The 57,687-nt window shown below is 41.7% G+C and overlaps 2 protein-coding genes and 1 long non-coding RNA gene across 3 annotated transcripts; all 3 read right to left on the bottom strand.

The window, feature by feature from the left end:
• Window positions 1–9,619: 9,619 nt before the first annotated feature.
• On the bottom strand, window positions 9,620–16,052 carry LOC103720395. Its single transcript, XR_606154.3, has 3 exons — window positions 15,749–16,052; window positions 10,395–12,679; window positions 9,620–10,067 (listed from the first exon to the last, which is right to left on the bottom strand). It is a non-coding gene; the product is annotated as an uncharacterized LOC103720395 (long non-coding RNA).
• Window positions 16,053–17,275: 1,223 nt separating this feature from the next.
• LOC103699118 (rhodanese-like domain-containing protein 7) lies at window positions 17,276–23,125 on the bottom strand. Its single transcript, XM_008781174.4, has 5 exons — window positions 22,687–23,125; window positions 20,033–20,284; window positions 19,814–19,912; window positions 18,505–18,786; window positions 17,276–17,920 (listed from the first exon to the last, which is right to left on the bottom strand). Exons 1-5 carry the CDS (start codon window positions 23,104–23,106, stop codon window positions 17,540–17,542), a joined length of 1,434 nt encoding a protein of 477 aa, XP_008779396.1. The 5' UTR covers window positions 23,107–23,125; the 3' UTR covers window positions 17,276–17,539.
• A 7,726-nt stretch (window positions 23,126–30,851) lies between these two features.
• LOC103698294 (probable WRKY transcription factor 35) lies at window positions 30,852–32,795 on the bottom strand. The gene is made up of 2 exons (XM_008780290.2): window positions 32,631–32,795; window positions 30,852–31,578 (listed from the first exon to the last, which is right to left on the bottom strand). The coding sequence occupies exons 1-2, from the start codon at window positions 32,741–32,743 to the stop codon at window positions 31,098–31,100; spliced, it is 594 nt and encodes a 197-aa protein (XP_008778512.2). The 5' UTR covers window positions 32,744–32,795; the 3' UTR covers window positions 30,852–31,097.
• Between the last annotated feature and the right edge of the window lie 24,892 nt (window positions 32,796–57,687).

The following is a 57,687-nucleotide window of genomic DNA, read 5'->3' as shown; positions in this document are numbered from 1 at the left end:
CGCCATCCTTGGGCGCCCAGGGTTAAACACCCTTCGAGCCGTGGTTTCAACCCGCCATTTACTCATGCGGTTCCCCACCGGCCAAGGAGTAGGCGAGGTCCGCGGAGACCAACTGGTCGCCAAGCAATGCTACATGGCGGCCCACACAGTGAAACAACCAGCTGAGGCGCCAGACCGCCCGACGCGCCCCTCACTCCCCATAGAAACCCTCGATGCAAGGGACACCCCCTGGAAGAAGCAAGTAGAGCCCGGTGAGCTCCTTATTCAAATCCCACTACGAGAAAATTTTCCCAAGCTAACCGTGCAGGTCGGCTCCGGCCTCGGCGCCCATGAGAGGGATCGCCTCGTCAGCTTCCTGCGGGATAATGCCGACGTCTTCGCCTGGTCGCCCGCGGACGTGCCAGGAATTGACCCTGAGGTCATGGTCCACCGACTTCAGGTGAAACCAACCAGCAGGCCTATAAAGCAGAAGAAAAGAGGCTCCGCCCCCGAGCGACAACGAGCTGCGGCCGAGGAGGTGGACAAACTCCTCGGAGCCGGCTTCATCCGGGAGGTCTCCTACCCGGACTGGCTCGCCAACATAGTCCTCGTAAAGAAGGCCAACGGAAAATGGCGTATGTGTGTGGACTACACCGACCTGAACAAGGCCTGCCCAAAAGACAGTTTCCCCCTCCCGAGCATCGACCAGCTCGTCGACTCCACCTCGGGACACCAACTGCTAACTTTTATGGACGCCTTTTCAGGATACAATCAAATCCGAATGGCGCCAGAAGACGAGGAGAAGACGGCCTTCATCACCGACAAGGGCACCTACTGCTATAAGGTGATGCCCTTTGGCCTGAAAAACGCTGGGGCCACCTATCAGAGGCTGGTCAGCCAGATTTTTAAAGACCAGATCGGCCGGAACATGGAAGTCTACGTGGACGACATGTTGGTAAAGAGCCGAGCGGCGGAACACCACATAGCCGATCTCGACGAGACGTTCGCCAAGCTCAGAAAATATCAAATGAAACTCAATCCGGCGAAGTGCGCGTTCGGGGTCACCTCGGGCAAGTTTCTGGGTTTCATAGTGACCCAGCGCGGAATTGAGGCCAACCCGGAGAAAATCCGGGCACTGCAAGAGATGTCGCCTCCAAAGACAGTTAAGGAGGTGCAGCGGCTTGCGGGGCGGGTAGCCGCCCTGGGAAGGTTCGTCTCTCGGTCAGCCGAGCGTTGCCTCCCCTTCTTCAAGAGCCTCAAACGGCCGAAAGACTTCCGGTGGACAGAAGAATGCCAGCAGGCCTTTGAAGATCTTCGGAGCCTTCTGGCTTCTCCCCCGCTGCTCACCAAGCCCCGGAAAGGCGAGGTCCTTTACTTATATCTGGCCGTCTCCCCAGCCGCAGTGAGCTCAGTTCTCGTCCGGGAAGAGGACAAGCTCCAAAAGCCGGTCTATTACACCAGCCGGGTTCTCAGGGATGCCGAGACCCGATATTCTAAACTTGAGAAGACCATCTTCGCTCTCATCATCTCGGCTCGGAGACTCAGGCCTTACTTCCAAGCCCACACGATAGTTATATTGACTGACCAGCCCATGAAGCAAATATTGCAGAGGTCGGATCGTGCGGGGAGGATCGCCAAATGGGCGGTCGAGCTCGGAGAATTCGACCTCGAATATCGGCCCAGGCCGGCTATCAAAGCTCAGATACTCGCCGACTTCATCGTGGAGTGCACCCTTCCGGACGACCCCGACCTGCCATCTGGACTCGCGGAGGAGGCCCCGAGGCAGCCATGGGTCCTGCACTCGGACGGGTCTTCGACCTCGAGGGGTAACGGGGCCGGACTTATCCTCACTAGTCCAGACGGAGTGGTGGCTGAGCAAGCCCTGCGCCTCGAGTTCCCGGCCTCGAACAATGAGGCCGAGTATGAGGCCCTGATCGCCGGGCTCAAACTGGCGAAAGAACTAAACGTGGGAGACTTGACGGCATTCAGCGACTCCCAGCTGGTGGTAAACCAGGTCCAAGGAGATTTTGAAGCTAAAGAGCCATCCATGCAAAAGTATCTCCAAAAGGTGCGGGAACTCATATCTGCCCTGAATTCTTTCAACATTCAGTACATTCCCAGAACGGAAAACCTCAGGGCAGACCAGCTATCCAAGCTGGCAAGCTCCCGCATGAGCGAGCTTCCTAAGGGAACCGCGCTCGAGTATCTTCAGACCCCCAGCACGGAGGAACCCGAGCCTACCATGTGCATCGGCTCCGAGCCAAGCTGGATCGACGGGCTCGTCTGCTACCTTCAGGACGGAACCCTACCTCATGACGAGATGGAGGCTCGCCGAATCAAGCGCCAGGCCCCCCGATATGTCCTATACGAGAACAGGCTCTATCGACGATCATTTACTTCCCCCCTTCTCAGATGCCTCCGCCCCTCCGAGGCGGACTATGCTCTCCGAGAGGTCCATGAAGGGATCTGCGGAAATCACCTGGGGGGCCGGGCCTTGGCCCATAAGATCCTGCGGCAGGGATATTACTGGCCCACACTCCAAAAAGACGCAACAGATTTCGTCCGCAAGTGCGATCGGTGCCAGCGAAACGCCAATATCCAGCGCCGACCTTCAGCTCTGCTGACCTCCATCATCGCCCCCTGGCCGTTTGCCCAATGGGGGATCGACATCCTGGGGCCCTTTCCCCTCGCCACCGGACAGAGAAAGTTCCTGGTCGTCTCCATCGACTATTTCACCAAATGGGTCGAGGCCGAACCTGTCGCCCGGATCACCGAGCAAAGGATGCGGGATTTCGTATGGAAGTCTATAATCTGCCGATTCGGACTACCCCGTATCCTTATATCTGATAATGGTCGACAATTTGACAATATTCATTTCAGAGAGTTTTGCTCTGAACTCGGCATTGATCATCGCTTCACCTCGGTTGCCCATCCCCAGACAAACGGGGAAACCGAGGTAACTAACCGAACTATTTTGCAGGGACTTAAAGCTAGGCTTGATCGGTCCAAAGGACAGTGGGTCGAGGACTTGTACAATGTCCTTTGGGCGTACCGGACCACGTTCCGACTACCCACGGGAGAGACCCCCTTCAACCTAGCATACGGCACTGAGGCCGTCATCCCGCTGGAGATCGGCCTGCCTTCTCCCAGAATGGAGCATTACGACCCCGACACCAATTCTTCCCAGCTAAGGAGCAACTTGGACCTTGTCGAAGAAACGAGAGAGGTCGCCCGGGTTCGCATGGCGAGATACCAACAGCGAACGGCCCAATACTACAACTCCAGAGTCAAGCCCAAGCTCTTCAAAGTAGGGGACCTCGTCCTCAGGAGAGTCGAGGCTTCTCAACCGACCGAGCAAGGAAAGCTCGCCCCAAATTGGGAAGGGCCGTATCAAATCGCCCGGGTACAACGACCAGGGGCGTACAAATTGAAGTCCCTGGAGGGGACTCTGATCCCACGAAGCTGGAACTCCGAGAATCTACGGATGTATTACCAATGAAACCCTAAGGGGTTCAAAACAATCAGGACAATGGACTCAGCTCCTTTTTCTGCAAAAATTTCTCTCACCTTGATAACTGTAATCCTCTTTTAATATTGGGTCGTCTGTGATCCTCAGATTCCCCGGCCAAAATCGGGATGCCTCGAGGCTCGACCGTAGAGTCCCAAACTCCCTCGACCTCGGGAAGGATCGCAAGACGACGAAACGTGGAATGGAGCAGGATTCCTCGACTAAGGCCGAGATGCCCCGAGTGTCGACAGTGCGTGCCCAGACCCCTCGACACTTCAGGAAGACGGGGTAGTACCTTCGCGGCCCCCCGTAGCGCCTCCTCAACTAAGGTCGGGATGCCCCGAGGGTCGACCGTAGAGAACCAGACTCCCTTGACCTCGGGAAGGCGCCGTGAGGGGTGGAAAGGGTGGCTCCACCTGGGGCGCCACGAAGTGGACCCCCAGGAGCGGTCGACGATCCCCGATCCCCGAAGCGAGCGATCCCTCGACTAAGGTCGAGATGCCCCGAGTGTCGACAGCGCGTACCCAGACCCCTCGACACTTCGGGAAGACGGGGAAGTACCTTCGCGGCCCCCCGTGGCGCTCATCACCAACAACGGGGTAGTACCTTCGCGGCCCCCCGTAGCGCCTCCTCGACTAAGGTCGGGATGCCCCGAAGGTCGACCGTAGAGAACCAGACTCCCTCGACCTCGGGAAGCGTCGCAGGTCGACAGTGCGTACCCAGACCCCTCGACCTGACGAACGATTCCTCGACCAAGGTCGGGATGCCCCGAGGGTCGACCGTAGAGAACCAGACTCCCTTGACCTCGGAAAGGCGCCGTGAGGGGTGGAAAGGGTGGCTCCACCTGGGGCGCCACGAAGTGGACCCCCAGGAGCGGTCGACGATCCCCGATCCCCGAAGCGAGCGATCCCTCGACTAAGGTCGAGACGCCCCGAGTGTCGACAGTGCGTGCCCAGACCCCTCGACACTTCGGGAAGACGGGGTAGTACCTTCGCGGCCCCCCGTGGCGCTCATCACCAACAACGGGGTAGTACCTTCGCGGTCCCCCGTAGCGCCCCCTCGACAAAGGTCGGGATACCCCGAGGATCGACCGTAGAGAACCAGACTCCCTCGACCTCGGGAAGCATCGCAGGTCGGTAGAGCGTGCCCAGACCCGCCGACCTGACGTATGACCCCTCGACTAAGGTCGGGATACCCCGAGGATCGACCGTAGAGAACCAGACTCCCTCGACCTCGGGAAGCATCGCAGGTCGGTAGAGCGTGCCCAGACCCGCCGACCTGACGTATGATCCCTCGACTGAGGTCGGGATGCCCTGAGGGTCGACCGTAGAGAATCAGACTCCCTCGACTTCGGGAGGTACCACAGGTCAGCAAAGCGTCCGCGGACCCGCCGACCTGACACAAGACCCCTCGGCCAAAGTTGAGGTGCCCCGAGGTCCGACCACAGGGTCTCAAACTCCCTCGACCTCGCAAAGAGCTACAAATCAATAAAGCCTCCCCAAGCCCTCTCAACCTCGGCGGGTGCTGTCGGGTCCGTGAGAAGCCCGAGCCCCCTTAAAGTCAAAAATGACTCCGCAGGTCGACGAGGAAGGGAAGCAGCCTACTCCACCATGCGAAGCATAACTCTGAGAATGAAAGAAGTACATTCAACTGGACGCCCTCCTTGTCAAATTTTATTTACATATTGCTGAACGGAATCTTAATGTTGAAGCCTTATCTCGCCCCAAAGTCGGGCCTCTCTAACGGGTCGGCTTAGGATCGACCTCCTAATTACATTATGCATGCACCGTTCGTCAAGTCTCCGAAACTGGTACAGAGGATTTCATAAATTAGTGCCCGACTTGGCTCTTCGACGTAAACTCCTACGTCCGGCTAAAAAGTGGTCCCGGCCACGAATGCGCCAGCCAAACACGGGTACCAAGGCAATCTCTGGAAACCCCAGCCTTGCTCACCGAAGCCTCGGCAGAGTCCGAGAACAATAACTACGAAAACCTTCGGTAATAACCTGCCTATTGGCCCGCGCTCCCTCTGAAGAGTTTGGAGTTAAGTTCGGAGACCCGACTAAACTCTCCGATTAGCGGCACATACAGACCTAGTCCGGTCTTAGTTAAAGGGCTAAGGCCCGACCTCGACACCTTGGGACTTCCCTAAAGGCTAAACGCGATGACCTCCACGTCTCCCAAATCCGAGCTATAGGACTTAGGGAAATTTTCTAAAAAACTCAAGACTCGGAGCTCCTCTTCGTCGGGATGACTGGAACCCGAGAAGGCTAAGACGTAGCCCGGGAAGAAGGGCAACTTCGTTAAGCAGCCCGGAAATTAAAATGCAAAGCTAGGCCATCGAGGCTGTTCGCTAAGGCCCTGGCCTCGGTCACGACAACAGAGGGAAAGATGAACACGGAATGGCAAAAATACTTTTTCATTAACAAAGGGCCGGAAGGCCAATTACAAAATTGGAAGTCGGCCGCTCAAGGGCCGACCTCGGATACAATGAAAAAGAAAGAAAAATACGCTAAGTCCTAAGCGGCGGGAGCCACATCCGGGGGGTCGTCCGGCACATTGATGACCTCAAGACCTTCCTCCGGAACAGGCTCGGGGTCGGGAGCGGAAGCTTCGGGCACCACCTCCGGGACGGCGTCCGTCTCGGCCGCCAGAGCCACCTCCATGACACCGTCCGCCTCACAAACCAACCTCGGTAATCCAAGAGACACCGCCCCCGCTATAGTCGCCTCGAAAGACGTAGGGATATGGACCCCATCATTAATTCGCCGAACAAAGTAACCTCGAAACGCCCAAGGGCGCAGGTCCTACCACGAAAATTCCAAGAAACATGAGGGTGCGGACGAAGTTCGCCCCCCAACTTTAACGATGGACTTTACTTCCTACGTCCGAGCCCACAAGCCGCTCGAACTCGGAAGTCGGGGGGTAGTGTTGGGGGAATAAGGTTTTTCCCCCAAATGACACGAATGCCCCAAAGAAGCCGCACAATCGTCGACCCTGGAAGGCCGAAGTCGGCACCCGAACTCGGAACCTCCGACCTAAGAGAAACCCCAATGCCCGAGGCCTACTTTTGTCAGCCACCTACTACGGCTATACGTCTCCGAGGTCCGGCCAGAGACCGTACTATGACGCCCCTCCGGCATTTATTGCGCATGACCGCTGTGATCCTCCGGCACACTCCACAATAAATATGGATCTCCAGCTTACTCCACAATAAATATGGATCTCCGGCTTACTCCACAATGAATGCGGATCTCCGGCTTACTCCACAATAAATATGGATCTCCGGCTTACTCCACAATGAATGCGGATCTCCGGCTTACTCCACAATGAATGCGGATCTCCGGCTTACTCCACAATAAATGCGGATCTCCGGCTTACTCCACAATAAATGTGGATCTCCGGCTCACTCAACAATTAATGCACGTGACTCCTGTCATCTACGGACTCCCAGCTCTCCACGGCAAATAAGCCCAGCAGAGTCTAGTCAACTGTGATAAGTCTCTGATCTCGGCCATACCTCCGACACTGATGCAATAAATTCGCCTGGTAGCGTGCTAGTTCGGGTTGTACAACGCCCTCATCGCCGACATCAGTGCAATTATTCGCCTGACCAAGCGCCGACCTGAACGACATGCCGAGCCGTACTACGGCTTCGCCCCGTTACATCGCAGGTAAACCGACCCCCGGTCTATAAAAGGGGGTTGGAAAATCGATACTGAGGACACGCACCGTTTACCTCTACTCTACACGATTTGCCCCCTCCCTGACTTGAGCGTCGGAGGGCCGGCGCCGGGAGACCCGGCCACCGGCTCGTGTGCAGGCACCCAGACGGAGGACGCCGCCCACTGTCGGATCGTCGCCCAGCCGCGGGAATCAGCCGCTCCTTCTCGCCGATCGCCCCAGACGGAGGACGCCGCCCGTCGACGAACCACCGCCCCACCGTGAGTAACCACCTCCCGCTCCCTCTCCTCGACCGAAGATTGCCCCCGGGTCCAATTTCCAGCAACAGTACCTATACCATCTAACACCGTTAAAAAAATTAACGGTTTCAAATTAAAATGTCCAAAATATTCTTAACGGGTAGATGTGCAAACAAAACATTTATAAGATAATCGCAATTGAGGACAAAAAAAATAATGTTTAAATTTTATTTTATTTTTAATTAAAATAAATATAGTTTTGGTGTTAGAAGAACCATTATATTAGGGGTACTTGTGCAAAAATAGCATTTTTGTGAGAGCATGGAAATAAATATAAATTTTAAGAGAGTATTCACATAACTTTAAATATTTAGAAGGGCATTCATGCCCAAAAAAAAATTAATTTTTACTGTAAACAAGAATTGGAAGCCTAAGTATAAGGTGAAAAAAATTACTTCTAGTATATATTGAGCGAATAGTATATTTCTATTTTGATATTTATTTATTTTTATTAATTATTTAAATAATATTATTTATTATATCAAATATAAAAATAATCATCTACTAAATGGACAAATTAATACTATTTATATTAGCTATTTTCTCAATATTTAAGTAAAATAATAATACTCATAATAATAACTATTGTTTAATAAATTATTATTTATGTAATAGATATAATAATTAATTTTTCAATAATAGCATAACCTATCCACCAATCTCTAAGGGCTCGTTTGGTTCGTGGGAAAAGAAGGAGGGAAAGTGTAGTCAACGGGAAAGTAATGAGATGCCTCTTATTTGGTTGGAATTTTCAAAGGAAAGAGATGGAAAAGTTGTATTCCCATGGGAATATGATTCCCATATTTCATAGGAAAGTCTTTTCCATGAGAAACATTGGAAAGTTACTTTCCCATTAGGCGGGAATCACTCCATTTTTATTTTTTCCCAAAAAGGCCTTTCAGTATTAAAGAAGCATTAAAGAGGCATTAAAGACCTAATTTTTATTAAGGGCATAATAGGAATTATACATAACTTTCAGAAAAGTGGATGGCGAACCAAACATAAGCACTTTGAAAAGTTGTTACTTTCCCATGATCAACCAAACATGCTAAAAGTACTTTTCTAGGCATCTCTTCCTAAAAATTTGTTTCCCAGAAATCATATTCTTAGGAGGAAAATACTTTCCGCGAACCAAACGAGCCCCAACCTTCTAACATTGATTTTGGCTTCCTTGAGAGACAAAGTTAGTTTCGATCATTTTACTTTAAAATGATTTCAAAGTGACTTTTGGATTCCTAAAGTTGAAATTTCACTTTATAAAAATATTTTTCTGTACTTTAAAGACCGGTCAAATATGCTTAAAAGGACAACAAAATAAAAATATGTACTCTGCATATTTATATAGAGAGATTTCTTGTATCTGCATCAACTATACTACCTACAAATAATAATAATAATAATAAAAGCAATGCCTTGAAGACCCACCAGAAGATCCCCAGAAGAGCTGCCCTCTCAGCTGAAAATTAGATATATCGTTTCCATATAATTAATAGAGTAATCGGTAAACTGACATCATTAGTTCCAACTAAGGTGTTGCATCCAAATTTAGGAACGTGAGACCTAAATAAATGTCCAATCCTCATAATTTTCAGAAGACCCGTGTCATCCTCTTGATGGCAATATCTGGGCACAGGCTGAACTAGAGATTGCTGTGCCAAGAAATAATTGTTGATTGAGTAGGCCCTTGCACTGTCCTTCCCATGCCGCATCATTTGCAATGCACAAACATTTGATGACAGGAACCGAACTTCTGGAGTTTAACCTTGAAATGGTGAGTATCCATATTTAAAATTCAAAAATATGCTCACCAAAAAATGCTGAACCGGCACGTATCGACCGGTTCAGTCCATACCAAATCGATCCGATTTTTGACTAGTCCGATTTGGAGTTAAAAAACGGTATTAGTCCGTACCGGCCTGAATCGGTCCGTATCGACCAGTACCATCTAGAAACCAGTGTGAATCAGTTGGTTTGCACCGATTTCAAATTTTTTTTGTACTTTTGGATGTATGAACTAGGCCGAACTAATGATACCGATTTGGTTCGGTCCAAACCGGTCTAATGGCCGATCGGTACGCCTATTGGTCGATCGGTACGCCTATTGGTATTGGTTCAGTGATGCTTGATGCTTATACACACATGCAAACATATACATATGATTGTTATATATATATATATAAGAAAAATAATTACATAAAGCTATATGAAAAGTCTCTTGAGTAGCAATTTGGAGAACAGTGACGCACCAACCACTTACACGAGTTCCACAAAATTCATCACCAACATTACTAACCCGGAACGCCTAATTATAACTTGGAGAAAGGATCAAAATATTATAAACAAATTGAAGGACAGCTTGCCCGAGGAATCGAATCAAATCAATGGAAATGGCTGTGATGGTTGTGGTGGTGGTGATGCCTGTACTCGTCCAATCCAAAGCACTGCAAGATGGGGAAGCAGGCCACAAAGATGCACCTCCCGAATCCCCTAATGACGGAGGAAACCGGAAAGCAAGGGCAGCAACAGCAGGCAAAAAAGGGATCATCATATGGGCTGCGGCCTTCATGGTGGTGGTGGTGGTGACGACGACCCATGATCCTGAAGCAAATTATCGGTACCGCGTTAGAAGCGAAACAATACGAAAATTCCAAATCAAAAATGTAACAAACTTCTTTCTTCAATTGGGATATAGGAGATAAGAACCATGGTCTAAATCCCAACTAATCAAATATCCTTCAAGGACTGATATAGAAGCGTTAAGTAGTTTAGTTTATGGGACTGGAGTATCTGGAAGAAAGCATAGATGACATTATATGTCAGGAGTCCAGGTCACACTACCCCAAACGAGCTTGTTAAGGGAAAGACTTTCTTCAGAAAAAAACGATGACAATTAGATGAGGAAACAAGGAAAAATATATAGCATACCTTGCACAGGTGAGCCTTGGGATTTTGGGGAAGGCAGTCTCCAATCCAAAGTAACAAGGAGGCTCTATATTACTATATGGCCTTCAAGTTTCAACCACCAACAAAGCCTAAGAAATATGGCCTCTATCAGCAAGAGAAGAAAAAGATGGAGCCGCTTCTATCTTGTTGGGTAGCCTAAACAAGCTGGTGGTTCCGCGTATATGAAGCGTCTCTTGCGCGTTTCGCTGTCTTCTCTTAAAAGTGTCAGTAAGGGGCATAATAATATTTTCGCGCCTATACCATCGTACAACGGTTACGGAAAAGATTAGAACTTTAATCTTTACACCAATTCGAAGTGTGAAATTTTGTTCGATGACGGTGACATAATTGAACAATATTACTGGATTAGTCAAATTTCCTGTTTGGTTGATGTGTGAAGGTGAGTGCGTTACGTCGTTAAAAAAAAAAGAAAGAAAGAGAGAAGTGAAAGTTCTACAGGTTAAACTTATTTCACCTTGGAGAGTTGAAGTAAATTTAGCTTTTTTTGGTTTGCTGATGGTTAGAATGAACACCCGCTTTTGAAGGTGAATTTTGATGTCTCAATCCGTCCCTTTTGAGTGCTGGTGCTGATTTCGTAGACCGCAATTATGGAGGTTGGGTTTTGATAGAGAGCCATTTCATTGACTACGAATTCAGTCCCCGGGACAGAGTTGTCAGCAGCCGGGCGTGTGTTAAATGCTCCGGTGCTCTCAAATACAACCGCCTTTTATTTTCGCTGAAGCTGATTGGAGCCAACAAAACCAGAAAAAAAATACAAAATCAAACACCGACATGTAGACATGATCCCCTCAGATGAAGACTCCAAAGTAATGGACTGCAAATGAGGTTACCCAATCAGCCATTCTGTTCGCCTCTCTATAAACATGTCTGGCCCATGATAAGCCTCCCTCATACATCGTACATCAATGGGTTGGACCTTTCATCGAACTCCAGATTCCGAATCCACTCAATCATCGAACCGGCTTTCTTCACTAGAGTATTCCCCATCCCTCACAACACACACGATTTCGACGTTGGTTGGTTAAAGTGGATAACCATCAACCAACCACCACTAAACCAGCAACCTGGCATTACTTAATGTCCCGTTTAAACGACCAATGACAACAATTAACTAGAATGAAAGAAATGAATGGAGATCCTTTCGTGCACACGAAATTTTTTCCATGCCACTAACTTGCACGAGTTGTTGGAAGGTCATTTAGAATTAAATTGCTAGCTCAGCATGGACAAACTAGAGAAGCTTTCTGATGCGACGGGGCTAAGTGTGAGACTTACGTATAAGTGGCTGCAGATTACCAGCTAGGTTATGCACAGGTCACCATAGATTACAGTTCGCCGTTGCACCCAACAAAGAAAAATAATGAGGCCATTAAAGGCCTGGTCAACATCCACGTCCGACGAGCTACAAGTTGCTGAAAGTCCCAGCTCCCATACTGAATGAGTAGTGTGTGGATCATGCTTACCGAGCCAGGCAACCAGCTTTCAGCTCCACTTGTGGAACGCAACCAGACTCATGATACCTTAGGATACCGTAGGAGATTCCTAAGTTGCTTGACAAATGCCAATAGCAAAGCAGCATACCAGAGACCAAGTGGCAGATGTGATCTTATTCCTGATTAATAAACCTTGATCATTGAAATCTTGATACTGGCGTCTGAATATAATTGTTAGGTTTGACTTGGTGGTGTTGTATATTTATGAGGGCTGTATAGAGGTGTAAGGTGACACTAACATTTGGACAATGCTAGTACTGTAACTTTATCGCCCCCTCAAATAATCAGATAATACAGCAAATAAGTAGTTAAGTACCTCAGTATACAATCATAGCTTCCTCTTGCAGTGAACACTTCAGCAAATTCTGTCTTCTGATATGGTAGCCAGCTTGTTTGGCTGCCTTCAAGACTTTGGATAGCTGCAGGCAATACTTGGCTTAGATAAAAAGCAAATGGTTACAAGAGATGCATGTCAGTTATTCCAAACCAACCATAACCCATTCAACACAACCACATAAGAACTTTGATACAGGAGTTATTTCAAAAACAACAAATGTTTGGTCATCAACGAAGCAAGAAACAGCGCATCTTTTTTCAGTTCATCCTGCCATTTGCAAAGGAAACTGAAACATAAGATAGATATCCTTAACAGGGTACCAAATTTCTCACAGATTTCTACTGTGCACGTCGAGACAAAATTCAGTTCTCGGGCTCTGGTTCCTCCAACAGCTTCTTCTTCAACCAATCAAAAGGCTGAAAAAAAAATAACTTTTATGAAAAAAACTGCTGCATAACAAGAACATGACTATCATTGGTTATAAAGAAAAATAATGAACATTTCTTTTTTTAGTTATTCACAAGCACAGCAAGAATGTAGGAGGAACAGTGTGCAACAATCTTGCAACTTGCAAGAGAGTTGGAAAGACAGCCAATGGAAATAGTTGCCCACATAGTGCTCGCTCCTATGTCCACACCTTTTAGACAAGGAAGTCTGCCATCTCATTAGCACTCTTCATATGTAAATTATCCCTCTAACACCATTAAAATATCTGGTGGCAACAGTATTTGAAGAACCTGCTATGTCATGGATCATCATTGGCAAGGTGCTGTTACAAGGTATTAGTATGGGCATCTTCACTAGTATATTGGTGTATATTCTATACAATGTGAATGGGTCCATGTATGTGGTATAATAAGGTAGGAAATTTATTAAATGTAAACGCGACATCAGTAGGGTGTCACAGAGCATAAAACGTTGGTAGAGATTTGGTAGACAATATAAGCATTAAGCACTTGATAGAGGAAAAGCAAGAATTTGATATGTGATCAATCAGATAATACAGAATAGACCCAATAATGATAGAAAAAAGAAATGAAGAGATATTGCAGCAAGATATTACAATACTTGACATTTTAAAACCAGCAACGACAGAGTGAAGAAAAAAAGATATCAGCTTTAACAAAAGATCTAGCAAATTTGCTAGCAGCATTGTTACTGATCTTGTGCTAAAATGTGCCTAGAAAGTTGAATATTGTGTTATGATATTCAGTCTTTTATGCTCTTTCTATTAAACTATACCAACAACCCAAATCAAGCTGCTATCTAATATTACTATTATTCTTTGCTAATAACCTGATGGACCATTCATTTAATGCAATCTTGTTTTTTTTGCATGAATCCATCTATCAAGTGAACAGTTTGCATTCATTAAAAGTGAACAGTTTGCATTCACTATGAAATACATACATACATACATACATATGTATAGAAATTGGTTAGCAAGCAACCCATTATTGGTCTCTTTTAAAAATCATTATATGGAGCGAAGTATGTGGGATCTCATTTCCATGAAGATCTAGACCTTGGTAACAATAAGTGGCAAAGGAGCCATAAGACCAACTCTGCATAGATGCGGTAGTGCTGTTGTTTATTGTTAATATTACTAGTTAAACTAGAATTTCTGTTACTACAAACCCACAACCTCCTCTAGTGTACTGAGCTTCCTTAGCGTACTCAACTCTATCTGCATCATTAGATTTCCTTTGATCCAATCGGTATCACTCTTACGAATCAAGATTACACATTGGTGAACATCCTAAATAAGCATATTCACTTCAAAGTAATTGAACAAAGACACAACTTCGAGTCACTCTTTTATCAATTCTTAGACCGCAGTCTTTTAACACATGTTTATGCAATCATATCAGATTATTTATCACTCTTACAGCGGGGACAAATCCTTAACATACTTGCTTGAATAAGTATCCTTCATAGTTGTACTAGATATTCACCTTCGAAATTTTGCATGGAAATGCACATCATTTGTGCTAGGTTTTAGTCACAAGAACTAGGCAGATCCCAAATATAACTTGTTAAAAAGTTGAATATAATACTGAGAAGTAGAAAGCTTTTGGGATGTGTTCTCATCATTAAGAGACAGCATTACACATTCCCACTCCTGGATTCAGAATTTCCAATCTTACAGAATCGTATATTTATTTACCTTCCCTTGCTCCGAAAAATATATGCAAGTACACTATTAGAACATCATATACCAATCTTCTACTCAACGAACAATGTACAAATAAAAACACTATAATCCGTTCTTAAACTCCATAAGCAATCACTTGCATGACTTTTATATCGTATTGTATACTGGATCCAATTGATGTAAGGCTCTCTACGAAGCATGAAATAACACATATTTCATTGATTATGCATTTTGCAGAAGCAAGACTTGTTTAATTCCACATGAGCTATCATATCGGACTTAACAACTGTTAGCAATTCTGAATGAATAAGCAAATACCATACTTTATAGATATTTTTTTACGTGCTACAGACTCTTGGCATTTTGTTTATTTTGATTTCTATTTCTTTTTTCTGCAACAATAGCCATGATTTTTGTGCTTGTTGGTATTTCGACATAGCCGCAGTTATTTTTTGTCTTCAAAAGCTACCCAGAAATCTCGTGGGCATGCAATCAGCCATCAATCACACTATACTCTCAAAGCATATGTCCACTTTGACAATCCTTGAAAACCTACATTACCTATACTAATGAACCCTTACAGTTAATTGTATGTAAAAAACACATAAGAAAAGGCAACAATTCATGCATATTTTGGCCATCAGTTCTAAGTAGGTCTAAATTATTGCGGCCCCAATGAACTCCATCCACATACTTTCTTCTAGTTTAAATGCCTTGAGTTCAACATCAATGAGCAGTTATAATAAAAAGATAAATTACAATAGTTGACGATGAAGGTCAAAGCAATGTCAAAAATACATTTTTGCCAGTCGCCTGTGAAGACATGATAAGTGATTCAAAGGCCACAAGTAGTTTAAATAACCAGTATAGATCAACAGATGAATTCAAAGACCCCAAGGCTGCAAAACTACGAAACTGTGAAAAAAATGATTTCTTTAATCAAGGGATTAGCAGATTATATCTTAAGAAACAAAGGATAAGCACAGAGGAAATAAGAAACTATTACAGAAACCGATCCAGAACGACAAGAAATCACTGCCACATCCACCCCAATAGATTAAAAACAAAGTGTCGATGAATAAAAAAAGGAGGATCAATGGCAACCTTGAAGAAAAACATGTCCAGAAGGATCATACACATGAAAACGATGGTCCATATAACCATAATCTTGATGAAATGAAACAGATCTGGTATTGTAGGAGGTGGAATCCAAGGAAATCCGAAAGAGTGTATGAGGCCAAGAACTCAAATTTAGAACGAATCTTCGTATAAGAGTAACAGACATTGAAAAAAAAAATGATGACGAGAAAAGGGAAAGGCGTCCCTTGACCTGAATGAGCCAGAGGGCGGTGGCGGTGGCGGCGACTCCCCAGGTGGCGGCGGAAACGATGTCCGTCGACTGAGGGCGGAGGCGTGGCCGCAGGAACTTGAACAGCAACGAACTCGTCGCCGGAGATGCCATCGCTATTTTCTCGCCGAACTCACGCGATCTACTATCCAGATGCAAACCCTAAGTGGAGGAAGAAAGTTATCCCTCGCCCGCCGTAAAAGTCGCAAAAAAAAACGAATAGGGAAGATCCGACGAGACCCAGCCCAAACTCCATAAGCTCGTCGGGCATGCATTTGGGTTTGGGTTTTTCCCTATCAGATTTTATCGAATATTTGACTGAAAATTCTAATTCTACTCAGAATTACATTTACCAAAATTATTTTATTAATATTGTGAGCATGGATTATTTAATGAAGAGATCTAAGATACTTATTAACTTAAATAATATATTTCAACTTATTTTTTTTTGGATGAAATCTTGGTTGAGATGAATATTATTCTCCAGCATTTGTAGTTGAATTTTTATGCTTGCCATACTTTTGTATTCATCCTTGGCACGGTTTGATGACGACAAGCTTAATCAAAATATATGATAAGTATGCTTGTAACTTATTATTGAGTTGTACCCTTTAAAAAATTATTATTGGACAATATTTTCTATTTGTCATTTTAGCTGACCAATTGGCATGTTAGGTTCTGAGCCAATAATATAGGCTTGTTCAATCTAGCTTTGGTATTCGAATGTGATTGATGTTATTTCCGGATCCACCTAACTCCACATTGAAAATTTGTCACAATATATATATATATATATATATATATATATATATATATATATATATATATATATATATTATGGGATATGGACATAGCTGTCATGGTGAAGCGATTTTGAGAAGAGCATATAAGAGTTGCAGTGATTCTAAATTCTAAAGCACAGCTGAAAATGTTCGAGATTAAGGCCTACATGGTTAAAGAACATGACCATATATGTCTAAAACAGTGAAGCACATTATCTAAGAGCCCATTTGATAATGTTTTTCATTTCTGTTTCAGTTTTTGAAAATCTGAGAAAAATAGACTAGACCGAACAGCAGGTATGATGAAACTCTTGCTTTTTCAAATTGCTTATAAAATCTTTCCAACTTAAGTAACAAAGATTTGTGACTTTCCAAAAAGGGTGAAAATTACAAGTGTTGCAGAAATGTTGCAAAATGTCGATCTTTAATATCAATCAAGATGTGGCTTCTCGTTAATTTGCAGAGAAACAAAATACAAAAACAACAAGGGGCTTTTCAGCCTGATGTTTTACCATGGATAATTGGTGATGGAGAGTACAGGAGCTTTTCCTTACCTTTTATGGTAATTCAAGGAAGACCTATTGATTTTACACTGACGTGCCCGGAATCTGAAGAGGAATTAACCACGTAATTATTTTAAGACCTGAGGTATGATCTGACTCTGTTAAAGTTAGCTCCACTCCCAACAATATCATTCAAGAGAAACAGAAAATAGACAGCCACAAAATAAAAGCAATGATACACAATATCATTATTATCTTGCTGGACCATCAGCTCCCTCAGGAAATGCTTCAAAACTCGTCATAGAGCTCTGAAATTAAATCAAGCAATCAAACAACATCCAGGACTAGTCTCAGAGTCAAAATTTTAAAGGTTCGTCTAATTTAATATCCTCATCCCCATTATAGTACAGAATCCTTAATTTGACAAAGCCATCATTACACAAAAGCCACAAAAGTTCAGTACCTTTCTGTTGATAATGATCTTGAAGCTAGATTGAATTAGGACGATGGTTAGCCTTTCTGTCATTGTCAGTCTCAAATCTAGCAGGATCCCGACGACCCTTATCAGGTCCACCAATCACTCCCCATGTCACGAACTGCCTTTGCCGAGCCCTTGCTCTTTGTTTCTCCTCTTCAGATTTTGTTGAGAAGCAATATGGACACGATACACCATATTCCCATTCTGGGGCCTCCATGTCTGCATCACTTACCGGTTGCTTGCATCCATAGCAGAGTTTGTAAGTTCCTTGAACTAAGCCATGCTCAACAGAAACCCGTTTATCGAACACAAAGCACTCGCCCTCCCAGAGGCTCTCTGCCTTGGGGATTTCCTCAAGGTATTTCAAAATCCCACCCTCCAAATGATAAACCTGCATGAAATAATATGCTGAGAATTAGGAAGCATTACTGAATTAGTACAATTAGCACTTCCAAAAAGAAAGCATCATCTTCTTCTCAAGGTGCTCCTCACATCAACAGGAAAGATAAGAGAAACACTAGAAAAAATATGCAGGAAATGAAGGAAAATCAACATGATCAGCTAAAAACCAGTAAGTCTTTTTAAGTGGGTATTTTAAAATTAATGGAATGTTTTGATTTTCTTGAAATTTTATATGCCAGCAAGGCAGCAACAAAAAAAGGTGGAACAAGATGAAATATATTATTTACAGGATCCTTTAACTTTATCACATCAACTCTAGTTCAAGAAGCAGCATACTAGTAATCTAAAAATGATATTTGAAGTACTATAGGTATTTGAATTTTTCCAAAACCATGTATACATCATCTGAACTACTCCGTCATGACCAGAAACCAGAATAGGACCCTTACCTGTTCCCACATGTCCTAGATGTAATTGCTGTCTATATTTAACGGATGAAAAGATCACTGTCTATCAGTTTATCTAACAGATGAAATGGCCACAAAAGGGTAGCCCAGACTGGATTCAGCCCACCTCTTTAAAACCTTTACTAAGGAGAAAGCTTGAAGCCTTTTCGCATCTGATCCCACCAGTGCAATACATTGCCACACGAGGTAGTCTTTTGGGTTCCCCAAGCTGAGACTGTTCTTTAGTGCTATCATCTTTAAAATCTGATTGCTCGCTGTCTGATTTAACCATATCAAAGGTATTATCTACCCAAGATGGAAATTCCCGGAATGCTGTGCTACATGGATCAACTGCTCCTTTAAACTTTCCGATGCGAGTTTCATAAATGTTACGCACATCAATTACCATCTGCACAAACATAGGACCAAGGCATGTTCAAAATCAACAAATAAGAAATTGAGGATAGCTATAAAGAGAATGTCAAAAGGTTCCTTTTATAGAAATCTGCAGAACCATGTGGCTATGAATGTGGCAGCATGTTACAACAAGAGAAAACACCTAGTCAAATAAGAACCATGATTTTCTGCCCACCTAAGTTTCTTTAATGGATATAGCAACATGTTCATAAAGTGAAACGTGAATGGAAAAAAGGGCAACTGCCAGAATTAGCATTACTTCATCAGCAGATTACTTAAAAAAGCTCCACTTAGACACTGGGAAATGTGACTACTAACCTTCAAAACCACAAACATAGTGAAGTTTAATAGTAAACATGGTTTCAATAACGGCACATTAATTATATCTCAGAAAATGGAACTTTGAATCTACAATAAAATGCTATCAGTGTTGATATCATTGCAACATAATAAAGCTAACTGACACCTTGGAAGACACTCAACATACATAGAACTAAACATATGTAGAAACCAAGTTCTGAGCAATCACGAAATCAGAAGTTTCTGAATCACAGTCAAGATTAAGCATGGTGATGCACGCGGAATCAATCTGCTGCTAAAAAAAGCATAAGGCCAAGGAAGTTCCACAAAGGAACTCTAAGTGGTGGGCTTGACTGTTCTAGACTACCTTGCTAAGATTTCATGATCTTGCTATACGTTTCAGTGGCATGTTAGGTGCATCTTTAAGGCTATTATGTCATCTAAGAAGCCTGGGCTCTTTAGCAACTAAAAACAGAACAATTATATGACATGCTAGACTATCTTCATTTAAGGTCCAAAGAAATGGTTAGATAAGATAACAATACATAATTAAGTCACTTATAATGCCTCAACTGTTTTATCAGCTCATTAGGTAACATAACCAAATAATACTTCACATGGTAAAACCAGCAATATGCAGCATTTTATTCATAATAAGAAAGAATAGTGTACTGCTGCAGGTGAATAAACAGATGGATTTCTCGCTTCAAACTACCCACAGTATCACGATCACTTATCAATGCATTCCAATCTCTTGGCTTCACATATTTCCCAACCATTTTGGTAGGCAACACGCTTGGATCCCCAAAAGAGACAATCTGCTTGTCCAAACATTAAAAACAAATGGTTATCATCCAGAAAGCACAATGAGTTCCATTGGCAGGTCCTCAAATCAAAGAGTTCCAAACATTTGAAAGATTAAAGTCAACAAATAATACCTCTTTCTTCACCTTGACCCGCACATGGTCCCATCGGAAGGGTGCATCTTCCCCTGCTCCAAGGGGTGAATGGCTAGTATGTCCATGATGGATAGCCTCATCTTCTGGAGTAACAGGTGACTCTATCTGTCTAAGGCCTTTCAGTCGCTCATCAGCTTGAAGAAATTTCAGAACCTTCTCTACTGAATCCCTTGTCCCACATATGCTACCATTGATCCCTTCTGGTGCAAGAATAATACCACCTGAAACACGCTGAACAAAATCAGCCATGTGAGGAAAATGTAGTTAAATCTTGTCCCTGCACAAACGTAAATTTACAGGAAGAAAAGAACCTGAACACCAGCTTCAAAACATTGATGAAATTTAACATAGCTATGTGCAGAAGGAATTAGAATAGCAAATTCGCTACAATGTTTACTGATATACAGTGCAAGGTGCATTCAGAGCTGAGATGAGTACACGGATAATTCAACTTCAAACAGTTTAATAATTCACTGCCGTTATTATGTCAATATGTTATACAATATGGTGACTTTCTTTATATCTTTTACTGAAAGGCACGTTTTACAGTGCAGTTGATTTAGTTACTTGATTCTAGCAATAAAGTTCAGTTAATGCACAACGTTGTCTTCAAAGCAGGGAAAACACCAACTGATTTCTTCTTCTGAGAATCCTGATTTTAACAACCCAAAGTTTTGCTAAAGTAGTTTCAAAAGAAACAGCACATACACTGCTTTACATTAAAGTGGCTCCTTGTTTTCTCCATACCAAGATTTTTCTTAATTAGACCAACCATGTTCCCCTAAAGTATAATCTTTTAAGCATTAGTATCATGCATATGTAGGTAGGCAAAATGCCAGACAGCAATTTAGTACCAGTTCAGTTATCACAAACCATGCACATAGTTTGAAGAAACTGTTGCTTTGAAACTTGGAGTTAAAATTGATGGAGACGATATCAGAATTGACAACAAGCTATGATAGTAACTATTTATATATATTTACACATTAAAGATGAAATCTAATCCAAGTGATTTGATAAAAAACTACATTTTTTTGGCAATGGCAGAAAGGCTGATGCAGCTGCTCTGCTGTCACAAATAAATTTGTTTAACAAAAAAGAAAAATTAATTTGAGTGCAATAGAAAATGTTTATGCCACTATGTAGCAAGATTTTGGTGTCAAGCTGTTTCATTTATTGGTGCATTGATCAATCTCAGTTGGTTCTAGTCATACTTCTCAGCCTTTTCTTTTGGAAACCACTTTTGGCTGATTCAGCTATCCTTACATTTTTCTTCTTTTTATCATGTAAATTTTACCTCTCTTTTGGTACCAAATCTAGGAGTCTCCTTCAAAAATTAACATCAAAGCACTATTTGTTCAACACTAAATGTTTGGCAACCAACAGGATTGTCATGAACTTCACGTGTAACTCATACATAGTAATATGGTCTCCCATGCTCACTTATATTAATATCTTGAGCCACGGACCGTCACGTCCAATAATCTATCGTATTTCATATAGATTCATGTCTAAAACTATGAGCTACAGCATCCTTTTCTATGAGCCTTGAATATGCCCATCATATAACCGTGAACTTCACTGATTATACCGATGAGATATCAAGTACAAACAGCCATGTTGGTACAACTTATTCATAGAGAGGGTATCCTACAACCTCTAACTTTCATCATGCCTGTTGGTAATACCATTTTTCTACAGTAAAGATGCTCATATCAGACCAAATAAAACAGAGTTCTGCTTTGATGAGTGTCAGAGTTGACTACCAAATCCACATAAATTGCACTTATCTTGACCAAGAAATCTGGAGTTCCTGCCCAAATTGGAATCTGGTTCCTTCTAGGAATCTGGTTCCTTCTAGACTGAGTTTCAGGTTAATCCAAAGTAAAATTCATCCACGTTTATCAAGGACTTGCATGTAAACCTAAAATCAAGATCCTAGTCCTCTGTAATGGACTTTTCATACCTACGTCCAAATCCAACGGACCTCCTATCTAAATGCCTCCTACTTTCAAATGACTTCCATGCCTAAGTTGGACCAAATCAACCGGTCTGCCCCTTCATTTTCCATCTTCATTTTCCTTTGTAATAAAAGATGTCGTACAGGATTATATTATCTAGGAATAAAGCAAATAGCTCACTTCTTTACATATGGCCTGAGGCTTACCAGTTGAAAATCTTCTTTTAACTAGACAACCAAGATGAGTTATAAGTGATCCAAAGATCATAAGGCTAAAAATAACAAATAAATGGAAACTTGAGAGTGAAATCTAAAGATTCTCATATTTCTGAGAGAATAATAATATATCTATATCATGCATGTGTGTGCTCTCGAATAAACAATGAAATTGTGTAGCATCCAATACCTAATGTCTGTTTGAACAAATAAACAACCATGCAGCATCAATAAGAAATCGTTGTCGAAGCGCAGATCATCCAATAACACAGAAACTATTCCACAGTAAAATCTTATTCCACACTAAAATCTGATAAAGCACAAAGTCTGGAATTGCAAAAACTAACAGATCGTATTTTATAATAAGTACCTAATAAAAAACACTGTGACAGCGTAAAACTACAAATTAATTAAAGAAGTGAAAGAAAAGGAAGAAAGTTGGGATTTTTCTAGGCACCAGTTCTTCGCAGAGATCTTTCAGCGGCTGGCGCATTGCTGTGTGGTCCGGGAAATCCGCAAATTTATAGAACGACACGACCACGAGCGACAGGTTCGAGCTCTCCACCTCTGTTCCGAGGCCTCTCGCTTCTGCGGCGCTCTGAATGGCAACGGCGGCGCTCCGGCTGGGAAGTAATCGCAGACCATGGAGAGATTTGGGAGCTGAGGTCTGGAGGTGTTGGGGATTGAGAGGGAAAGCGTTAGGGTTTGAGAGGTGGGGGAGGTGAGGAATTAGGGTTTTTTCGGTTCCCGCGGCCATGGCGCAGAGGAATCTACGGTTAGGGTTAGGGTTTGGGGAGGGGCGGTAGAGCATCCTCAGTAGCGCCGCAGCAGCCGCTCTGCTGCCGTTGGCGACGCCGAGAAAGGGCAGAGATGGCATTTGCCAGATGGATGACTTCCCCCAGAGGACAAAATGGCCATCGTATCTACAATAGAGATCTAAATGGGCTGGCCCAGTAGACAAGCCCAATTACCCTGGATAGCTTAAACTAGTCTTGGAGACCATGCGCTGGGGTTGGGTTCTAATAGCCCAATTTGTTCAAATTGGGGTTATATATGACTGCTCTTAGGTGCAACAGACGGAAATAGTTGCCATTTAGGCCAGAATCATTTCACAGTAAATCGACATGCGTGCAATATAAATATACTAGTATTTAGCATATGAAATATATGTGAGAGAAGGTTTTTGATGGTAGGGTTTCTCTAGTAGGCCACTAGATTAAAAGGCTTTTCATCTAGATGCCTCGATGATTTCACTAGATTCATTCCTACTCGAGAACCGCTTCACCTAAAATATGGGGCAAAAGCAGTCTTTGGCGGTCAAGGGGAACAGCCTTGGAACTGGTCATTTTTAAATGACCTTTCCAATCAAGAAGAATAGTTCGCCTTTTCCCGTCTTTGAATTGTTTTCGAATGCCTTGAATTCCCATATGGGTGGAGGACTAGAGAAGCCGGATGCCGGAATAGAATATGAAAATCAAAAGAAATGCATATTTTACTATATATATTTTCCTATTAGAAGAGGTTCCGAGATAATGAGTTGATGCATTCCAGTTGAAAAACCTGGCGTAGCAAAGCTTTGAGTAAAAATAGTACTCTGCGGTGCAGCCCGCGCACCATAGAAGATCCTTATTGGTTGGTGCATGAATGGAGAGATTTGTAATGCGTGTGAGTATCTTAAAGGAGCCATGCGTCATGGACAGAAAGGGATCCTGTGAATACCTTGTGATGCCAAGCATTTCTGGCAAATGATCAATGGCATATAGTGGTCTAGATGACCAACTATTAGTTTGTTGATATTGTTGTTCTCAACGGAGGTAGATGGTACCATCAGGATTTTCGTTGGTGCATGGAAAAATAGAAAATTACACGATGGATTTGTTTTTTTATTCTTCAGTTCATTTCATATCGCATTACTTCTGTAAAGTGATGAGTAAGGAAGCATCACCTCTAATATTTTATTTTGAAATTGATAGAATCTTTGCTCTTTTTTATGGTAGTGCGCCCCAAAAGGGCACTACAAGATAAGAATGAGTTTGGGTTACCTTTTGTCATTGGGGGTTCATGCTGACCTTTGGAATGGATGGAAAAGACGGATCGTAATTAAGACATACATGAGAGGGATGAGCAGTAATTGGATTTGTGTCAGAGTTTATCTGGTAAACATTTTATATACCAATAGAAGATAGAGAGCGTATAAATGTTTTATATGCATTGTGGTTCATTATAGTAGTAGTCTGGTTGGTGCATAATTCGAGAATTTTGCAGAAAGGGAGAAAGCGTATATGCCTTGGATGTATAATATAATTTTGAGTAAATTATAAAACTTTTCTAAGATCGAAGTAAATTATATTTATGAAAAATTTATGCTTATCTTTCTAAAATTTATTTTTATCTAATATTTTAATTCATAACTTAACAGGACGTTAGTCAAACTATTAACGTTTAGAAATCCAAGTTAGAAAAAGTTTAAAAATAATAAAAATAATCTTATGTGACATAACAGCTATTTAAGGATATAAGAAAATATATATATCCGCTTCCTCATTTGGAGACAATTTTGACTTTTTACACGTGGTAAACAAATTCACTAACGCTGTTAGTTTAACTGGGTGTAAATATAGATTTTACAAATTAATGGGTGTAAGTGTACTAAATGTAAATTTGAGAGAGAGATTTACAATTTATTCTATATTTTTTTTTGGAAGAAAAACATAAAACAATCTCATATTTATTCATATTTCAGTCTAAAAGTGCAAATGCCCTCCTTATTTACATAGGTTGCCTCCCAAAGAAAAGAGTGTGCTTCAATTTATAACATTTCTTCTTTATATGATCCCAATTGCTTCAAGCATTACAATTACGTATTTACTTTGTTTTTTTATCCTCGCGTCACTGCTTTATCTTATGCGTATTTTTTTTTTTTTGGTCAAAAATAGGAGGGGAGGGGGAGGGACCAGCCCACCCGCGTAGCAGCCCCATTACTGGGCCCCCCTTCCACCAGGGAATGTTCGATACAGGTCGCAGGTTTCGCGTGCCTTCCCCGACTCGTGGGCTCACCCCACTGGGTTCACCGCCTCACGTGTGGGTACGTCACCCCAGCGCCACCTTGGTACAAGTGGAAGGAAAGCATAACCGCCAACAAGCCAGCCCGCGCGTTTCGAACCCGGGCAACTTGGGCGGAATTATCGCCCCCTTACCATCAGGCTACTACCTTGGTGGCAATCTTATGCGTATTCGATCATAATTTATGTGAAGTTAGTTTGAATTGATGCCCAAGTAGGACGGTACCAGCCCCTCAGCCTCTTTGCCGCTTTTGGCTTGTGGCCGGCCAGCCTTTTCCCCATCTGTGAATACACCATAAAAGCATCTGCGAGCCACGAGGGAGGTACTGTTACAACGTGTGGGGGGAGAAATAAACTTCATGACTACTTTTCAAAGTGAAACACAGTGAGTTCTTTGAATGGAATTCTTAAACGCATTATGTTCAAATCTTAGAATTAGTCTCCTGGCTTTGTGCATGAATGCAAAAGCCAAAGACAACGAACTTTTCAAACTATAAACCAGCATGCTTTGCATCGACCGATGGGACAGTCTTAAACAGTGAAAATGATAGGACCAGCTAAAAATCCAGGCTGGAGAAAAACAAAATCAGACCGGTAGGTCTCCATTTTATGGGAAATTATTCCTCACACTACATGTACCATACGGTCATAACAATGCCGCCAATCACGGCTGCTCGTTCTCACAGCAGTGCACCCTAATGCGCACTTCATTAATAGGGTTTATAGGAATAAGCAGTTATGATCGGTGGCGTGCATGGCTATATGGTGCATACAATATGCGGAATAACTTTTTTTATTTTATGTATCCAGCTAGGGCAACATCAATCGTATCTAAACCTAGCCCGTTGACATCTCTAAACACTACTTTGGGGGATAGGAAGAAGAGGAAAACAGTATCAAAAGAATAATTTAGGCTTGTGAGAAAAAATCTTGGAAACATAGCCCAGTGATTCTTTTGCTCCCCATATTTTCTCCATTTGTATGAGGCCATCATAGGGTGTACACGAAACCAGTCTCCATGACGCCGCATGTCATGCCCTAAATTCATCATCCAGATTGATCATATGACATGGATACATAATCTCTAGAGATCATAAAAGGCCTAAGATGAACAATATCCACATAATATCAACAATTATAATCAAATCAATCCAATAAAACTACTGACTTTAAATAATCAACTAGTTCAATTACAAAGATTTAGATGTCCATTGATATCAGAAAAATAATAGAGATAACTAGATAACTAACTACTAGCTGCATAAACTCATCCTCCCTCCCATTTGAAACTATGCCTCCTGTGACTTTAAAAAAAATGCAAGGACCATCCTAGTAAAAATGCCAAATCATTACACCATAAGTAACAATCAAAAAATGATACCAGATAAAATGAATATTATATCAATACCTAGAAAAACTCATACAAATTACATGCACATAAGCCCTCATTATCACCTTACCAAAGAAGCATATATATACATACCTCAAATGTAACTAATTGTTCAACCATAGTTTTTTATTTCATGTCATCTATTTCTTATTAACTTGATTTTTAAGTTTCATAGCAATATTTTTTCAGCTTTGGACTAACTAAAATCATGGCCTAGTCGAAGACTGTTAAGCAAAATTCCATGCATAAGCTCGCGGAGGCTATTACATGCATAAGATTACGAAAGCTATTTCATGCGTAAACCCATGGAGGCTATCTCACATATAAGCTCGCGGAGGCTATCTCACGTATAAGCTCGTGGAAGCTATCTTATGATGAGGTTAGTCCAAACCAATATCTTATCCATCTAATTTATATATTACTCTTATCAAATCAATTTTCATTTACACAATGTATTTCTATCAAATTCAAGATATCATTGTTCACATAATCATGTTTTCAATATTTGATACATATAATAACTATACAAGTATATTCATATTGAAAATCATATGAAACATACCATCACATGCCAAACCAAATCTATCGATGTAAAACTCACGATATAAATCCAGCAGTACAAATCAATAATATGTATATATATTTATAATGATAACCAAGTATAGAGATCCATACCTCTATTGAAGACTGACTAAGTACAGCAATTACTGATCAACTCCACAATCTACAAGCTGGAGTGCAAGGTACTTCGATTAGAACTTTCTTGCGCAGATGACTCCTACAAAATCAAACTCGATCATCAAAAAAAATCATATTGTGGACTAGTAACCTAGACCGCCTACCGGTGTCCACCATGGGTCCATCACTAAGTCCCTCGAATCCCTTCTACTAATTATCCGAGTCAATTAGAGAGAGAGAAGAAAAGAGAGGAAGAATCAAAGAGAGAAAAAAGAGAGAGAGGAGAGAGAAAGAAGAGAGAGACTCTCTTCTTCTTCCCCAAAATAGGGGAGAGCATGTCTCTCCCTTTCCTCTTCGATTAGATCTAGGGGTAGCCATGAGAGCTAGCCCTGACAATGGCAGCCACCGCCGACAGCGGCATCCATTGAGACGATGGCCAGTGGAACAAGTAAAATGAAGGGATACTAAGAAAGAAACTTAGCAGGTCGCATGGCTCGGGTTCCGGTCCACATGGTAGAGATGAGAAGAGGGAGAGGGAGGCTAGGGTGGTGCTGGTTGCCAGTATGGTGGTTGCAGCCCGTGCTATAAACGGCACAATGCGGCGAGGCGATTATGGCCTCTCATGCCGTTGTGCCCCAATCGTGCATAGAATCGAGTACAGGAAGAGAGGCAACACCCCATGCTATCTCAGTGGCATCTTTCTTGGCCACAAAGTTCGGTCAAATCCAACGTCCAACGGCAGTGACCACAAAAGAAAGGGACGGAAACAAGACACCCCTATTTTGAATGAAAATCTGGCAATTTGCTAGCCTAAATCAAGGTGAATCATGGCTAAAACACTAGGAAAGAAAGAGAAAACAGCGTAGATTACTCACCTTGGTCCAGTAAGGTGGTCTGACAGCTTCTTCGGTGAAGATCCAAGGAAGAAAATCTGGAAGAAAACTTGAAATCGGTCGCATTGTTTTGGGCGTTTGTGAAGGATTCAACAGAGGAGAAGAAGAAGACTTTAAATAGGTGAATTTACCCCTAAGATTTGGTCGGTGCTTGGATCACCATAGACTCTCGGAGTCCAGCAAGATCAGAGAGGTCGGGAGTCTTCTTCTCTACCTCCCATGATCAGTCGACCACGATCAACCGCCAATGGGCCTGGCCTCTTCAGGCTGGCCATTAGTCCAAAGGAGTTGGCTATTACACCGCATGCTCCTTCTGGTAGAAGAATGGCGCCACAAGGGCTTCACCATTTTAAGAATAACTTACATCCACACCAATTGATGAACTAGTCCTGATATGTAGGACCTTGATCCAAATTAAATGGGCTAAGTGGGTTTCTAATTTTTTTCTCTTTGAACCGGATAGTTCATACACTCTAGTATGGGTACATCTAAGGAGATCGGAATGCAAAATATCCCTCAAGTAAGCTGGAACAGTACCGAACCTCTCCTATCTTATGTTCGTTGAAGAGGAAACGAGTGATTCGACAAAGCTTTTTTTTTCTGCAATAGAACATATTATAACATTTTATAATATATTACAACATATTATAACATATGTTTCAATAGAATATATATAGTATGATATTTTTTTTTTTTGCAGTAGAATGTATGGATGATTAATTCATTTGTATTCATGGTGCCTTTTTCAAGCCCTATATATTGATGAGATATAAAATCATATTATAATATTTAAATTCTGTATTATTAAACAAGATAACTATCCAGATTACGAGTAAGAGATTTTTCAACTAAACATAACTTAAGCGGACTTAAACCATCTGGCTGGAGCAAATAGCAGCCCTTGATGATTTGGTGTCACCTTCCTCTAAATTAATCCAGATTGTCAAGGCTAGCAAACTCGTCCGGCTTAGATCCATGTTTTAGTTTTTCGATTTTAAATGGGATTAAAAAGGGAAAGAAAAGCTTACTATTGATCCAAAAAAAAAAAAAGGTGAAGTCGCCGAGTTCTTTCCCAAGATTCTACAGTATCCAACCGAAGTAAACGATAGATTACCGAACAGCGAGTCTACTTTCAAGTGAGCAGTCAACATGCACGCTGTCCCCAGCTGACGACCCCACGAGATGCCTGCAGCCAATATAATCCTTGCCGAGCAATTCCAAAGAGCCGTGAAGTGTGCGATGGGCGATAAAGCTTATTGGGAAACTTCTAACAAGCTTGGCAGGGGGGGAGAAACCCAAAGAAGGGTTCACGTAGAGAAAGAGAGTGGGACCTTTTCCAAGGGCAAAGGAGTACTTGAAAACTAGACGGCAAAGGAGTTTATATGAAACTAGAAAACGAGAGAAGAAAACGAGGAGGACAAGCGCCCCCACGTCCAATCATTGGAAATTTCCCAGGAAGATCGTTCAAGACTTGAAGTTCTGCGTGTGAATTCGGAATGAGAACGTAAGGAGTGAGAACAGGGTTCTGGGAACATGTCTCGTGGGATGAAACCGCCGCACACCACATTGATGATGTCCTCACGATGATTACGACATCACCGTCGGAAATAATAGACCCTGTGGTGGGTCCGGCCGCATCTAATGATAGACTTTATTAGGAATTTAGGACATTGAACATTCTTTTAAATGCACTTGGGCCTTCTACAAACTTTATTCGAATTTGCAAACAAACTTATCATCATTTGATGCTTCTCAGGCGAGACACTTAATGCCAAGGTACGTAAATGCTGTGCGTACTCTTAGCGTAAAATGGATAATAAAATCTTTCGTGAACCACCTACCTCATCCATGGTGCACAAAAATCCGGTCTCACGCTTAATCCTGGTATGTTAAGGGTAACATTTAACCATGGCTCAAAAGAACTTCACCTCATTTCTACATGAACTGTCCTAATTTCAAAGTCATTCTTATTGGCAATATTCCCTCATAAAATCAAATAAAAGACTAGAAGCATGTAACCTGCGACAGGATGATATTAATGTCTATGATCTTCTAATTTAATGCAAGCCTAGAAAACCTGCCTGTTCTCTCTGAAGGATAATTTTTTAAAAGATGATTTTATGGTTGCACAGGAATTAACAGGATTTTCCAAAATCTTTTTTTTGGGAAAAAAAACGTCTTCTTATGATGCATGGTAGACTCCAAGGCTTCCAGATTATGGAGAGATATTGAGCGACCTCCCCCCAGGACACCTCGAGCCTTAATTAATATATACGCACAAATTTATTAATGCCTCAGAAATCTGTCTCTATGTTCACTTTGTGACCTTTGTAATGGTCATTTGGCTCCTAATTTGATCTTTACTAGGGCTGTGTATATATAATTTCATGATTTCATGAGGTTATAGTAAAAAAAAAGGAGGTAAAACAGTAAAATTAAGCTATAGCTAGGAAGTGGCTACCATTTTTGAAAGCAATAGTGATAAAAAATGGATGATCTTTAAAGCAAACAATAAGTTGTGTATTTTCTTTCTTTTAAAAAAATAAGCAGCCCATATTTAAAAAACCCCAAGACTCATCGCAGCTCTATATTTACCATAAAACTCAATATTTCAACTTCTTCGTTCAAATTTCTAATCCGGAGGTACAAAATTGTTATGTATAACATGCAGCACACCTCATCGATCGTAGTACAAGGCACTTGCGACTTAACCAAAGCCAGAAGGGTGGCTAAAAAAGAATCATGTGAATCCCGTCCTACTCCTAATGTTCTAATCCTGGAAATACAAAGAGGTTAGAAAATGGCGTTGACGTTCTAATGGCTTCATATCTGCCTCTTTTTCTCTTCAATTGTCTTGCGACGGTTGCGAGAAGAAAGCATCCATGCTGCTCCCGCTGCTGCCTGAATTGAACATGGCATCGGCCAGGTCTGCCACGGGACAGTCGACCTCCCTTCCACCTTGCAAGTGAGAAGGTCCAGCTTGTGTGCTGCTGCCCTCCCCACCATGAGGAACGATGAGGGGTTGGGTTTCCCTTTGGCCATGCTCGAACTCCCTGGAGAACCAGATACCCAGTTCGGTTGAAGCGAGTAGGGAAGAATGTGGCTGTGCGGGAGCCTCGGGCATCAGGGCTTCCCCTTGTGGGTTGCTGCTGCTGTTGTCGTTGGTGGGTGCCATGGAGGGGATGAGGAGTGGTGCGGTGGAGGTCTGGCAGCTATGGGTGCCGCAGTACTTGACCTCGTATGTGTATGGATCATCGTCGAGCCTCTGGACTTGCTTCTTTGCCTCACAACCATAGTAGCTCTTGTGGGTGCACCGGTAGTAACTCCTGCCAAAGGCATGTATATATATAATTTTTATAGTGATAGCTTCTAATTAATTAGTTGTAAAAACCAGATAGATATTTAGGATACAGATAGAAATATAAGGAGCCAGCGGAAGGCCGAGATAGATTTGAGAACATTCAGATGTAGCTCGCTAACTATATTCTTTTGATGTTTGCAATTTGAATGATTCTGATTCACCAAAAAATAAGGAGTACTGGAAGGGCCTGGGATTTGTGTAAATGAATAAGAGGAAGGAAGGACTAAGATGACCCAGTTGGATCACAGATGTTCCAAGGAAGAATTTGAAATGCTTTGATTAATAACAAGAGGCAGCTTCTGGGGAAAATAGCAAAGAAAAATCATTAAGCGGACCCTTAATCGCTTTCATCAAAAAAATGAAAAAGGTTTCATGCAAGAGAAGAAAAGAAGAGAAGAAGATTGAAGGAAGAGAAGTAACAGTAGTTAAAAGAAGGAAAAAGGAAAGAGAGCGGAAATTAACCCTCCCGAAGAGACGACGTAGTATTCCATTACAACCCAGCATACAAGAAACCCTTGATGACTTTCTGGACTCGAGGGAAAAAAAACGATGCTTTATTGTTATGGCAATGGTATAACATAGTAAAACCAAATTTTATCCAGTGGACCATATGATATGAGAAGGTCATTCATAAAACTAATGATTAATTTATAACCCTGAACTTAATATATCTTCTGCATCCCTCTTCTTATGGATGGGAACCGGGAAGAAGCCTCTGGTAGCTGATTCCATTATAAATCCTCAAGTTTCCATTCCTTATTTAACCTGATTTACAAGTCTCAAGGCCCTACATACATACAAGGTATGTTCACAATGAATGTATGGAGCTACCAAGTCATCACATCTCACTAGGCCTTGGTGAGAGTATGGAAGCAATACTACATCGGCTGGAAGCATGGGATAGCCAAGTTACTGGCATTTCGCTAGTTATTAATTCTGTTTTGCTTCCTCAGAAAAAGAAAAAGAAAAAACACTTTGCTGCCTAAAAAAAGGGGGTTAAATAGAAGAGATGGTTACCTTGGAAATTTGGATCCCAGGATCTCTTTCTGGCCATACTTCCTCCAGGTGTATCCGTCGTCGGGCGGAATCTCCATGTTTCCTGCTCGGCGGGCCGGCACCCTCACGATCATCCCGCCGGTATCCCTCCTGACAATTCAAATAACTACAAATATAACTCCAACATAACCACTTTCAAACCTTTTACCGTGATCATTCTGTAGTAAAAACTTTCTTCTGGGGTACGTTGTTATAATAAAAATATGGTGAGGTAAGCAAGTATGTGTGCAACTTCTCTGTGGTTCTCAATCACTATCAAACCCACATGAAAGGAAAATTCCTTGACCTTTCCAAAGAGAAAATACCAGTGGGAACTCATCGAAAAGTCTAAAGATTGGAATTTACCTCCTCCTCGAAGATCTTTGAGTCAACGACCCGGCCGGTCTTTTGCCGGAACCCGACGAGCCCTCCGTCGCCACCGGAGCCTCTCCACCCCCCCTACCGAATGCCTCAACATTCGTCTCAGTGGTGCCACCGCAGCCGGAGCCACTCCCGATCTCCATCATCTCCATGAACGCGGATGTCGCTTGGATTTCCAACCCCAGTTGCCGCAAATCCAGCACGCCCGTTTCGCTCTTTGGCATCCCGCGTCCAGGGAGCGGACTGTCTTCTTCCATCAATGGCCCTCGGATAAGATTGATTGCTTGCATGGAACTAGCACCACGCGAGCTCCCTTCTCCGGCGCGTATACCCGTAGATGACCCTACGCGGATATCCGGAGGAGACCCCGACGTCTCCCCAAAGGGCAACTGGAACTGGGTGCTATAGTGTGGTGCGCATAGAGAGTGTAGCCCATGCATGGCTTTGTGGAGGGCACCAAGAATCTCTCCACAGGAGCTCAAGATGCGCGGGGGATTGTCTACGAAGTGTGGGAGGCTGGTTTCTAGGTCTCTGGCTAGCTCGCATGCACGATGGATTTGGTTCAAGATGTCTTCCATGGCTGCTGGTTTTGGGCTTCTGTTAGTGCTGCGTAAGTTGGGATATAAAGTGGGAGAAGGGAAGCATACATAGGATAGGGGTATGTGTATGGGGGAGAGCACAATTAATTAAGGGCTGAGAATATATGTAGGGTGGAGGGCATTTCAAAGGTAATGGGACCTATTTCATACGTTAGGTACACTGTGGTGAGGAAGGGAGGACTGGGTCATGGTCCTTGAAGTTTGTCTCGCTGTCTTGGGGTCTGAGGGAAGACCTAGTTAGTTGAAGAAGCGCTTAAATTTTACTTGGAAATATTTTTCTCTCGTTTAGGGGATGACTGCGTGGACTTTTCTATTGAGGAGTCTTCCGCACCGTGTACCGGTTTGGAGGCCGGATCCGGGATTGGGTGCATACCGAAACTCTAATAGAGTGAAACCGAATCCAGTCCCTGAGCTTATAGATTACAGGACTATACAGGCATATATTTAGTTTCATATTAATATTTTACTATAAAAAAAATTAAATATTCATATAAAATGAAAAAAATAAAAAATATTTTTTACTTATTTTTTTAAATAAATTTTTGAATTATTATAAATACTATCAGAGCCGATGATAAGCTGATCGTCAGCTGCAAGAGATCTTGGGTGAGGAACAAGTAATCTAAAAAATATCTGCTGAGACCTTGGGTGAGGAACAAGTAATCTAAAAAAATTCTGCTGACCAAGTGGGGCCTAGCTAATTCACACAAGAGAATGTTGGCCCTGTCTATTTATATTGAAGATGGATTAGATACAGTAGCAGCTATACGTGGCAGGCTTCCATTAGTGATTATGATGGACAATATGAAAATAAGGCCTTGGACACGAAAGTATGACTTTAGCATACTTTATTTGTTTCTTTTGAATGAAAAGCATAGTTTATTGGTGGTATCATTTGTGAAACGAGATAGTTGAGGGACTTTACTCCCAGTATAGGATAAGTCTGCTGATTCCCCCTAATACGTTGTATATAGACAGGAAGAGCTCGATCTAGCCTTTCCCACTGGTTGCATGCATGCCTGGTGTCACATTAGACTATGTTCTTTGAATCCCCAACCACCCAGACTCCTGTTGGCTTGAGAATAAACATTTTTAAATAAAAAAATATATACATATAAGTATAGATTTGTAAAAAGACTTTAATTAACAAGGCGACGATATTAAAAAGAAAAACAATAACCTAGAAGTACTTTACATCATCAACATTAATAAGCCGTGAAAACTCCAGCACGAGGAAGAATTCCACACTCCCCTCTATGGTCAATGTATATGTATTAGACGGCTAGCTATATATAGTTCTGACTGAAAGTGAGCAAAATTATGATGCGAGCTGCTTCATTGGTTAACTAAAGATTTGAGGAATCTGGTTGAGCAAAGATGGCGGCTATATTGTATGACTGAATTAATAATGGTGTAGATTCAGAGTACTTATGTTTTACAAGCATTTGGAAAGAGGTCCTGAGGAAGGAGCGTAAGCATGGATTCAGACTACTTGTGTCTCACGTTTTAAGATTTTCTGTTGATTAGTATATTAAATGACCGAGCGTAAGCACAAAGTGGGTAGGCCAAGTCCGACCAATAGAATTATATTTGGTGATCTTGTGGTCCTCATCAAGACAAGCATGGATTGTATTATATAATGCAAGCACTCTACTTTATTAGGCAATAGACATAGATTTATAGGTTTGTGCATGTATACCGAGTGGGCGAAACTTCTTGTTCTCATTCTTGTCCACCGGTTTAGAAACTTCCTGTTCTCGTACAGCAAAACTAATAATTCTTTAGTTATGTGATGATGGTGTTGCAAAGAAGAACTTTGTCTTTCATTTGTTGCCCAATTCAAATAAGAGATCTTGTGGATTCAAAATTATGGCGCAATTTACGTACGTGTCAAGTCCCAATCATAATGAAAATGGAGGCAAAACCATGTATTTGAGAAGGATTGTTTTGTCGGGCCTGGTGGTGGAATTTTCATGATTCCATGGGAGAATTCATTGTACCGTAGTAAAGTCCTCTGAAATTTTGTCACCTAACTACAAGAAAAAGGAAGTTCCTAAAGCACACCAAAATATCGCAACGTTTTTCTATAAGTATCAAAAAGTGACAAGGCTTATAAATGTCAGAAAGCATAAAGTATAAATTTTCAAGGCACTTTTTAGATATCGACAATTTCTTATACTAGACCATGCCAATAAGCATTATCAAAAGCGTTTTATATAAGATGACGCTTTTAAGTATTGTCGGATGCCTAATGACATCCTCCTCTTCTTGCTTTCGCCCAATTCACCCATCTCAATTCTAATTATCTTTGCCAATGCCACCTCTGCCTCCTCTCTTGAGTGTCCTCATCCGGCCTTCTCTTTCTTCTTCATGCTAGTAGACAACTCATTCACACGGGTAGATATCATTAGTCAAGCATGCTGGAGGAATGCTTTCAGACTCGTTCGATCACTCCTTTGTATTGCTCATCACCACCCTTTTCGTCTTTGCCCCCCCAATCTCCTTCAAGCACATGGACGAGTGCTTTGGTTGTCTTGACCTAGATATTTTCTTAGCCATAATTTTAGCCTATAATTTCAACTTCAAAATATATATTAACAATCAAACTATCATTACCACAAGATCAAAGAACTGTTAAAAAGAATGCAAGATGAAGAAAGACTTTAATCATTCAAGTATCAAATTATCGTGTTATTTACGTATGTCCCTCCAATCCAATTTAGATCATTTAAAAGGACCATTGAGTATGTGCAACTCATAGCTAGCGAATACATGGGAGCATCACCTCCAAACATGCATCAAATTATATGACACGTGTCCTACAGATCATTATTCTATCTTATCCTTATGCCCAACATATTTAAGCTTCTTCTGCTGTTGAACTGTGAAAGAAAAATCCAATTGTTGCAAGTTCCCAATGAATAATAGTGATATCCATTTATTCGTGACAATTCAACACCTTCCACCAAATCACAAACTGCAAGAAATTGAGAAATATAAATTCTAAGAAAAGTTTATTTGGCAAAATGGAAGGACACAGGTTTTAGTTTTGTCTCTTTTTTGTGAAGGAAAAGTTTCTTTTCAGCACCCTATTACCCACATTTCACTAACTGATCGAGAAATCTACAAGATCTTGTCCAATTTCTCACAAGATTATCCTCAAAAAGCTGCAAGACGTGTTCCAGTTTGACAAGCAGCAAACGTAATTAAAGTTGTATACTCATATCCTCTGTCTCAGCAAGAATACAAGCACTAATATAATATTTTAAAAGATGATTGCTCCAGCAAGGCTCCTATACTTCAAATAATTTATTACAAGCTTATCCTGCCTAAATTCTAGAATGGAAAAGGTAGAAATAAATCAAAGTAGATCACTGAATGGCAGATTAGTTGTAATGTCCGGGCCCACAACCTACTAGGCCCAATAGAAAAATAGGCCCAGTTAAGGGTTGGGCCCAAATTTTACTGTAGCCAGTATAATGATTATTATAAAAAAAAAAAAAAATCATACTGTAGCCAGTACGAAGGGATAAGACCGACAGGGAAGGGTGACCCCCACCCCTGCTGGCAGCCGATGCCGGCGCACCGGAGACAGGGGGGACGGCGGCCATTCCCGGAGAGGGGAGGCATGGAACGGATGGGACCTCTCAGAGGGGGGGTCTCATCTTCTAAACCACTATTTAAGTCCCTGCCGGCAACCCTAAGTCGGAGGCCCCCAAGAACACTGAAAGAGAGAGAGTCGAAGCCCTGGAGCCTAAGGCGGAAGAGCCCTGAAGCTCCAAGAGGAAGGAGGGACTACGAGGGGGAGGAACGGCCCAACGGTAACCAGCAAAAATCCAGGTAAGTGGCCCTTAGGTTAAATAATAAAATTTTAGGAGTGGAGATACCCCTCTGTAGGGTATTCTCCCCTCTGTTTCACTGATGAAACAGAGGGGAGGAGACTGGCACAGAGAGAGAGAAGGAGACCGGCACGGGAGAGAAGAACAGGAGGAGGGCCGTGGGCCGGACCCACAGGCTGCGGGCCGGACCAACAGGCCGCGGGCCGGCCTGAGAACGGCCCAAGCCGAGCCCACGCCACCCGGGCCGAGCCCAGCCGGACTCGGCCTGCGGGTGACAGGCCCCGGCCGTGGCTGCCCTAGGGCTGAGGGGCAGCCAAGGGCCGCCGGGTCTGCCGTGCCGGCGACCAACGCGGCCTCAAGGCCGCCAGCCTCAGCCGAGCCCCAGCCGAGCCCCACCTCTCCGCCGGCCGAGAGGTGGTGGCGAGACTCCCACAAAAAAAAAAAAAAAAAAAAAAAAAGAAGAAAACGGAAGAGGAAGAAGAACAAAGTAAAGAAAAAAAAAAAGAGGGGGCACTTACCGCGGACCACGGCCTTACCTCGCCGTGGTCGGAGCCGGAGAAGTTCTCCCGGAGGAGATCGGCCTCGATCCCACCTCCCGGCTCTTCTCCTCTCCTCCGGCATCACTTCGAAGGAGAGGGAAAGGGCCGGCCTCCCACCGTCGCCGCCCCGAAGGGGAAGCACCACTCCGGGCTGGTAGATCTGGCCGGAGAGGGTTCGGTGAAGGTCGGAAGGAGGAGGAGGCGGCAGATCCGGCCGGAGGAGAAGAAGAAGGCCACAGATCTGGCCGGAGGAGAAGAAGGGGAGCCGGAGAAGAGGGCCGGAAGCATGGGCTTCGGTAGAGACAAAGAAGAGAAGAGGGAAAGAGAGGGAGTGACCGAGAGGGGGAAGGCCACAGATCTGGCCGGAGGAGAAGAAGGGGAGCCGGAGGGCCGGCCGGAGGTATGGTTTCGGTGGAGACGACGGAGAGAAAAGAGAGAGAGAGAGAGAGAGAGAGAGAGAGCGGCCGGATGAGGGAGAGGGGGTCGGGAAGGTGAAGAGGCGGAAGCCTCTGGAAGGGGGGAGAAAGAACCCAATAACGGGTTCGCGGGTCGGATCCGAATCCGAACCCGCAACCCGTTAAGCCCAAAGAAAAAAAAAAAAGAAAAAAAAAAAAGAGGGAAAGGGTTTAGCCAAATTTGACTAAACCCGAGCCCAAGCAAATTGGGCTAAGTCTGGACAAGCCAGACTATAAATTAAACCAAAATTAAACCCAATTAAGCTGGGAATTAAGCTTAGTGGCCAATCGGAAGGCCAATTAAGACTTATGAGCCCAGCCAAGACCCCAATACAGAGGAATTAGTCTTGGGCTAAATTTCAGGTAGAAAAGAAAATAATATATTGTTATTATGACAAAAATCCAGGTGACTTAGGACTCGTCACCAGGACGCAGGAGACCTAGGAGAAAGGCGAATCACAGTAAGTAACCTGTCCTAATCCTGTTATGGATCATATTATGTTATTAATGTTTCCTAAGCATTTATTTTAAGTATATATGTTTCATGCCTGATATGTTACAATGCATAAGTAACTTGCATGATCCCAGAAGCTATGGCTATGTATGCGACATGATGATACTGATATTTTAATCATGCATGTAAGTTTATAAAGTCTTAGTTAGCCAAGAGGCACTGTAACGGGCTCAAAGATGCTACTGATCGAATGCAACTGAGCTGGCCTTGCTAGTGGCCGAGAATAACTTCGCTGGCCTTGCTAGTGGCCGAGAATGACTAGCTGGCCCCGCCAGTGGCCGAATGGACTTCGTAGTAGCATCCGAGAGAAAAAGGACCACGGCATGCTGGGGGCACGGTTTCATATGCATATTTTATGAAAAATTTTGTGATTTGCACTACTGCTTTGTTTAAATTGCATACTTATTATGCCAGGATGATTTTTAGATAAACATGCATGTCAGCTTCTCAAAATCCTGATTTACATGTTTAGTCTACTGGTTGATCCGGTAGGATTATGCAGGATTACTTACTGAGCCGTGTAGCTCATATCCGTTTATTTACTTTTTTCTTTCAGATCCTCACCACTGATAGCTGCCAGAGACACGTTAATTTGGTATTAGCGCTTCTTTCTTTTGGGGTAAAGCAAGTATATACTTTTGTGTATATAAACTACGTAGAAGCTCTGTATTTGGGTACTGACCAGCATGTTGTACTAGATGAATACACATGAAAAGATTTGGTTGGTTTGACTACCCTATTTTCCAGGTATGAGGCTGCGTGCTATTGTGGGCGGTAGTCGGCAATAGCACGGCCGTGTCACGGATCCGGATCCGGGGCGTGACATTTCGTGGTATCAGAGCAATAGGTTAACCATGAGTAAAAATTTTAAGCTTTAATAAGGAAATGGGTAGTTAAGTCTCATTTAGTGAGATTCCGCATAACCGGAAAGGAAAGAAAAGATTTTATTGGTCGCATCATCGGTCTGTCACAAAAATTGCTTGACACAAATATTTTGATAGGTGACAAGGAGCAACAAAAAGAAAGATGTTAGGGCTAATACAAAACCATTCTAGGGGCATGATTGTGACAGGTATGGTATCAGAATTTAAGATTTAAGACTACTAAGGATTTTGGTGTTTTGAATCAGAATGCTAGCAAGCCATGCCAAAATAAGAATAAATTATTTTGGAGATTTCTCGATGGAGTAATTTGTATTTTGGATTATGATTAAAGTATATTTTGACTGATATTAAGTGGAGTACTAGCCATGGAATATTAAAGTACATTGTGATTATTTATGTATCAGTATATAGGTGATATTGGAAGTTTAACTTGGTACTGGGTACTGTGGATGATACTTCTAGTTTGAAGTTAATTATTTTGATGGCAGGATAGGGTTTATTCATAAGTTGTTTCAGGCTTGGACAAGGAAAGATATTTTTAATATTCTTCGAGGATAAAATCTGTATGACAAATTATGCAGGCAACTATTATATAGAAAGAAAGTATATTTGAGAAATGAGATCTAAGAGTTTCCCCTTTGTTTACTTGGAATGTGAAATATTAGATCTTTGCAAATTATAATGCAAGATTAATATTTCGATTGGAAGTCATTTAGTAAATTCTGAGAATAATTTTCAATGTTGAAGAATATTTTAGGCTCAAATATTCTACATTGGATAAAGTGCAGTAGTTTGTGATCCTGTGATAAATCAATTAAACAAATATTAGTTGATGTTTTGATAAAAAAAAAAAAGAGAGAGAATGATGATGACATGGGGTCATTAGGAAATGCGAGTGGAATCAGCAATAGAATTGATACGGGAACATGCCCAATAGCACATGATGTTGCAGGAGTTTGTATTTAGTGATCATGTTTGTAAGATTTGAAATAAATTATTTTATCTCTAATAGAGGGGCAATTATTAAATGCTTTCATTTATCACTAAGAAGCAAGTCTAAATTGTTTTATGAGGAAGGTGAGGAAAAAAAAATTATGGATGATAATTCCACATATCATCGTCTAGTGGAAAGAGTACAATAGAAGAAGATTTTTAAATAGAGATCTTACAATAAAAGTATACATCCTTTTCTTTTAACGGGGATGTGAGATCCAGAATCACCTTCTAGCAATGCTAAAGTAGGGCAGATTATTGTTCATGCAATTTAAAGATACCTAATATAAGATTGGGATAGTCACATACCACTGGTGGAATTTGCTTATAACAATAGCTACCATTCCAGTATCCAGATGGCCCCATACGAAGCTCTCTATGGGAGAAGATGCCGATCCCCCTTACACTGGGATGATGTCGGGGAGCGGAAAATGCTAGGACCTGAACTGGTCCAGCACACCAGAGACAAGGTACTACTAATTAAGCAAAGGCTTCAGGCTGCCCAGGATAGACAGAAAAGATGGGCTGACAGAGGAAGAAGGGCCTTGGAATTTTTGGAGGGGAACTTTGTCTTGCTAAAAATTTCACCATCAAAGGGTATTACCCGATTCGGAAGACACGGCAAATTAAGTCCTCGCTACATTGGCCCATTTGAGGTTCTTGCTAGAATAGGCAAAGTTGCCTACAAATTGGCCCTACCTTCAGAGCTATCAGGCGTACACAACGTCTTTCACGTCTCCTTGTTACGGAGGTACGTTCCGGATCCCAGCCATGTGGTGCCACCTGAGCCTCTGCAATTAAATAAAGATTTAACCTATGAGGAGGCTCCCCTGTGCATCATAGACAGAAAAGAGCAAATCCTCCGAAGGCGCACCATTCCCTACGTTAAAGTCCAGTGGACCAACCACACTGAAAGGGAAGCTACCTGGGAATTGGAGGAAGAGATGCGACAACGCTACCCTCAGCTCTTCGAGAACCAAGGTATGTTTAATTTCGAGGACGAAATTTATTTAAGGGGGGAAGAATGTAATGTCCGGGCCCACAACCTACTAGGCCCAATAGAAAAATAGGCCCAGTTAAGGGTTGGGCCCAAATTTTACTGTAGCCAGTATAATGATTATTATATAAAAAAAAAAAATCATACTGTAGCCAGTACGAAGGGATAAGACCGACAGGGAAGGGTGACCCCCACCCCTGCTGGCAGCCGATGCCGGCGCACCGGAGACAGGGGGGACGGCGGCCATTCCCGGAGAGGGGAGGCATGGAACGGATGGGACCTCTCAGAGGGGGGGGTCTCATCTTCTAAACCACTATTTAAGTCCCTGCCGGCAACCCTAAGTCGGAGGCCCCCAAGAACACTGAAAGAGAGAGAGTCGAAGCCCTGGAGCCTAAGGCGGAAGAGCCCTGAAGCTCCAAGAGGAAGGAGGGACTACGAGGGGGAGGAACGGCCCAACGGTAACCAGCAAAAATCCAGGTAAGTGGCCCTTAGGTTAAATAATAAAATTTTAGGAGTGGAGATACCCCTCTGTAGGGTATTCTCCCCTCTGTTTCACTGATGAAACAGAGGGGAGGAGACTGGCACAGAGAGAGAGAAGGAGACCGGCACGGGAGAGAAGAACAGGAGGAGGGCCGTGGGCCGGACCCACAGGCTGCGGGCCGGACCAACAGGCCGCGGGCCGGCCTGAGAACGGCCCAAGCCGAGCCCACGCCACCCGGGCCGAGCCCAGCCGGACACGGCCTGCGGGTGACAGGCCCCGGCCGTGGCTGCCCTAGGGCTGAGGGGCAGCCAAGGGCCGCCGGGTCTGCCGTGCCGGCGACCAACGCGGCCTCAAGGCCGCCAGCCTCAGCCGAGCCCCAGCCGAGCCCCACCTCTCCGCCGGCCGAGAGGTGGTGGCGAGACTCCCACAAAAAAAAAAAAAAAAAAAAAAAAAAGAAGAAAACGGAAGAGGAAGAAGAACAAAGTAAAGAAAAAAAAAAGAGGGGGCACTTACTGCGGACCACGGCCTTACCTCGCCGTGGTCGGAGCCGGAGAAGTTCTCCCGGAGGAGATCGGCCTCGATCCCACCTCCCGGCTCTTCTCCTCTCCTCCGGCATCACTTCGAAGGAGAGGGAAAGGGCCGGCCTCCCACCGTCGCCGCCCCGAAGGGGAAGCACCACTCCGGGCTGGTAGATCTGGCCGGGGAGGGTTCGGTGAAGGTCGGAAGGAGGAGGAGGCGGCAGATCCGGCCGGAGGAGAAGAAGAAGGCCACAGATCTGGCCGGAGGAGAAGAAGGGGAGCCGGAGAAGAGGGCCGGAAGCATGGGCTTCGGTAGAGACAAAGAAGAGAAGAGGGAAAGAGAGGGAGTGACCGAGAGGGGGAAGGCCACAGATCTGGCCGGAGGAGAAGAAGGGGAGCCGGAGGGCCGGCCGGAGGTATGGTTTCGGTGGAGACGACGGAGAGAAGAGAGAGAGAGAGAGAGAGAGAGAGAGAGAGAGAGAGAGCGGCCGGATGAGGGAGAGGGGGTCGGGAAGGTGAAGAGGCGGAAGCCTCTGGAAGGGGGGAGAAAGAACCCAATAACGGGTTCGCGGGTCGGATCCGAATCCGAACCCGCAACCCGTTAAGCCCAAAGAAAAAAAAAAAAAGAAAAAAAAAAAAGAGGGAAAGGGTTTAGCCAAATTTGACTAAACCCGAGCCCAAGCAAATTGGGCTAAGTCTGGACAAGCCAGACTATAAATTAAACCAAAATTAAACCCAATTAAGCTGGGAATTAAGCTTAGTGGCCAATCGGAAGGCCAATTAAGACTTATGAGCCCAGCCAAGACCCCAATACAGAGGAATTAGTCTTGGGCTAAATTTCAGGTAGAAAAGAAAATAATATATTGTTATTATGACAAAAATCCAGGTGACTTAGGACTCGTCACCAGGACGCAGGAGACCTAGGAGAAAGGCGAATCACAGTAAGTAACCTGTCCTAATCCTGTTATGGATCATATTATGTTATTAATGTTTCCTAAGCATTTATTTTAAGTATATATGTTTCATGCCTGATATGTTACAATGCATAAGTAACTTGCATGATCCCAGAAGCTATGGCTATGTATGCGACATGATGATACTGATATTTTAATCATGCATGTAAGTTTATAAAGTCTTAGTTAGCCAAGAGGCACTGTAACGGGCTCAAAGATGCTACTGATCGAATGCAACTGAGCTGGCCTTGCTAGTGGCCGAGAATAACTTCGCTGGCCTTGCTAGTGGCCGAGAATGACTAGCTGGCCCCGCCAGTGGCCGAATGGACTTCGTAGTAGCATCCGAGAGAAAAAGGACCACGGCATGCTGGGGGCACGGTTTCATATGCATATTTTATGAAAAATTTTGTGATTTGCACTACTGCTTTGTTTAAATTGCATACTTATTATGCCAGGATGATTTTTAGATAAACATGCATGTCAGCTTCTCAAAACCCTGATTTACATGTTTAGTCTACTGGTTGATCCGGTAGGATTATGCAGGATTACTTACTGAGCCGTGTAGCTCATATCCGTTTATTTACTTTTTTCTTTCAGATCCTCACCACTGATAGCTGCCAGAGACACGTTAATTTGGTATTAGCGCTTCTTTCTTTTGGGGTAAAGCAAGTATATACTTTTGTGTATATAAACTACGTAGAAGCTCTGTATTTGGGTACTGACCAGCATGTTGTACTAGATGAATACACATGAAAAGATTTGGTTGGTTTGACTACCCTATTTCCCAGGTATGAGGCTGCGTGCTATTGTGGGCGGTAGTCGGCAATAGCACGGCCGTGTCACGGATCCGGATCCGGGGCGTGACATTAGTAACTCAAGAAAGTTCTCTTCAGTAGTTGGAATGAAACCTTACTGCAAATGCACAATAACATTTGCAGCTGCACATATTTGGGGATGCATGTTCGAGCATAAGTGGACTCCAAACTTATTTTTCCATAATGAAGTTTCTACTGATTTTATTTACATATAGCTGAAACATTACTCGTATTGTTTCTACTCCTAGACACCAACTATTATAAAACAGAGTGGGAAACAACTCTCCTATCAGATCAAAACATCTAATTCCTGTGTTTTAAAGCCAAAAAAAATGAAAAAAAATGTATTGTAGCCTTCTCTTTTTTGTAAGCAGAAAAATGAAAAGAAGCATATAAAGAAGTATGTGTTGTACGTCAGTCAATAAGTTGGTAAGTACAGTATAATCTCTCCACAGCATGTAACTGAAGAGAATTGATCCAGAGCATAGAAATTGCCCATGACCTATTATTGTCAATTAACTTTATGAGTCCAGTTGCACCTATGCACTGAAACGTACTCCCATAATGAATTGAAAAATGCTTTTATGTCATCTGAATATGCGGAAAAGTAACCTTAACATGTGTTGAAAGTAGAAAAGGGACCAGGGGATCATGCCAAGTTGGAGCATCACTTCATTCTAATTAGTTGTCGGCCTAGCATTGTGATTCTATTCCAAAAATAATTCTTAAACAAAAACAATTTGGATGTAGATTTTAATCTAATAATGATGTTAGGTCTCTGTTTAACAATGGTGTAGATCTTAGTCTAATAGTTTTCAACCAAACTGAGGGTTTGAGATGATAATATCTCTTCATTCCTTAGCAATGCTTAATAGTATTATTGACGACGTGCGACGTGGCAGATTAGGATACCATTTCACCTCATGAAGCTTTCAGGAAACATCGTTCTTTAGTGATGCCTAAAAGTGCCGCTCACTGCGAAAAAGAAAAAATTAAAAAAGCGTCGTAAAGTTTGCTTTCCATGCTTTTATATTTCTTTGACGTTTTTTTTTTTTTTTGGTGAAAACGGCTACTCATATCATATAACTCGAACGTGAGTACATCCTGCCAAATCACGGAAAAGTAAAAATTACAAAGGATAGGGAACATCTGAAGCAGACGTTCAAATAACATCCTCAGAATATCGGGCGACATAGGAGGCGACCCAGTCTGCTGCACTGTTCGCCTCCCTAAACGCGTGTGCTGCCCGAAAGCCGTGTTGGACATACTCGGCCGCTGTGCGGGCCATACCTGCGGGGTCCCTGAGCAGCACAGGGAGGGTCACTGTCAGCATGTCCTGCCGCCTGCCAACGGCGATGGCCTGGTTAGTAGGTGGGTTATACCTGAGGGGTCCCTGAACCCATGGCGAGGCCAGGTCGGAGTCCGGGGTTGGGCGAGGCCTTGGTCGGAGTCGACTCGTGGCGCTGCCTTTGGTGGGGTTTAAGGAAATAGAGTTGCGCCTTCACTAACACCGGTCGGTTTTGGTGTAATGGTAGCGCTTGATCCTGACAACTGGTATCAGAGCCAGAGGTCTCGAGTTCGAAACCCAGGCATCGCGTTGGGGGGGGGCGAATGTTGGACATACTCGGCCGCTGTGCGGGCCATACCTGCGGGGTCCCTGAGCAGCACAGGGAGGGTCACTGTCAGCATGTCCTGCCGCCTGCCAACGGCGATGGCCTGGTTAGTAGGTGGGTTATACCTGAGGGGTCCCTGAACCCATGGCGAGGCCAGGTCGGAGTCCGGGGTTGGGCGAGGCCTTGGTCGGAGTCGACTCGTGGCGCTGCCTTTGGTGGGGTTTAAGGAAATAGAGTTGCGCCTTCACTAACACCGGTCGGTTTTGGTGTAATGGTAGCGCTTGATCCTGACAACTGGTATCAGAGCAATTGAGGATGATAGTGTTATTTTGATGATTAACAAGCAATTATCTAGAGCATGCTATAAGTTAAATTGATACTTTATTTATAAGTTCATTACTCTCAGTATATTTGTTTAATTGAAAATGGATAAATGGCCTTGTTCATTTGGATGAATCTAACCTTGAGAATGCAGCAAAGTGTGGTTTGAGTCGACCCATAGGTTGATTGGGTCGACCCCGGCACATCAAGAAGTCATCTGGCACACTCCTGCAAAAATGGCACAAATGAACAGTGAGTTGGGTCGACCCAAGGTAAGCATGAGTCGACCCAACCTCCAAAGAACCTCAAAACACAACAGAAGAATGCTCTCTGGATTTACTGAGAGGGTCGACCCACACAGTGGTTGAGTCAACCCAATCTTGAGTAGACCCAAACCCTGAGAGGGTCGACCCAAAGGCAAGACAGAAAGACAGACAGAAAATGGTTTTCTGGAATTACTGAGAGGGTCGACCCAAGAAGAAGTTGAGTCGACCCAAGTGAACTTTGAGTCGACCCAAAGAATGGTTGGGTCGACCCATGGGAAGGAAGGCTGAAATTGAGGTTTCTGTTGTTTCTGAGAGGGTCGACCCAAGGAATGTTTGAGTCGACCCAAGTGAAGGTTGGGTCGACCCAAGGACAGGTTGAGCCGACCCAAACACGGGCTGAACATAACGGCTAGTTGTGCAGAAATGCTTTTTGGACTCCCAACGGCTATAAACGGCTAGTTTCTTCAATCCAACGGTCAGAAAGGACTATTTGGAGGTTGGAGAAGTATTTAAGAGGGAGTATTCATCAGAGGAAGTAAGCTTTTGGGAAAATACATCAAGTGCATTCAAGAGAGAACCCTAGCAAGGCAAGCTTCATCCAAGTGCTTCATTCAAGAGTCAAAAGAAAGGGGTTGAGCAGATTCAAAGAGTCATCAAGAGCTCCATCCTCCCTTGAAGAGTGAAGCATCCTTGACAAAGAAGAGCAAAGCGACTTCAAAGCGATAAATACTTTCTAACTCTTCTTTGTAGTTCATATTGTTTTATATGCTCATTTAGGAGTTTGAATCTTTTCTTTTTATTTGTTAAACACTTTGTAAAGGTTCGTTGGTGAGCTCGCAAAACCAACAAAGGTTTTTGGTGAACCCGGAAAACCAAGTGTATAGGTTCGTTGGTGAGCCCGCAAAACCAACAAAGATTTTTGGTGAACCCGGAAAACCAAGTGTATAGGTTCGTTGGTGAGCCCGTAAAACCAACAAAGGTTTTTGGATTGTGAGCCCGGAAAACAATCCAACTGTAATCCGCGGGATTATAGTGAATTCCCAAGGGGACGCTTGGGGAGTGGACGTAGGTGCTAAGGAGAGCACCGAACCACTATATATTGTTGTGTTTGTGTTGTGCTTGTGCTTACGTTTATTCTTGCATCATCTTCTATCTTTGCACTAGTTTAAATCATTCAAATAGTTTAAGGAAGCATCCACCGCACTTAATTAAGAAAACGTTTAAAGCACCAAAATTTAGAAGAAACCAATTCACCCCCCCCTCTTGGCTTGTCACCTTGGGCAACAAGTGGTATCAGAGCAAGGTGCTCTAATAGTACTCATTGATCTCACAATCAAGAGTTAAAGATCATGACAACCCAAGTGGGATATTCTATGAGTGAGGGACAATTAATTGATAGACCTCCACTATTTGATGGTATAAACTACACATATTGGAAAGCACGCATGCGCATTTTCATTCAAGTACATGACTACGATTTATGGAGTATCATAGTCAATGGGCTACACACAAACACTAATCATGATAAAGAAAGGGCTCAGCAAAATGCAAAAGCCATGAATATTCTATATTGTGCATTGGATGATAGTGAACTTAATAGCATATCTTTTTGCATAACTGCTAAGGAAATATGGAATATGCTTGAAGTTAAATATGAATGCACTAACGTTTCTAGTGAATTTGAAACTAGTTCCGAAGAAGAAGAGCATCAAACTGAAACTGAAAATCTATGCTTTGGAGCACATGAAGATGAGGTATGTACTCGAACACAAAGTGATTTCTCATTCAAAAATCAAGTACATACTGAAGCTCAATCTGATTTTACATTTGATGAACTTCATGATGCTTTTTCTGATTTATACTTAGAATATAAGAAGCTTAGTTTAAAGAATAAAAAGCTAAATCAGAAAAATCTATCTCTTGCTGAAAGCTATAATATAACTCAGAAAAATAATAAATTACTTTCAGAAGACAATGAAAGGCTAACTAAAGAAGTTAACAAATTTAAGCCTATAGTTGAAAAATTTACTATCAGCTCTGAAAAACTGAACTTAATGATAAATAATCAAAGAGCTGAATTTGAAAAGGCTGGATTAGGATATCAATCTTGGTACACACAAAAATTTCTTAATGATATATGTGTTAAATCCTCCACTATCTATCCTAAAACGGATTCTAATTTATCTAATGAACCTAATGAACAAAAACAGAAAATTAAAAATCCATCATCCACTTATATTAAATCAATGTTTGTTAAATTTAATAAGAGTATGCAGAAATACATTCCTTATAATCCTAAATTCTGCAAGCCTATGGACAAAATAGCCATTAAGAAAATATGGGTTCCAAAAGGAACAATAATAGCTAACCTACAAGGACCCAAAAGAGCTTGGATTTCTAAGTTGAAAATCTGAATATTTTCTGTAGGTGTGTCTAGCACTCAAGGCTCCAACAAAAGATGCTAATTTAGAAATTGGGTGCTCTAGACATATATTAAAGAATGAAACTTAAAATATACTTTAGAAAAATAATTGAAATGAAAAGAATAATGAAATTAGTAATTCTTGCATCTCATCATTCTCTTTGCCTTAGTATCTAATTAAAACATAAATTGGAGGTATTAATCAATTTTGTGATATAGGTAATATTTTTAAAAATATAATCAAATCACTTCATTTTATAGTATGCCTTACTTACTGCTGGATAAGTTGCTAAATGATTAATCAATTTATTAAGAATAACTCTATGAATTCTCTATCTACTTGATTGAGAGTTTTTATCAATGGTATTATTTTATTGATCATAGACATGAGAATGTATACTTGGTATGCCTTTAAATATATGCACTATGAATACCAAGATTAAAGAAACCACTTTTGGCATATAAAATCAACTCATACTAGTATGGACTTAATCTCAAAAGACCTTGTCATTGGTTCACTTAGATTAATTTTTGCAAGGTCAAAGTTTGCTATGTATGTCATCTAGAAAAATAAACTAGAATCATTTCTAAATTTGAAAATATTGTTTCCACCTTTTAGCCGTTGGAAATTCTCCATAAGAACTTATTTGGATCTCTAGGATTGTGAACCTAGGAGATAAGCTCTCTAATTTTGTAATTATGGATGATTTCTCAAAGCTAATGTTGGTTTTATTCTTGGCACTTAAATTGAAATATTTTCTGCTTTGGCACAAACTTACAAAAGGTTTCAAATGAAAAAGGTTTGCAAACTATGAAAATAAAATTGTATCATGGCATAGTTTTGAAAACCAATTTCTTATTAAGTTGTGCACAGAAAATAATATTGAATACAATTGTTTCTACACCAAGAACACCATAAATAAAATAGGGTTGATAGAATCCTTGAAGAAATGAAAAAGACAATGTTGTATGATAGTCATCTACTTAAATGATTTCTGTTAAAGGCTATCATCATTGCTTGTCATACATATGGTTTCTATTAGAAAACTCCTTTTGATCTTCTGAAAAATAGAAAATGATATATTGTATATCTTTTATATTTTTCAGTCATACATGTCATGCTTGATATGTTCTTATGAAAATAATGTCAAATCTGATAAAAGAAATATTTCTTTGGATATCACTCTTCAAGCAATGTATATTGAAAATTCAATGAAAAGATACTAGTTGTAGAAATATCAATTCATACTATTCTTATTAAAACTAGATCCTTTATTGAGAATATAGTTTATCATTTTGATTCTATGTAACAATCTGAATTTTGATAGAAACAACTGTTTAAGATAATTTGATTAAAACTTAGCTAGCACGTCTTATTGATAATTATCTTATGCAAATAGAATCTAAGTTAAATTGATTCTGAAAACAAAAAAAAATTTGATTTAACTTTAATGAATCTTTCTATTGCCTCACATGCTTGTCCTTGAACCATTTTACTTAATGAAGTTATCTCTTTAGTTCAAGTGACTTGTGCTTGCTTATACTTAGGCAATCTCTTGAGTAAAGTGACTCAAATTCAATTATTGTCATGTCTCATGTTGAGTCATCTAGTTAAGAAATATGTTGTATGAATATTTTTGTATCCTAGAGAACCTAATGAATTGCCTTCAAGAAAAGAAAAAGATTTTGCTAATGATACAGAATTTATGAGCAAGAAATTTCAACTTGAAGGACACATCGATGAAAGATACAATAAACATTCCCTTGCAAACAAAAAAAGAGAGAGATTTTCTTCAGCCAAGGGTGTAAAGAATCTAAAAGGTATTTGGCTTGAAGAATGCTAAATGCACTGGTAATCTAAACTCTTCTCTTGCGAGTTAGTTGAGCAAAATCAATAGTGTGAAATTATATGGTTGCATGATTAAACCTTTAATTGTTGATCATCTTGATATCATGCTTCATTCTCATGCTAGTAATAATTGTTTCATGGTGTGATTAAACTACCTTTTTCTATATAATGCATAACCATGAAATACACAAGCTTATGCCTCAAACCTCTAATTCAAAATAACTTGTGATAAGCTATGAATCATTGGGCATAATGAAAATGCTGTTTGCATGGTATATATTTATATGCAGCATATTAGATTAATTTTTTATTCTGCTCTTTCATGTAATTACTTAAAATAATAAAAAGAAAGAGAGATAAAGAAAAGAAAATGAACAATTATTCAAGGGAATACTCCAATCTTTAGGAAAAGCAAAACAAGCATAATATATTTGGCACATTTGTGAGACTAATATGAACATTCCTTTTGGAAGAGATAAAATCTGTAATTAATTACATAAAAAGTTTGAAGTGAACATTTTAACCCTTCTATATTGCTCATCATAGGGATGGTGCTAATGGGGAGGCTAGTGGTAGTACCCGGCACTATTTGACCCAACTATTCGGTGTAGGGCATATTAGGGACGGCACAAGAGGGAGGCTAGTGGTAGTACCTCGTGCCCCTTCCAACTCCACCGAATAGGGAGCAAATAGAGTATAGAGCATAGAAAAGTAAAATCAAAAGAAATGAAGATTAGAATATTCACTGAGTGGTTAAAGGAAGAAATTCAAAAATGAGGAAATGAATGACAAGATAAATGAAAGTATATAAAAAGCTTGTGAAAAGCCAAATGAAGTTTCGATCACTTGAAAACACACCTTAAGGATAAAAGCTTAAATTTAATTTAAAAATGCTTCTATCGTTGCGTTTTTGTAACTTTCATTATATACTTCAATGATTGCATCATTTTGGGGAATAACTCAATATGATTTCTAGATGAAATCTACGGTTTAAGAAAAATAGAATTACTTTGGATACCTTGGTTGGTTGCTCCGATACGCATATGAAACATATCATTTTTTATCTTATAAGTGTACTGAAATTAGTCTAAATGATGTGTTTTTCAATGATCTTGATTGCAAATAAATGGTTCTAAACATATGATATTATTTTGATATTAAAAAGATTTATGGTGCTTCATATATACATTGCTGAAAAACTATGACTAAGAAATTAATTTTTTTTTCCTCTCCTACATTATTAAAGACTTCTATCAAAATATATATGTATATATATATTATTAAAAGAGTGAATGATCTTAAGTTTAGAAATATTTCAGCTCACTCAAATGATTCTTAAAAGAAAGAAAATGTAAATGCTTTTGAAAGAATTTGAGCTTCAAATGAATTATTTTCTGATTAATATTTCAGTACATTTTCTCAAAGATTAAGAGGAAGCATAACTTGTTCTTAAAAGATTAAAAAGAGTGATTGCTATAAATTTTGAATAATTCTAGATCACTCTACATTCTTGATATCATAAAGTTTCAGTTTTATTCACGTTTATCATTAAAATCTGAAATTCAACAAAAGATAAGAATAATTAAAGAAGAATGCATCTTTTAAGGGGGAGCTTTAGATATTCAGTATCTTATCCTAAAGTTACTTTAATTTGATGCATACCTTGAATTTTATGGATTGATTTTGATGAACCTCCTTATATTGCAAGACTTGCTTTAATTATATAATAAGTTTATACCTTGAGATGAGTTCTATAAAGGTTGTCTTATCTCAAACCTTGAGTCTTATGAAAATAAAATATATTTTCGAGATTGACAATTTTATTGAACAAATTCTAAAACTCTCAAATGGAATGATTAATTAAGGGGGAGAAAGAAAATTTCAGAGGGAGAGATCATATAGAACTTAATCGTATAAATTCGCATCTAAAGATGAGACAAAGAATACTAAATGTAAAGTGGTATTAAACTTTGTGCTTCATTGAATATCTTTTGAAAGTTGGATTTCCATCTGTATTCATCGGTAAATCATTTATTTCTGAAAATTTAATTGAAAAGGATTCCATCTGTCTTAGTTTTGAAAATTTATCTTGGAATCTACTTATGAGTTCTTATTGGCTTGCACTTTGGTGTTTCAATCCTGAGCCAATTCATTTTAATTGATTTTGATGCTATGATCTTTAAAGGAGTAAAAGAAAGTTTTTAAGAGAACTCTAAAAGAACTTTCAAAGCCTTGAATTTTATATCCTACATTGCATAAATTCATATTTTGGTATCTATGCTCCAATACTTTTATATCATGAAAGAACTTTGAAGTCATTAAGAATTAAGGATTCAACATAATCTTATGTTTTTCGAGTATATAAGTTTTGATCTTTATTTGCTCTTATACTATACTCTGAAAATTAATTAGATTGCTCTCATCTTGTTATATACTTAATATATATATATATATAAAGATGTTGAGTTTTCATTCGTGCCTTCTTTGAATATTATTCTTGATACTCCTTGAAATAACTTGAAAAAGATTCCATCTACACTTGATTTGAAAAATATCTTTGGAATCTACATTTAGAGATCACTTCTGGCTTACATCCTTAATATCTCATTCCTAAAGCCAAACACATAGAAATAAGATATCATTTTATTAGGGATCATGTGCAAAATGGAAACATATGTATTGAGCATATATGTACTGAAAAACAATTAGCCGACATATTCACAAAACCCTTGAGTGAAGATAGATTCTGCACGCTAAGGAGAGAATTGGGTATATGTGATCCTTTTTATTGAAGAAATATAAAAGGGAGCCAGTAGTCTCATGATACATTCCTCCAATTTCTAAAAATCCATGAAACATGAGTCAAACTTGTTATCTATAGATTCCTTACTCATGTATCATTGTCCCAGAAAGAATTTATAAGGATTGGAAGCCAGGAAAATTTTTAGAAGCAAAAAGGAAGAGAAAAGAAAAATACTGCACTTGGGTCAACCCAACCCAGAATAGGGTCGACCCAACGTTGAGTCGACCCAAGAAGTTTCTTGAGTCGACCCAACGTCGGGATCCCACTGTTAAAAGGGAGACCCGTGAGCTATCTAGGGCACTGTTTGCCCTTGTCCTCTTCTGAAAACCCTATTCCCCACTCTCAAATCTTCTCCAATCATCTCCAAACAGTAGATTACTTCAAGATCTTGGAGAAATGGGACCCAAGAGAGTCGTAGCCAAGCGATCCGGGAGAGTCTCATGATCTTGTTTAGAGCCTAGGATATGTATCTAGTTCTCATATGTATTTTGTGTTTATCATGCATCTTTAAACTTTGATTAAGGAACATTGTATCTGCTTTTGTTTTTGGTCTGAATGTATGAAAATGATTCCTATTTTGATCAATGAAGTTTGAAGTTTATCATTTATTGCATTTTTTTCCATGTATCTTTTTGATGATAACAAAAAGGGGGAGAAGTAAAGAAAGAGTACTTTAGGAGAAGCAAAGATCATCTTGGCGGAGAAGTAAAGAAAGAGTATCTTAGGAGAAGTAAAGGGAGAAGTAAAGATATCTTTAGAGTAAATAGAGTAACAAAAAGGGGGAGAAGTAAAGAAAGAGTAATAAGAGGAGAAGTAAAGAAAGAAAGAGAAATAATTTGTAAAACAAATTGAAAATCATATAGGAAAGCATATACATCCAAGGGGGAGCAATTTGCAACAATGAAAATGATCAACTCAAAAATTTATATCAAATTTCAGAATTTGGCACACATAAATTCAGAATTTGGCACGCACCTCTCGCACCCCGATACATAGCCTGAAACTCATATTATCTCAAATTTTTGAAGTTTCATCGCTAATGAATTATAAATGAAAGGGGGAGCAATTTAAAGAGTCAAATTGGCAACATTTAAATGATATAGGGGGAGATTTCACAAGTATATATGAAAAGCTGAAATTCAGCAGTTTAATCCCTTTTATAAACTGATTTTAAAGACAAGTATCAATAGGCTTATACTCTTTATTTTGTAATCATCAAAAAGGGGGAGATTGATGATGATAGTGTTATTTTGATGATTAACAAGCAATTATCTAGAGCATGCTATAAGTTAAATTGATACTTCATTTATAAGTTCATTACTCTCAATATATTTGTTTAATTGAAAATAGATAAATGGCCTTATTCATTTGGATGAATCTAACCTTGAGAATGCAGCAAAGTGTGGTTTGAGTCGACCCATAGGTTGATTGGGTCGACCCCGGCACATCAAGAAGTCATCTGGCACACTCCTGCAAAAATGGCACAAATGAACAGTGAGTTGGGTCGACCCAAGGTAAGCATGAGTCGACCCAACCTCCAAAGAACCTCAAAACACAACAGAAGAATGCTCTCTGGATTTACTGAGAGGGTCGACCCACACAGTGGTTGAGTCGACCCAATATTGAGTCGACCCAAACCCTGAGAGGGTCGACCCAAAGGCAAGACAGAAAGACAGACAGAAAATGGTTCTCTGGAATTACTGAGAGGGTCGACCCAAGAAGAAGTTGAGTCGACCCAAAGAATGGTTGGGTCGACCCATGGAAAGGAAGGCTGAAATTGAGGTTTCTGTTGTTTCTGAGAGGGTCGACCCAAGGAATGTTTGAGTCGACCCAAGTGAAGGTTGGGTCGACCCAAGTGAAGGTTGGGTCGACCCAAGTGAAGGTTGGGTCGACCCAAGGACAGGTTGAGCCGACCCAAACACGGGCTGAACATAACGGCTAGTTGTGCAGAAATGCTTTTTGGACTCCCAACGGCTATAAACGGCTAGTTTCTTCAATCCAACGGTCAGAAAGGACTATTTGGAGGTTGGAGAAGTATTTAAGAGGGAGTATTCATCAGAGGAAGTAAGCTTTTGGGAAAATACATCAAGTGCATTCAAGAGAGAACCCTAGCAAGGCAAGCTTCATCCAAGTGCTTCATTCAAGAGTCAAAAGAAAGGGGTTGAGCAGATTCAAAGAGTCATCAAGAGCTCCATCCTCCCTTGAAGAGTGAAGCATCCTTGACAAAGAAGAGCAAAGCGACTTCAAAGCGATAAATACTTTCTAACTCTTCTTTGTAGTTCATATTGTTTTATATGCTCATTTAGGAGTTTGAATCTTTTCTTTTTATTTGTTAAACACTTTGTAAAGGTTCGTTGGTGAGCCCGCAAAACCAACAAAGATTTTTGGTGAACCCGGAAAACCAAGTGTATAGGTTCGTTGGTGAGCCCGCAAAACCAACAAAGGTTTTTGGTGAACCCGGAAAACCAAGTGTATAGGTTCGTTGGTGAGCCCGTAAAACCAACAAAGGTTTTTGGATTGTGAGCCCGGAAAACAATCCAACTGTAATCCGCGGGATTATAGTGAATTCCCAAGGAGACGCTTGGGGAGTGGACGTAGGTGCTAAGGAGAGCACCGAACCACTATATATTGTTGTGTTTGTGTTGTGCTTGTGCTTACGTTTATTCTTGCATCATCTTCTATCTTTGCACTAGTTTAAATCATTCAAATAGTTTAAGGAAGCATCCACCGCACTTAATTAAGAAAACGTTTAAAGCACCAAACTTTAGAAGAAACCAATTCACCCCCCCCTCTTGGCTTGTCACCTTGGGCAACAAGCCGCCGAACATCTGAGCCATCATGCGAATCTCCCGGATAAGGGGATGACCATCACCAAACCTATCCGCCCCTCGGACCCAATCAATCACCATGGAGGAATCTCCCTCGAGGTACACCCGCTCGGCACCAAGTACCAACCTCGCATAGGATATACCCTCCCAGGCTGCCCTCAGCTCAGCTCCCACTACCGTAAGTCCCGGCGTACGGCGACCTCCTGCAGCTATCATCCTACCAAAATGGTCCCTGATCACAAAACCAACCCCTTCAGTCACACCATCCACTGACCTACTGCTGTCGAAGTTAACTTTGATATAGCCAAGGGGTGGGGGTACCCAAGAAATAAGGGCAAATCGGGGCGCTAAAACAGCGTGACGAGTACCCCAGGTGTCCCTAGCCGTCCCAGAAGAAAACACATCGGCAGCCATCAAAACCTCCCTCACATGTGTCACTGCTCTATCCACCACCATCCTCGGTGACATCCTCCCCCCTCAAACAGACCGGCATTCCTGTCCAACCAAATGTAGTAAGACAAGTAAGCCATCAGAATCCCTGCCTCCAAAGACCGAGGGCCCCGCGTGGAATCTCTCAGCAGGCGGATCAGGTCATCCATTGAAGCCACCGTGTCAGGGAGTGGGACCGGTGACCTCCTCCATATCTCTCGGGCTCTAGGGCAGGTAGCTTATAAGCATCGACAGGTAGCTTAAAAAGCATCGGCTTTTTCAATTTCATGTAGTGCTTGAAAAATATTATTTAAAAAAGAATAAATAGATACAGTAAGAACGCATTTATCAATAAGCACGGTCAGGATAGATACTGCCCTCTAAAGCATTTCTGTTTTAGAGTCTGATGAAAGATTCTGCCATTTTGTTATAATTTAGGAGTCTCCTGCTGCATGTAGACTCCCAACATCATATCACCCAGAATAATTTTAAAATTCTGAGGCTGCTTCATGCCATTCAAACCTAGCATACTAATTGGCA

The sequence above is a fragment of the Phoenix dactylifera genome, chromosome 13 (assembly GCF_009389715.1).
Source record: "Phoenix dactylifera cultivar Barhee BC4 chromosome 13, palm_55x_up_171113_PBpolish2nd_filt_p, whole genome shotgun sequence".
In the NCBI taxonomy this organism is placed as follows: Eukaryota; Viridiplantae; Streptophyta; class Magnoliopsida; order Arecales; family Arecaceae; genus Phoenix; species Phoenix dactylifera.
Note: the sequence above shows the minus strand (reverse complement) of the source record. Positions and strands in the feature narration are given on the sequence as shown.

Coding starts and splice junctions, on each gene's coding strand:
- LOC103699118 (XM_008781174.4), bottom strand. CDS start 23,106: ATGCCATCTCTGCCCTTTCTCGGCGTCGCCAACGGCAGCAGAGCGGCT. Junction 19,913..20,032: donor GGGTCAAGGTGAAGAAAGAG/GTATTATTTGTT, acceptor TTGGACAAGCAG/ATTGTCTCTTTTGGGGATCC. Junction 17,921..18,504: donor TTAGTAAAGGTTTTAAAGAG/GTGGGCTGAATC, acceptor TATTTCATGCAG/GTTTATCATTTGGAGGGTGG.
- LOC103698294 (XM_008780290.2), bottom strand. CDS start 32,743: ATGATCGTGAGGGTGCCGGCCCGCCGAGCAGGAAACATGGAGATTCCG. Junction 31,579..32,630: donor CTGGGATCCAAATTTCCAAG/GTAACCATCTCT, acceptor TGCCTTTGGCAG/GAGTTACTACCGGTGCACCC.